Source organism: Petaurus breviceps, unplaced genomic scaffold, assembly GCF_028583685.1.
Source record: "Petaurus breviceps papuanus isolate PSGF00001 unplaced genomic scaffold, PetGlider_PUasm1.0 118, whole genome shotgun sequence".
Lineage (NCBI taxonomy): Eukaryota > Metazoa > Chordata > Mammalia > Diprotodontia > Petauridae > Petaurus > Petaurus breviceps.
Window position 1 is genome coordinate 13,557,344 of NW_027185616.1, and position 72,089 is coordinate 13,629,432.

The 72,089-nt window shown below is 38.8% G+C and overlaps 2 protein-coding genes and 1 pseudogene across 2 annotated transcripts in view; 2 read left to right on the forward strand and 1 right to left on the reverse strand.

The window, feature by feature from the left end:
• Window positions 1-15,068: 15,068 nt before the first annotated feature.
• LOC138161308 (pumilio homolog 3 pseudogene) lies at window positions 15,069-17,482 on the reverse strand (annotated as a pseudogene).
• Window positions 17,483-21,020: 3,538 nt separating this feature from the next.
• MPV17L (MPV17 mitochondrial inner membrane protein like) lies at window positions 21,021-39,918 on the forward strand. Its single transcript, XM_069086473.1, has 4 exons — window positions 21,021-22,010; window positions 23,803-23,873; window positions 34,950-34,979; window positions 35,066-39,918. Exons 1-4 carry the CDS (start codon window positions 21,701-21,703, stop codon window positions 35,243-35,245), a joined length of 591 nt encoding a protein of 196 aa, XP_068942574.1. The 5' UTR covers window positions 21,021-21,700; the 3' UTR covers window positions 35,246-39,918.
• Window positions 39,919-63,645: 23,727 nt separating this feature from the next.
• BMERB1 (bMERB domain containing 1) overlaps window positions 63,646-72,089 on the forward strand; it is a 140,282-nt gene continuing 131,838 nt past the window's right edge. The window contains exon 1 of the mRNA XM_069086460.1: window positions 63,646-63,895. Coding sequence (XP_068942561.1) covers window positions 63,790-63,895 — 106 coding nt within the window. The 5' untranslated portion in view covers window positions 63,646-63,789. The remainder of the gene's footprint in view (window positions 63,896-72,089) is intronic.

The following is a 72,089-nucleotide window of genomic DNA, read 5'->3' on the forward strand; positions in this document are numbered from 1 at the left end:
GGTGTGCTGCTTCTAGCATGGACGTTCTCTGTATTCTTCTTCCACTCCATCTTTTTTCCTGTCTTTTTCACTTTGTCATTTCTACCTCCTCTATATCTGGGGCAGCTAAAGAAGGTGGTGAATAAAGAGCTGGGTCCAGAGTCAAAAAGGCCTTGAGTTCAAGTCCAGCCTCAGACATTTACCAGCTGTGTGACCCTGGGCAAATTACATAACCTCTGTTTGCCTCGGTTTCCTCATGTATAAAATGAGGATAATAATAACACCTGCCACCCAGGCTTGTTGTGAAGACCAAGTAAGAAAACTGTTTAACAGTGCCTGGCACATAGTAAACACTACATAAATATTAGCTAACATGATTATACAATGTTGGAGTCCAAATATGGTAACTGCACTGTTTGGTTTTTTTAAAAGCAATCGGGGTTAAGTAACTTGCTCAAGGTTACACAGCCAGTTATTTCTGGGTGTGGTGCTGAGTATCAGAGCCCGGATTTGATCCCCAGGTCATCCTGACACTAGAACCGGTGCTCTTACTCGCTGAGCCACCTGGCTGCCCCAACTGCACTGTTTTTGATAGTGAAAAAAATCACTATAAAAATCTTTGCAGATTTTTTATTTTTTCTTCTATATGTTGCTTTCCTTTCATTTTCATCTTTAAATAATAAGTTAGCATTTATAAAGCACTTTAAGGTTTGCAAAGCGTTTTACAAATATTACCTTATTTTATCCTCACAACAACCTTAGGAGGTAGCGTTATTATTATCTCCATTTTATTGATGAGGAAACTAAGGCAAACAGAGATTTTATGACTTGCCCTAGTCACACAGCTAATAAGTATCCCAGGTCACATTTGAACTCAGGTCTTCCTGACTCCAGGTTCAGCCTAGGTGCCTCATGATAGCTTTCCTTAGTTATAGTTAGAAGGTCTGATCAAGCTCTTTGTAGAATTCCTTTACTTCTTCATCCTCTGGAACAGAGAATAGTGAGTGGCAATTATTTAACAGTGGTCTTTTCACAACTATTTATCATGAATACTGCAATGCATATTGGCCAAATGTCCCATGAAAAGATGTTAATCTTTACCTTTGACTATATGACAAAAACGCTTCTACCTGCTCCTTTATTTGCTAAGGAGAAACCTTTGAATCATCCCTTTCACTGAGAGGCAACTTCTTTATTTTGCTTTCATTTAGAGCAAAAATATCAAAATTTATACCATTCAGTTCTTCCCATAGTATATCTATTCGTTAGTTAGTGGCCTAGGATCTCATTGTGAGAGTAATAACAGCTTAAGTTAGTGTTGAAAGATGATCTAAATAATGTGTGATTCTCAGGACCTTCTGCTCTCTTTCCTTTCACTCTGCTATTCTCTCTGTAGAAGGACACATAATTGATGGCTGTTTCATGTTCTTTGCTTCATGGGTTATCATGGTTAAAAAACTCATCAGCAAGTCTGAGTTTACTTGTAATAATGGTGAATATGCATGCATTTTTCTAACTCCCTCTTCCTTTTCAGTTTTAAACCCTTTTTATTAGATCTATGACACCAAAAATGTATTATTTTTATATTTTCTCTTTTTATTATGAACTTAAGATCAATAGTTGATGATAGCCAACATTTGCAAAGAGCTTCACATATATTATTTCATCTTGTTTCTCGCAAAAACCCTGTGATTTAGATGCTATTATTATCATTGTCATTTTAAAGAAGTGAAAACTGAGGCTAAAAGGAGGGACATGACTTGCCCAGGGTCACACAGCTACTAAATATCTGAGGTAGGATTCAAACTCAAGTCTTTTTGACTTCAAGCCCAGTGCTCTATGCTCAACAACTGTAATATAATGCCAAGGAAAGGCAACTTCCCAAGGTCCAAAATACCAGCATAGGTGCTCTCCATTTTGTTCAGTGACCAACCAAGAACAGAGAAGATCAAAACATGACATCATTCCAAATACAGCATTTACTAAGGGTGATTAAATAATCTTCAAGGACTACCCCACCCCAGGACCTTCCAATCATTCAATCAATTACAAAGTCCCTGGTCTAAATACTTCTCCACCCCTAGGCTATACTTTATTTGTCAATCACAGAGCACAAAAAGGTCAAAAGTTCCCCACCCCTGGATCTCAATTGAATCTACCCCAGAGTTAGATCAAGTTTAAACACAGCACTTAATACCCAAATGGAGGTCTTTTCTTCATCTTGACAGGAGGCAAGTTCTCAGCAATCTTAGTTCCTGGGGAGACAAGGCTTAGCAAGGGCACAAGATACGTTGCCAGTCCCTTCATTAATTCATCCTCTGTCTGTAGAACAGTCCTAGAACCCCTGAAAACATTAGCAAAGCCCTCTCCCAGGATTTCTGTAAACATACAACAAGAAAATCCTTCTTCAGGGCTTCTGAACCAACAGAAAGGTTCCCAGACCCCTGCAACAACAGCACTGTCCTTCACCAGTGGACAATATTCACTCTGTCTGCAGGACAGTCTCCAGACTCCTGCAACAACAGCACTGTCCTTCACCAGTGGACAGTATTCATTCTGTCTGCAGGACAGTCTCCAGACCCCTGCAACAACAGCACTGTCCTTCACCAGTGGACAGTATTCACTCTCTGTCTGCAGGACAGTCTCAGGGCTTCTTAACCAAAAGCCAGGTTCCAGGACTTCTTCAACAACAGGACTGTCTTTCACCAGTGGACAAATCTGGCAAAACAACATCAAAACAGACATACAAAGTACCAGCAAAACAGCCATGTCTCCTCAGTCCTTGGCAGCTCTGGGGGCAGGTCTCAAAAGTCCAGGGCAATTCAAAGTAGCCCTCAGCAATCCTTCTCAGTCTCTCTCTGCCTCCACGAGGTGCTGCTTCCAAAAAGTTTTTCCGCCTCTCTCTTATCTCTCCAAATCTACGTCACCAGCTCCTCCCAGTTCAGAACTCTTTTCACACAACAAGTCCATCCCACAGGTGGGATTAACAAGCTCTGGGTTTTAACACAATCAATTTGAAAACCAAGCCAATACAGGGGGATCTTTATGTTCCATTACTATCACAACAAATACAAATATTTCTGCATACTCAAATAGAAAAGAAGAAAGGAATGGTATATAAAACCCTGAAACTGTTTTGTTCAGCTTATTTTCAAAATATATATTAAGTTTAAGTGATAATTCCCTCATTGCCCTGCTTGTTATCCCCTTTTCTGAACTTCTTTCTTCTGTGTTATTAACATTTTTTCATTGGCATTCTTTTCTTTTCTCAATCACTTTCCTCCCTAAAACAAAAACAACCACAAAAACAGGGCCTCTCTTGTAACAAATAAATATAGTGAAGCAAAAAAATTATATGTTGATTATGTGTAAAAATGGGTATCTCATTATGCATTTCTAGGCCAGTATCTTTCTGCCAGTGGAAGGAAAACATGGTTCATCATCAGTCTTCTGGAGTCATAATTGCTCATTGCATTGATTATACTTCTTAAGTCTCTCCCATCTTTCTTTATAATGTGGTGATCATTGTTTAAATTGTTCTCCTGGTTCTGTTCACTTCACTTTCCATCAGTTTGTACAATTTTTTCCAGGTTTCTCTGAATTCATCCTTTTCATTATTTCTTATGGTAAAATTATATTCTATCATATTATAGTATTCTGTGCCTGACTCAGGCAGGTTTCCTGGTAGTCACCATAGCAGGGAGAGATGTTTAGAGCAGAGAAGGGATGTTCATCCAAGATAATAATAATAAGCAACATTTATGTACCACTTACCATGTGTCCAGTGCTTTACAATTATTACCTCACTGATCCTCACAACATCCCTAGGAGGCAGGTGCTGTTATTATTCCCATTTTATAGATGAAGAAACTGAGGCAGACAAAAGTTAAATGAGTTGCCCAGGGTCACAAAGCTAGTGTCTGAAGCTAGATTTGAATTTAGGTCTTGCTAACTCCAGGTGCATTACTTTATTCACTCCTCCACCAAAGCATTGATTAAGGTGAATGTAGCTTCCCAGTCTTATTCATACTGCTAGTCTGGGGTATAAAGCCTCAGCTTGGGGTTACAGTCCCTAATATCCTGGTAGTGTTACAAAACCCAGAGGGCCAGGAATTGATGAATGAACTTTAGTCCCTGGAGCCAATCAAATCTCAATGACAAGTTTTAATACCTTTCATCCATTTGCTTATTTATTCATTTGTATGTTGGTTTATCCAGGTTGGACATTCAGTAGCCTCTGGCTCAGTCTGAATACTGATCGGCACAAAAACTTTAATTAGTTCTTGTAACCTGAGATGATTCACCCCTCCTTAGGCAGTCCTCCACTCCCAGAGGCTCACCATATTAGTGCCTGAACTTCAGTATAGACACCAGAGCAGCTTTAGCTCTACTGAAGCTCAGAACTCCCAGGTTCAAACTATCTACTAGCCGTAGCTTCCCCCAGTAGCAGGTGTTCACCACCGGAGTTTCAATACCTTCAACACCACCAGGGGGTGGGAGATAATGGTTATTTCTTCTACTACAACATTCATTTAAGGTTATTTGTTCATTCATGCTGTACCTACTATGTTTTCAGTTCTTTGCTAAACAGAAAGTACCGCTTTAGATATGTTTGTACATGTGAGTCATTTCCCTCTATCTTTGGTCTCTTTGGGGTATAGGCTTGATGGTGGGTCAAAGGCATCTACAGTTGAGTGACTTTTGGAGTATCTATGGTTGTTGGTCATTCATTTTAGTTGTGTCCTACTCTCCATGTCCCATTTAGAGCTCTCTTGGCAAAGATCCTGGCATGGTTTGCCATTTCCTTCTCCAGCTCATTTTACAAATGAGGAAATTGAGGCAAACAGGGTTAAGTGACTTGCCCAGGGTCACACAGCTTAGGAAGTATTTGAGACTAGATTTGAACTTAGGAAGATGAGTCTTCCTGACTCCAGGCCTGGCACTCTATGCACTATGGCACCACCTAGCTGCCCCACATATACATATGCCATATATATGTGCATATGTGTGTATGTGCACCTATGTGTGCATTTATGTGTATGTGATGTGTGTGCATTATATATACATATGTATAACTGAATATATGAATGCATACATATGTGAAATTCAAAATAAGACATTGAAGGGTTTATCTCAGTCTAATTGGCAAAGATGATAAAAGATAGGAGATGTAGAAAGACTAAGACATTAATGGTGGAGTTATGTATTAGTCTAATTATTTTGGGAAAAAGCTGTATTTATGTGAGAAAAAGATATTCAGCTGCTCATACCCTTTGACCCACTGATACAACAATTGGGTATATAGGCCCAAAAGGTCAAAAACAGAGTTTCTGTGATTAATAGGAATAGAAAAAGTAAAGAAATGTTGGCAAAGTATTAAACATATACAGTACATGCATTTAAGTTTATATATATACAGAAAGTTGTATTTTGAAATCTAAAAATTCTGATAGTACAAATGTGTTACTGAAAATATATTTAGAGCAAGTTACCAAATTTTTTCCAAGAAATTTAATTTGTATCAAAGATATTCTTGAGTAGTAGGTTAGAATGTGTAAAGTCATTGTTGTGACTTCAAATATCATCGCTAGTCGAAATTACTAATTTAAACTCTCTTGAAACTAAAATTTGTGTTTTTCCTAAAGCTTGAGTAAAACTGATTATTCTTTTAGGGCACTTCTACAAGTCCTGTAGTACTCCCACTTCAAAATAGTACCTGTGGCCAGGGAGTGCCCCCTCCGGCAAGGTGCTCTGACTTCAGACACATGGGCCCATATTCATCCTGGTATCCTGGTCTCAAAGAATGGAATCACTCTTTTTCATACTCTTTGGTTTATTATGTCCTTACCATACCCCTTTCCTTAGTTAAACTCTTGGGGAAAAAATCTCTACCAAAATGCTGGACCATAACTCATGAACCCAGGAAGTCCTGACCTCATGAGGTATCAGCAAAGGTTTAAAAACTTTTATTCCTTCAGATTATTGAGTGACCTAAGCTGAGGAAAAGAAATCCAAGAAAGATGAGGCAATCACACACTTGAAATACAGTCTCAGACCTACTTCCAGGTGCATTGTAATTGCCATTGCCACTGGGACTGAGAAGGGAGAGAAATCCCTTGCCTTGCTCTGCTTGCTAGAAGTGTAGAGGAGAGCTACCAGAATCCCAAAAGAGGCTGCTGAGAAAGAAAGGATGGAACTTTTCCATACCCCTTAAAGCCCAATTAGAGGAAAGGCTCCTTCACAATAATTTGGCACCCAAGATTCTCAGTGACCTACTTTGACATGAGTCCAGTCACAGAAACCAGTCTATGTCATCCCAAAGTTCATATCCTTCAGCAAGGGTCCAGAGAATTTATCTGTCAGAAGTGGGACAGAGCACATATCCACCTCTATTGGACATGCCCTAGTCTTGAAGGTCAGGAAATACTCCTGATCATTTCCTACATAGTAGATTATATAACAAAAAATACTGGAAGCAAATACTTATCTTTTATTTCTTCAAATGACATTTTCAAAATAGGTAACTACTCAAATAGTTCTTTCCACTGAAGTCAGGACTGTGTAGGTTGACATATTTATTGATCAGGAACCAAAGAGCAGACCTAAGCAAAGGAAATATGAATAGTCATTAATCAATGAAAAACATATTGGATTCTAAACATTAGATTTAAATAATGTTTAAATTTCATTGGTGATGCTGGGACAGAAGTCTATAATACCACTTTGCGGGCTACAGTAATCCTTTGTCTACAATGATCCCATCAACCTGACTCCTTTTATGAACACTAAACTGCTTTTAATTTACAAATTCTGACAACAATGAAAATATTGTTACTTCTACCACCTTGGACACACAATGGCTCCTAAGTTCGCAATTCTTTGTGAAAGCAAAGTACCTGCTAATGCTCCATGATTTTGTATTTTTAAAGAACTTATAAAAGTAATTTGCTAGTTACTTATTACAATGCCTTTGTGAATGTCAGCATTATAAATGAATTTTTCACTCTAAAGAAATATCACAGTGGTACTTAATCCACATTCTCTACTAGCATTAAAAAATCCTAACACAATACGATTGCCTCTGTTTTTAACTCAGCTAGCCAAGATATACCCTGTTTACATAATGATAATGATAATAGATAACATTATATAGTACTTACAACTTGCAACTATCTCATTTGATCCTCACAACATACCTAGGTGCAGGTGCTGTTATTATCCCCATTTTACAGATGAGTGAACTGAGGCAAAGGTCAAGTGATTTGCCTAGGGTCACACAGCTAGTGTCTGAGGCCAGATTTGAACTTAGGACCTGCATTCCATGCCCTATGCCACCTTGCTGCCTATATCCAATGTATATACTTTAGTCATATGCCTCTTCTCTGCACAGAGGCAGTTGGTGGCACCGTATACTTATGAGTTGTGTGACTTGTTAGCAAATCACAGGGTTTCTGTGAAGATCAATGAGATCATATTGTAAAGCACTTAGGATGGTACCTGGCATATAGTAGGTACTATGTAAATCTTTTTCTTCTTTTCCTGGAGGACCTGCGAAGGAGTCAGCTGGTTTCATCTGGTTGAAGTGTTTCAGTGGTTCTGGGGGAGCCTCTTTTTACACTAAGCAGATGGGTGAGTACTTCCTGCCTCCAGGACTGGTAGACTTAGGGTAATAGTTTTTCAGTTATAGAACTTCTTGATGCTTTGCAGACTATTCTCTATGGGTTTCTTCTATCTTTGTCTTAAGGCAGGGAGTATGTGGTGAAGCTCAAGATTTTAAATAGATTTTTTAGACCTACATGTGCAAAGATATTCAAAGAAACACTTTCCATAGTACCAAAGAATGGAAACTTACAGGGAAATACCCATCATTTAGAGAATGGCTAAATAATTTATGGCATATGAATTCATGAAATACTATAGTGCTGTAAGAAATGAAAGAGGTGGTTCCAGGGAAGCATGGGAAGACTTGCATGAACTGATGCATAATGAAGTAAACAGACCAGGAGAAGAATTTTTACACTAATAATAACACTGTAAAAACAAAAAAACTTAAAAAAACCTAAGAACCCTGATTAATGGAATTACCAGCCATGATTCCAGAGGACCAATGAATGATTAAGCATGCTACCTGCATCTTGACAGAGACATCATGCAGAATGAAACATATTTTAAGACACAACCAACGTGCAAATTTGTTTTGCTTGACTATTAATATTTGTCATGTGACCCTAGTCCAAAGCTCGTTAGTAAGGAACTCTTTCTTCATTGATCGGGATGAATGCCCTGCCCTGAAGGGTAGAGTGAAGCTTCCAGCAAGGAGAGCAGGGGAAAAGATTTCTCTCCCCAGGCCCATTGGCAATGGCAATGGCAATTACAAGCACCTGGGAATAGGAACACGTGCTTAATTAGCCAAGCCTCAAACTGGATCTCCAGTCCTCAGCTTCCTCTTCTGCTGTGTGTTTCTTTCTCTAAGCTTAAGTCCCTCAAGGATGATGATCTAAAGGAATGAATGTTTCTGGCCTTTATATACATCTTGAGTTCAAGATGTATATACATCTTTATATATGTCTTTATAATACATTTTGAGTTCAAGGTTTCCTGAGTTCCTGTGTAATAACTAAGCTTTATTGTAGAGATATTTTCCCCCAAGAGTTTAACTGGGGGGAAGAATGTGGCAAAGGAATAATAAACCAGAAAGTAAGACTCCCCTCTTTGGGGGTCAGGACACCAGGATGAATCCTGGCTTTGTGCTGAGCCTTCTCTGAACTTTCTGTGAGTTGCTGAGTCTCCTCAGACTTCAGGTGTGTCTGGCTTCCAGCTTTGAGAGAGAAGATGGATTAGGGCAACTCCACTTCAGGTTGATGAAGGGAAAGACTCTGGAAAGACATGAGAGGAGCTGGCAGGCTTCATCACGCCTCTACCCCCAGCTTGCTGGGCTAGAGACTTTGGGGAACTACTCCTTGGGTGAGATCCAGGATTCTCTCTCAATTGAGCTGTTACCTTACTCTCCATGGGAGAGTTCCTTCATTCTATATTTTCTGGTATGTATATTTCCCTGTGTATAACTTCTCTGATTTTTGCTTTGCTACTGACTTGAATGAATGAGGTTTCTTTGATAAGAAATGTGTGCTCATTGTGGAACTGGTATTTGGTGGGAAAGGGGTCAAGCCTTGGATATAGAGCTTGGAAGTCTGCTTCCTCCTAATAATAAAACAGTTATCAGAAATTAGCTTGAACCTGATTATATTCCCTAGACTAACAATATTTAAGGGAGGCAAGAAACATAATATAGTATGATTCTATATAATAATGTAATTCCAGTAGAGTGGATTCCTCCCCCAACATCCTGCTTCCCCTCCTGGCAGGAACACAAATCTCCGTTGGAGGAGGATGGGAGAAGTGGCTAAAGATATCTATTCTGCCTCCCTTGGAGCCACATAGAAATGCCTTCACCTCCACACAGGCCTCACAACACAGAGGACTTGCTGCTTTTATTTTTATTTTACAGAATGGAGGAAGGCGGGAGGGAGAAAATGGTAAATGTTTGATAACTGAAAAAAAAGAAATTAAAAAAGGATCATTTTCAACTATAGTTGTTACATTCTAAAAGTAGGAATGTCATATTCAAAGTTACAGATAGACCAAGTTTCTGCAGAAAGTATTGGCAGACTAGTAAATAATTTAATGGAACCTATCCATTATGTTAATCTGTTATTAATGAGACAATGCAAAGTTTCTCAAGTATTCCATTAGTCAAATAATAATCTTCCATATACCACATCTATTCCACAGGCTGTAACTTGATGTAGCTTGTTCTTAAACATCTAAAACAATGTCTCTTTGAATTAAACAGAAAACAAAGGTGGATTAGTCAATTAAAAAAAAAACAGTTAACCTATCACTATCTTCCAGGCTAATAATAAAGGTGTCCCTGCTTGTATCTCACTGGTACTGTGAAGAAATATCCATTGATATTCACAGAGGCTGACATCATTCAAACCTCTAAAAATCTGGGTTGAGCAGAGAAAACCTTGGAAAATACCCAAATGATATCTTAAGGCTGAGAGTAGTGATTTTTAAAAAAGACTTTTCACAAAATGTTTTAAACTCAGTTTATTTTTAATCAGAAGAATTTTGTTTTACTTTTAAATATTTGCATTTATTTATGATTTATGCCCTGGCTTCCAAAAAGGCTCTTCTAACTCAAATTTTGGAATTTTAGGATGTAACTATTACATTTTTTAAAAATGCCATTATGGGGCAGCTAGGTGGTGCAGTGAGTAAAGCGCTGGCCTGGAGTCAGGAGGAACGGAGTTCAGTTCCAGCCTCAGGCACTTTAACACCCATACAAAAAAAAAAAAAACTAGATGTGTAACTTTGGGCAGGTTACTTAACCCCAATTGCCCTCCAAAAGGCAAAAAAAAAATGCCATTATTCATTTCAGATTCATTTACATTGTTATAATATGTAGCATCCCTCTGGGTTTCCTCCTCACTCATTGTCAAAGGTTGGGTTCCTCAAAGGACAATTACCTCTCATGCAAGATACTCTATGGGTATAAATTGCTAAAAACTATTGCTCATAAGCCCCCATCAATGTTTGCCTTTCAATAGTCAGAGAACTTAATTACCTTAAAGCAAAGGCATTTGTTAGAATAACAGAAGATTTACAATAGAATATTTTCATCTTTCCCAACTCCCACAAACATATATCAACAATGAGGAGACTAAGCAACTGTGAAGGTCCTAATGAGTGGGTCACACTTGAAGAACAAATATGAATAAACATGTCACTCCTCCAAAGCTATAGGGTCCCTAATGTCCTTTTGTGATGTTCTTTCACTCTTCCTTGCTGTTGGTTGGGTATATTGCTGTAACAGCAAGCACCTTAGCAGACCCAGGATGGCTGCTAGGACTGGTTGTTTGGTCTGCTTTTCTAAAGGAAAGCAACCCGAAAAGGGTTAATAATCTTACTTTAATCAAATATATATGTACATATACAAACACACACACACACACACATATAATTTGCTTAGTTCAGGGGGAAAAGTCAGCACCCTGAACTTCAGAGAAAATACAAACAAATTATAAGCAGACAAAAAGTACAGACAGAGAAAATAACACAATTCAACAGACAAACAGACAGGGCTTCTAACTGTCGACCATTACATACATATAGTGTCAGTTACCAGAGAGAGAAGCACCAACATCTGGGTTTTCAAAGCTTCGAGGTTCAACAGCTACCCAGAGTCTTATCTGTCCAAATCACACAACTCTTCCCATAAGTAAGCCCCAAAGCAAAAACTCACCACAGATTATATATAGCCTTCTCCAGGGTCAGAGGCTATCACCACCTTCATGACCCACTGCCTGATTACAAAGTAACAAAAGACATAGGCATTCCTGAAAAACAAGCCTCCTCTAAGTAAGCTTCTCTTGTTGGGTTCCAAGTGAGACCTATTAAGGGGCAGAGAAGATCTTCAAATACCCTTAACATTATAATTGCTTCCCTGGAATCACTGTAATGCATGCTGGTCCACTGGTTGACTTAGTCTCTAGATCCTCTAGCTCTTGACTAATACCCTGTCTAGGGTATTGGTAGGAACTTTCAGAAAGAACCAGCACCTTTATTCTAGGTTCAAAGGAAAGCCTCCCTGATTCTGTTGCAAGGCTCTCTAGGCTCAGAGGCCTTCTATCTTCTGATTAGCAGGATCCCTTCTAGGCACCAAATTCTCTCCTCTAATTTTTCCATAGCAGAATGGAATTTAGGAAATCATGACCTTGAATTACTTTCTCAGGTTATATGTAAGCTCATGTCCCACAGAGCCATATACTTCTGTTGAGACATCTTTGACAATGTAGGGGCATAGAGAGGAGAGAGAAATCCCCTCTCGATTCTTGTTACAGTCTGAAAGAACCATCCACAAAAGTCTTAAAGATGTGAAAGGGCCCTAAAAGTTAAGTATTTTCTCAACTAACCCCAGTTGGGGCCAGATTTATTTTCTAGGCCACAATGAACAGGACCAATGGCCTTCATCTAATAGCCAATGCCCTATGATCTCAATGAGGTGAGAAATTTCTTCAGGTTGATTGGAGACTCTCAATGGCCTATATAATCTGTTAATATCAGGTTGATTATTTGATCAGAGACCTCTCTAATTTACAAAAACACTTACCTTAGCATTAAATCTTCTCTATGACCCAATGACTTCTCAAATCTTTTTAAGTTCCAAAATTTTAAGCAATATATTCAAACTTTCCCTCTACTAATTATTAACATTCTTCCAGTAATTTTTAGAATCACAGGTGAAGAGAAATTTTTTTCTGAATTATTTGTTAATTATAAATCAGATATGGGGCAGAATTACCTGGGGGCAGTGAGGAAGTAAGTGACTTGTCTGGGGTCACACTGCTAATATGTTATGCAATGCTGCATCTTCTAAGACTATAAATTACATAGTTCTCCATCTGCATTGGCAGGGACAGTTTCTCACTGGGAGGTTTCCCATACTACTGAAATCTAATAAAAAAAATTTCATGTTAAAGACTTGCATTTGGTAGCATCTTTGCATATGTAAAAGGCTATCTCCCCCTCCCCATTAGAATTACCACTTTTAGTATAAGTTTTCTTCCAATTTTATTTTATGGGTTCATCTTTATGAAATTTATGAATATTATATAAGGATATTTTGAACATGAAGTCTAGCAATGGAAATGTAATAAAACAAATCCAACCCATATTGATCCAAGTTAAGGTTGGCTACCATTTAATTTGCTTTACTAGCCTGCCTTCCACTTACCTTAAATATTTATTTTAATACTAAATGGTATGGTTTCAAAATACTGTGATGCAACTAAACAATGCAAATGCCCTTGGCACTAAGTAATCATTTGACTCTATGTTCTATTATGAAAAATTCTGAACCATCAATTATAATAAAAAAGTATTGATAACAAGACAAAGAATCTTTCTTTTCTAAGCTAATAGTGTTAGGTCTGAAAGTAACATACATTGTACCATCCATAACACATTATTTTTCAGTATCAAGAATAAGAATTAGTGGGAGTAGAGCCAAGATGGTGGAGTAAAAGCAGGGACTTGCTAGAGGTCTCCCCCAAATCTCTCCAAATACCTGTAAAAATGGCTATAAACAATTCTAGAGCTACAGAACCCACAAAATGACAGAGTGGAACACATATCCAGTCCAAGAGAGCCTGGAAGGCCGACAGGAAGGTTCTACTGTACTAGGTGGGGAACAGAGCATAGTCTGGCATGGGCCGTGCTGGCACAGATGAGCTGAAGCAGACCTCAGGGTACCGTGTCACCAGGAGCTGTGGCAGTTTCCAGACTCTTCAACCCACAAATGCCAAAGACAGCATAGAAGGTTAGTGGGAAAACTCTGTGAGACCTGGGTGAAAGGAGCAAGGTCTGGCCCCAGCCTGGGAGAGGGGGCAGCAGAGGCAGTGGTAGAAACAGCAGCAGTGGTTGCTTCCAGAGCCCTAGGCCCACAGACAGTGGGGAATCAAGTGGCTGATACCAAACCCCTGAAGCCTGGGTCATTGCACCTATACCCACCCCACGCCTACTCCCACTGCCACTGGAAGCAGAGTCCTACCTTGACAAAGAGTTAGAAAGGCAAGTATTTGGCTGGGAAGATGAGCAAACAGCATTAAAAAAAACAACCCTCAGACTATAGAATCTTACTTTGGTGACAATGAAAATCAAAACATACAACCAGAAGAAGACAACAAAATCAAAGCTCCTACATCAAAAGCCTCTGGGAAAAATATGAATAGGTCTCAGGCAATGGAAGAGCTTAAAAAGGATTTTGAAAATCAAATAAGAGTGGGAGAGGAAAAACTGGGAAGAGAAATAAGAGTGAAGCAAGAAAATCATGAAAAACAGTCAACAGCCTGCTAAAGGAGACCCTCCAAAATACTGAAGAAAATAACACCTTAAAAAATAGATTAATTGGGGGTGGCTAGGTGGCACAATGAGTAGAACAGCAGCCCTGGAGTCAGGAGGACCTGAATTCAAATCCGGCCTCAGACACTTAGCACACAGACACACAAAACCTAGCCATGTAACCTTGGGCAAGTTACTACTTAACCCCAATTGCCCTCCAAAAAGCAAAATAATAATAATAATAATTAGATTAATCCAAATGGCAAAAGAGGTCCAAAAGGTCAATGAAGAGAAGAATGCCTTAAAAAGTAGAACTGACCAAATGGAAAAGGAGCTCACTGAAGAAAATAATTACTTAAAAATTAGAATGGAGCAAATGGAAACTAATGACTTTATGAAGAATCAAAATACTATAAAAACAGAGCCAAAATAATGAAAAAATAGAAGATAATGTGACATATTTCACTGGAAAAACCACTTACCTGGAAAATAGATCTAGGAGAGATAACTAAAAAAATTTTGGACTACCTGAAAGACATGATAAAAAAAAAAGAGCCTAGACATTATCTTTCAAGAAATTATCAAGGAAAACTGCCCTGATATTCTAGAACTAGGGGGTAAAATAGAAATTGAAAGAATTCACTGATCATCTCTTGAAAGAGATCCCAAAAGGAAAACTCCTAGGAATATTGTAGCCAAATTCCAGAGTTCCCAGGTCAAGGAAGGCAGTCAGAAAAAAAGCAATTTGAGTATTGTGGAAATACAATAAGGATAAGACAAGATCTAGCAGCATTTACATTAAGGGATCAAAGGACTTGGAATATGATTGTAGTAACCACCCATTTTGTGAACATCCCCCATCTCACCCCATCATAGGAAAACTACCTAGGAAACCTGCCCAAAACTCAACAAAGCAGCAAACCTGCCAAGTAAGCCTGTCCATACCTGCTACCTGAAGCCTTCTTAGCTCCCCCCTTCTGTTCAGTTCTTGAAATAGATTTAGGAATTTTCCAGTTGGGCAACAAACTGATCACTAGGCAACAATCATTAAGCAACACTATCCTTTGGCTTCTGTATTTTCCCTGCTTATTCCCCTTGGCGACATTTATACTGTGGCTTTTGTCTATATAAACCCCAAGACTGCCTGACTTGGGTACATGGCAGCCCTGGGTTAATTATACTCCACAATAAACTCCATTTAAAATGATTAATGGTCTCCATCTTGCAATTTCACATTATAACATGATATTCAGGAGGTCAGAGGAACTAGAATTAAAACCAAGAATCACCTACCCAGCAAAACCAACTATAATACTTCAGGGGAAAAAAATGGATATATAATAAAATAGAGGAATATCAAGCATTCTTTTTTTAAATATTTCAGAAATAGACATTTCTACAAAAAACATTTATATATATGTATATATATATAAAAGGCTCCCCCCAAAGACCAAACTAGATGGTATCCTTCACCTGAATCACCAGGAAGAGTGATTCATTCTCATTCTTCTCTATTATTTTCCACTTAAGCTTTTAGTTTCTCAAGTAAAGCAGCCATGCCTTTGCTGTTTTCCCCTTTTTCCAATGTGGGGATAAGACTTTTCAGTCCAGATTTAACTTTATTTACCACTTCTGGATCAGAGTTTTGGAGGAGATGAGAAAGAATAATAGCACCTCGATTAACTCCTGCCCAGGTCTTCAATTTCTTGACACCAACATGCTCTACCAATGTTTTTGCAAAAGAACCTTCTCTTCCATTTTCTTTCATTTTTTCATCTTGTTCTATTAATCATTTCAGAACTAGATGTCCAGCTGGATGTTCTGCCATGTGGAGCTCTCCATCCTTGCCACCAGAAAATCATTTCAGGAGCAGCTAATTTAGCAATGGTATTCAAAGCAGGCTGAATATCTCCAATAGCAGATCCCAGGACATTAACAACAAACACACATGTTGATTTGTCTGTCATCAATTTCTGGACATGCTCCTGCACATAACTTAACAGGGCTGGGGAAATAGACTCCAAGAGTTCCTTACGGTGGATTATACTATCTTTCTTACTATGTGCATTTCCATCACCCTTCGTAGAACCTCAATGATTTCAGGTACAAGGTGTGCAGGATCTCTAGGGCTTAGTAAATACAAAAGAACTTTCCTTCCACATTTATTGTTCACTATATTTGGCAGGGAATTGATGATTTCCGACATAACTATTTGTTTCATAAGTTTAGTATCATCAACACAATCAAAGGCTGCCAGCAAAACTAAATGAGAATATTCACCGCTGTCTACTTTTTCAACATGTCTTCATTGTTTTAATAATAACTTTTCTGTCCTTTGGTGTGCCATGCCACAGACAGTACATGGCTACTCTAGCTCCATCATGTGTATGTGCAAGGTGTATTACAGCTTCTCTGATTGCTTCAATCATTTCTGATCTGAGCTTTGGGGGTGCATAGGTGAAAAAGTCCAAGAATACTTTATGTACCAGTGAATGTTTAATTACAGGTTTTTTTTGAGCCATTGGTGTAAGAATCTGTTTCATTTCATCCATAATAGCCTCTTGTTTATCAGGCTGTACCTCTAACACTTTTTCCATAGTTGGGTGAATTGTAGACTTGTAAAGCTGGAATGTATTCCCATAGAGCTCTTCTACCAGCATATTCCACTGTTCCAAAATTGCTTTGTCATCGTAAGCATATTCCACCACGACCAATGCTTCTGCATGGCACAACATCTTCCGCACTTGGCCTTTAAAACGTTTTATTATTTCTACAATTTGTGATTTATTTCCGTACATGAGAAATTTCTTAACGACATTTCTGGAATATTTGGCCTTACTCAATTCAACCCAATTATCTTTTAATTCTTCAGATGCTTCTTTCCTTTGTTCCCCTTTACCATATTGAATGTAACACTGGATAATAATTGAATCATGTGCAAATGAATACTCTTAATCTTGCCCTGAATCAACTTCTGTAATTCACTCATCAACTTTGCTCTTTTTTCTTTGTCACAATTTTCTCTTCTTAGGGATTCCCATATTTGCTTTGCCTTGAAAATGGTGTCATAGTTGCCTTATCATCATTGAGTTGTCTGCTTTACCTTAGTTCTTTCTTTTTCTTTTTCACATCATCCCACTTGGGTTTCTTAGCTGCTGTCTCTTCACCTCTGCCCTCAGGTTGGAACTTTCTTTTTGCCTGCAACTTGTTTCCTTCTTGTTTATTCTTGAACTGTTTCAGGTTAGTTTTCTTGGGTAACAAGTCCCCCTCCTGTTTATTCTTGAACTGTTTTGCACCACTTTTCTTGGGTAATATGTCCCCCACTTTTTTGCTTTTCAACTGTTTTGCGCCAGTTTTCTTCGGCAACATGTCTCCTTGCTGCTTATTCTTGAATTGTTTCAGGCCTGTTTTCCCAGGCTTTGTGTTACTTTTCTCAAACTTCTTGGAGCTGAATTTAGATCCTCTTCCTTCATCACCTTTACTCAGAAACTTCTTTGGAGATTTAGAATCATTGTCCTTTTTAAATCTTTTTTTTTCCTTGTGGTATCTTTCCACCTTTTCCTGTGAAATTTTTTTTTACCTTTGACTTCCATAGCGGCAATTCTGCACGTGCCACCACCACCGAACCATCAGCAAGGCAGTTTCTGCTTCAATTTCAAGCATTCTTGATGAAAAGACCAGAGCTGAATAGAAAATTTGACTTTCAAATACAAGAATCAAGAGAAGCATGAAAAGGTTAACAGGAAAGAGAAATCATAAGGGACTTATTAAAGTTGAACTGTTTACATTTCTACCTGGAAAGATAATATTTGTAACTCATGAGACCTTTCTCAGTATTAGGGTAGTTGGTAGATAGGTAGATAGATATAGAGAAAGAGAGAGAGAGGGGTCACAGGGTGAGTTGAATATGAAGGGATGATATCTAAAAAATAAAATTAAGGGGTGAGAGAGGAATATATTAGGAGGAGAAAGGGAGAGATAGAATGGGGTAAATTATCTCACATAAAAGAGGCAAGAAAAAGGTTTCACAATGAGGGGAAGAGGAGGAGGTGAGATGGAATGGGTGAACCCTACTCTCATCGGATTTGGCTTAAGGAAGGAATAACATACATACTAAATTGGGTATCTTACCTACAGGAAAAGTAAGGGGGAAGGGTATAAGGGGCGAGGGGAGATAGAAGGGGGGGCAGATTGGGGAAGGAGGTAGTCAGAAGCAGACACTTTTGAAAAGGGACAGGATCAAAGAAGAAAATAGAATAAGGGGAGGGGGAGTCAGTTTGACAATTTTTATTTCTCAATTAGAGATTAAGTAATAGTTTTAAAAATTAATGAAAAAATTTTAATGGGATCCTTAGTCATAAACTGAAAAATACTCCCAAGTTGAAAGATTTCTAAATAAAACTCCCCTTTTATATTTTAGTGCAAAAGTGTGTTTTCCAGTAATTTTCCATTGCTCAGTGATTTTAATACAGGATGGCATTGACTGATTATTTCCTGAGGATTCTCCATCAGAGCTTTCCACAAATGATGAAGTTAAAATGTAATGGAATCATGTTTCTTAAAATGTCTGTTGTTGTTTTAGGGTCATGCTAGGTATTATACATTTATAATCTTCTGCTTGCCCTCCTGGCAGGAATCAAAGTCTCCCTTGAAGAAGAGAGGGTGGAGGCAACTCAAGATATCTAGTCATACCTCCTTGTGAGACATATTCAGAGATAGGTTATTGTAATGGGAATGTAAATTTTAAAGATCTTCCCTGCCCCTAGGCTAAAGTGCACCTGGAGCCTGGGGTGGGAGGCTTGTTTTTCACTAGATACTTCTTGATTGGCCAGTGGGTCAATAAGGTTGTTACATTCTCTGAGCCTGGAGAAGGCTACGTAAGCCCTGATGTGTAGCTTTGTTTTGGGCCTCACTTTGAGAAGTTGAGAAGTGTTCTATAATTTTTCTAGATGAAACTTTGGGAAGCTGTCGCCCAGGGCCCCCCCCCCCCAGCTTTGAAACCCAGATGTTGTTTGGTATGGATGTAATGGCTGGACAGTTTGGAAATCTGTCTACTTGATCTGTTTCTGTCTTGATAACTCTGTCTGTATATTCTGAAGTTCAGGGTGCTGACCTCTTTCCCTTGAACTAGGTAAACGATACATATTTGACTGATTAAAGTAAGCTTGTTAACCCATTTTGAGTTGCTTTCCTTTAACAAAGCAGATCTAAGAACCTGTGGTGGCAGCGACCCTGGGGACACTGGGGTGCTTGCCTCTACAGTTATGTGAACACACATAAGCTACATATACACATATAACTATCCAACAACAACTGCTATATACAGCTATTAGTACTAAGTATAATTATTTATGTTTCCATCAATGCCCATTATATTCATGGAGGCAGAAGATTTGAGTTGCTCTGCCAGTCCTGTGCAGTCATTTCACCTTTATATGCCTCCTATTTCCTTATCTAAAAAATGTTTCTAATACCTTGCCTTACCTACCTCACAGTATGGTTGTAGAGACTAAATGCTTTGTACAAAGTCAAAGCCACTGTGGACCTTGGTTATCTGTAGAGACTATACCAAGCCCTAGCATTTCCGCTAACGGTATCAAATTTCAGAAACCCCAGAAGAATAGGACACTCAAGTCAGGCCACTAGGTAGAGTACCAAGGCCTAGGACAATTTCTTGCATATATCAGGTAGCTAATAAAGATTTATTTAATTGAAGTGACTTGACAGCAGACAGCTATAATGCTGTTCTTCCTTTCTATTCTTCTTTTCTGAAAAGTATAAAAAGTATCCTAACACCACACATCTCTGAACAAATACTTAATGGTATTTTACAATCTTGCCCATTTTCCAGCACCTTTATTGTTTCCCCCTTTATCCGATGAATTAATTAGGACCTTTTAAATAATTAATTTATTTTTAGTTTTCAACATTCACTTCCAAAGGATTTTGAGCTTTAAATTTTCTTCCTCTATCTCTCCTTCTGTTGTGCGGGTTTCTCCGTCCCCCCATGCCTCAAGGAAGTCAGCAGACTGCTGGGTCAGCTCTGCCTCCCCCCTGGGTCTCCGCCCTTTCCAGTCAACTCACCTGCATAGAAGTGGTCAGGCGCAGGAGTTTCAAGGGGTGTACTGACCAGTCACTGCTTACGAAAGGTCCCCTTTATAAGCTGAGGTTTTGCCCCAGATCCGGGCCTTTGCTGGCTGCTGCTACTGCTATTGCTGTACCTGGATATGTGGCCTGATCAGCCAACATGGCATTTTAATAAAAGGTCCATTCTAAAATTACTTGGGTCTTGCTCGCATTAATCGAGGTACAGCACTTCCCCCTTCCCAAGATGGAGGGCATCTGATATAGGTTCTACTTACACATTCACGGTAAACATTTTCCCATTAGTCATGATGTGTAAAAGAATCAGAACTAATGGGAGGAATCAAGAGAAAGAAGAAACAAAACACCAAAAGAAAAGGCGAGCTAATAGTGTGCTCCCATCTGCATTCAGACTCCAAAGTTCTTTCTCTGGATGTAGACAGCATTTTCCATCGTGAGGCTTTTGGAGTTGTCATAGATCCTTGCATTGCTGAGAAGAGCTGTCTATCAGTCAGTCATGGCCCAATATGACTGTTACTGTGTACAGTGTTCTCCAGGTTCTGCTCATTTCACTCTAGACCATTTCATCAATTAGGAACTTTTAATAGGATCTGTATAGAGATATCATTGATCATAATTACATTTTTTGAAATAGGGAGGAAAGAAAAAAAATCAGAATTAAAAAGCAAAAACAAATCGTTTCTCAAACAAGAAGACACTCTTGATTTTTCAGGTACCGTTGACAAGTTGACATAGTAAGCTGATTTCTGCTAATGCTTGCAGCTGCTTTTTTGATAGTTCAAGGTGGAGTGAAAAGAAAAGAAGAAAGGGGGAAGAAATAAGCAACATCTCAGTGGGTTAACCGCGTCTTTTAGAGTCAAGTTTCTGACGATGCTGACAAAAAAAGTTTTTGAGGTAGAGTTGTCCGAATAGAGAGGTTAGAAGAGGCAAACCAGTTTATTTAAGATATCACAGCTTGAAAGGGAGTGGCCAAAGGTCAAAGACTTAAAAAGGAAAAGAAGGCGCCAAGAAATGAGGCGATTGGGAAGGAACCAAGTGTGCAGAAGGTGTAGGTTACAACAGCTTGAAATGTAGTTATCAAAGGCAAGTGATTAAGAAAGGGAGGCAAGAAACTGTCGTAATGGAGAGGTGTGTGGTCAGGAACAGAGTAGAGGGAAGACCTGGGCAGAACTGAAGAGGAGGGAGGAAGATGAAGTATAAAAGGGTAGGTCTCCCAAAGACCACAAGGCAGACGGAGGGGAGTGCAAGTCAGGAAAAGAATCAAGGAATGCGCTCATACATAGCAAAGTTACGGAAGTGGCAAAGTCTGAAAGGGCAGCTAGTCCAGGAGTCGGAGAAGCAGCAGAGAAAGGGGGCAAAGGTGTAAGCGAAGCTAGATGTGGCCTGGGCAGCTCTGATAGGAGTGAGCCGACCTAGGAAGGCAGGTCTAACTGGGGGCAGGTCTGACCTGGGGCATGCATCAATGGGAGCCTGCCGAGGGAGGCGGATCTTACGGCAGGTAGCTCCAGGAGGTGCAGCCAAGGAGCCGACAGACAACAGGGACTGTTGCTAGTGGTGGTGCCCTGGGGTGCGTGGAAGGACAAGGCTGTAGGTCCACCTTCCCGCCCACACCGGCGTCTCCACCCGAGGCGCTGTCACACAGCTCGGGGGCGGGAGGACGGGACGCGCACCAACGCTAGTGGGGTTGGGCTGGGGGCGAACGAGGCCGGCGATGTGGGGCTGGTGGCAGGTAGTGCCGCGGGTAGCCCAGCGCTACCCATGGCCCACCAATGTGCTGCTCTATGGGGCTCTGTATACGTCTGGGGACGCGCTGCAGCAGCTGCTGCAGGGCTGCGAGCCTGATTGGCAGCAGACGCGGTGCGTGGCCACCGTGGCCATCGGCTTCCACGCGAACTTCAACTACGTGTGGATGCAACTCCTGGAACGCGCGCTGCCGGGACGCACGCCGCGCGCGGTGCTGAGCAAGGTGGTGTGTGACCAGCTGCTGGGCGGGCCCATCGCGCTGAGCGCCTTCTACACCGGTGAGGGTCCGCCGGGGCGGGACAGGCTGGGCCGGGAGCGAGGCGGGACGTGGGGCGGCGCTGCGGGGACTGGAAGAGCGGCCTGGCAGGCAGCGGCCCTAGTGGGCTTCGGGGCGCGGGCCGGCGTGACCCCTTGGTCCCTGCCTCCTGGAGGTGCCAGCGCCACGCAGCGGAGCCGGCTGCTTTCCTTTGGAAACTGGACACAAAGTATCACACATACGCATAAGCCGTATGGTGCTTACCCGAAAACAGCTGCAGAAAACGGGAAAGCAAAGGTCTCACGTCCACACAAACACGACACGCACACGAACACCTGGGCCTTGAATGCACTGCTGACACTCACAGCACGCATACATGGTGTGTTTCCAACAGAAATAGTAGCGACCTCCATCCTGTTTTTGGAAAGGGGTGGCATAAAATGAAACATAAGATTTCACTCCTACAAATGCAACCCGTGGACATACATATATCCACATATGAACATACACATAAGCACGCAACCTATTTATCTTTGTGGATCGCATCTGAAAATGTAGTGAGCAGTGTGGCAGCAGAAAATAGGGAAACAAAAGAATTTTCACAACGCTCACGTGGACATGGACAGACACAACCGGTTGGTTGTGGTTCTCTCACCGGAAAATGTAGCCACTCATCTGACTCTTGACTTTGACTCTGAGGGAGTGATTGTGGGGTAGGGGGAATTGTCACACAAAACCCACAGCTGTACATCTTGGTGATGAATGTCTGCGTATTTAGCAACCTCCCTCCCTCTTGATTCCATGGGTTCACCCAGAGTGGTTGCATAAAAACGGAAAACAGAAGGTTTAACATACTGGTGTGGATACCCAAACAGTATGCACACACAAGGCTGCTGGATTTTACTGTTCCCAGCAGCACCCTTTGTGATCTCCCTCCTTCCTTACACTATTTCACACTGAGATTTACAGAATCAGGGTCGGAAGTTCGCCCCAAATGCAAGGCTTTGTGAGCGGCGGGGGGAAGGGAGCGGAGGGAGCGATCCTTACAATCCTCTCTGGTTACTGACTGGCAATTGAATCACAGACAAAAGAAACCAGACAAAAATGAGAAACCTAGGCCTCGGAACTGGAAAGCCTAGGACTCAGAGACTAAAAAAAGGGCTGTTTGATGATGTAGCACAAAGTATATAAAAATTCAAGAAATGGAACGTTTGAGATGGTCTCTAGGAGTCTTGATTTTTACCTTAACATGTCTAGAATAAGAGTTTGCCCCCAGTTTACCTGAAGGCATACTATTGGAATTTCATTTTTATTCTTCACAAAATGGAGAAGATTATGGAAGAATAGGGCTTATAAAGAACATATCAAAAGACAAGGTAGCCTTCTGGCTTCTAAATTCTGTTTGGAATCCTTATGATAATGCAGCTTGCAGTTTCTAGGTCGCTCCAACTCCTTTTTTAAGTCAAAGTATTTACTTTTCTTTTTGTCAAGAGGTCACTTAGTAAGTCCAGTGCTGAAAGAAAGCAGTAGCTTTTGTTTCTCAGAGTGCTGTTGTTCAGTCTTTTCAGCCATGTCCAACTCTGGCTTCAGACACTAGCAAGGTGGCCCTGGGAAAATCACTTAGCCTCCTTACCTCAGTTTCCTCATCTGTAAAATGAGCTGGAGAAGGAAATGGCAAACTGTTCCAGTATCTTTGCCAAGAAAACCCCAAAGAGGTCACAGAGAGTCCAACATGACTGAATAAAAAAAGCATACAGTATGATAAAATCTATATTAGGTCTTTTAAAATAACTGTTGTATGTTTTTACAAATAGGCATGAGTATACTTCAGGGGAAAGAGGATAAGTTTTTGGACCTTAAGCAGAAATTTTGGAATACTTACAAGGTAAGTACCAAGCAGATCCTATTTTACTCAACATTAGACCATTGAGTCTGGGATGAGTCTGGTCATGGCACTCAACTGCTAAACAGTTTCAGTATATAAAGTTTAAATTCCTTAGCCTATCTTTCAAGGCCATCCAACAGTCTGGTCCTATCCTTTGTTTCTAGGCTTATTTTCATATTCATTTTGCTCACTCCAAGTTATAATCCAAATTCTGACTCCTCAACACTCCTGCACTTCTCCCACCCTCAAATTTTTGCCTATATACAGTTTGCTATACTTGTAATGTCCTCCCTCCCCCCTTTTTTCAGGGTGAAGTAATACTTATTATGGTAATTCAGTTTATAATAATATAACTACTCAGCTTATAAAACCCAACTCAAATGCCATCTCTTCCATCAGTAAAAATCTTCCCCCACTAAACCTTACATTGTACTTTGTTTTGCAAGACCTTTTTATGATATTATTGTATCATGCATATTTTGTTATATAATTTATACATATTTATGTGGATATATGTGTATCCTATGCTAGACTCTAAGTAAACTCCATGAAGGCAAGGACTGTATCTTTTTTTTTTTTTTAAAGCAATTGGGGTTAAGTAACTTGCTCAAGGTTACACAGCCAGTTATTATTTCTGGGTGTGGTGCTGAGTATCTGAGCCCGGATTTGATCCAGGTCATCCCGATACTGGAGCCGGTGCTCTTACTCGCTGAGCCACCTGGCCGCCCCTAAGCAATTGGGGTTAAGTAACTTGCTCAAGGTTACACGGCCAGGTGTTTCTGGGTGGGTGCTAAGTGTCTGAGCCCGGGATTCGATCTCCAGGTGTTCTCAACACTGGAGCCGGTGCTCTTACTTGCTGTGCAACCTGGCCGCCCCCAAGGACTGTATCTTATCTAAATTTTGGCATTTATAGCCAGGGTCTGGATATTTCCAAAGAGTAATGGTTTAAGAAATGTTTGTTGAGTTGATGAATTGACTTGTTAAACTGGCTATTGTTCTTAAGTAAGCAAGATTTAATTTGTTCATTTCTTAATATCATGCTTCATTGAAAATTAGTTAAATCAAGTCAATGACTCCCTAAAGTGTGGTTCAGGGACTTTTGTAGAGTCCTCAAAACCCACCAAGTCAAAACTATTCTCCTAAACAAATTAGCAAATAAATAAAGGCTCAAATATGGTAATATTTTTAAATTGCTTAACACAGTGCCTGACAGTAGGTGGTTATTAAATGCTTATTCCCTCCTACCCCCTCATAATAATACTGAGACATTTTAATTTTTAATATGGTAAGTATTAATAGATATAATCCACATAAAAGTTCTTTGGAATCCTCAATTTTTAAACATGTAAAGGAGTCCTGAGAGCAAATAGTTTGAGAAATTGTACTAGGGTATCACTTTGTCAGAGCCAATTACTCCCTCCCGCTCTTTTAAATCAATATAAATGTAAGGTTTGATAAGAAGACTGGAATTCAGATCCAGTTCTACCACTTAATATCCATGTGACTTTGAGCAAATCTGGCCTTAGTTTCCTCATCTCTAAAATGGGGGGTTGGAATAAGTGGCCTCCAGGGTTTCTTCCAGTACTAAGGCTGTAAAGCCTCTCATCCTATGCATATGAAATAAGGAGGAAAAGGGAATGAGAAATAAGATTTTCTCAGGCATGGGCCAGAGGGAGAAGGATATTATACTCTAGCACTTTAATCACAGTCCTTGTAATGGTTTCTGACTTGATTATGTTATCTTTTTACCACTGACCATAGTTTATTTAGAATTGAGGTCCAAGAAAGTTCCTGCAAAACTATAATAATTCCAAACTGTGCATGATTTAGTTAGTACAACATTTCCCATAATCACAGCCAATGATTCCAGGTGTACAATTGTAAAGGCAACCTTTTTGTTAAGTCTCCATGAATGAAACCATTCTCTGTGTTAACAAAGATAATTGCAGCTGGGGATTATATTACCCAGGGCTGTACTTAAGGGATGGCAAACAATCCAGACTGTGTATATTGCCTGTCCAGTAATTTTGTCATATAGATAGTATCTGGTTCCCCCAGATTTAAATCTTACACCAATTCCTCACTGTGGCATGGAAGGAACTCTTGAGTACCCAAACATCAAAGCTTCCTCTGATTTGGCAGGTCTTACCTAGCAAGATGGCAAGACTTCACGTGGTGACAGATTATAATTTGTTTAGGAAACCATTATTCCTCTCATCTAAGACAGCCTAGCTAAATTTGAGAAGGATCATTACCATAGAGTTGGTCATAAAGTGATGATTATTTTCATTTGTTTATTTGGTCACATCAGTTCAATAAAATTGTTTCTAAGGCACAAAAGATTACAGTCATCAGTGGTAATTAGCATTGATGAAATCATGGATCCTTGGAATATTAAAGAAGAAACCTGATCCAAAGAAATACTCTAGAGTAGCCTCCTTCAGTGAAAATCAGGGTGTAAAGATTAGGAAGAAGTATTATTAGGTAAAAGAAGGGGGTTGTGGAGAGATGTATCAGCATGCAATATGTACTCATTTAGGTTTATATGACTTAAGTCATACAACAGTGTTTCAAGTGTTCAGTATTTTTATTTTTTGCTTTTTGGGGGGGAGAAGGCTGGGCAGTTGGGGTTAAGTGACTTGCCCAAGGTCACACAGCTAGTAAGTGTTAAGTGTCTGAAGCTGGATTTGAACTCAGGTCCTCCTGACTCCAGGGCCAGTACTCTATTCACTGTGCCACCTAGCCACCCCTCAGTACTTTCTTATATAAAAATTAGAAAGCCTTTTTTTGGGGAGGGTGATTAAATTATTACTTCTGCTAATCACCATCAGTTTGGGGGGTTTTTTTGGAGGGGGAAGGCAAGGCAATTGGGGTTAAGTGACCATCTTAAAAGTCACCATCCATTTTCTTTTTAAAAATTGAATTTAGTGAGAAAAATCTTTGTATCAAACATCTCTGATAAAAGTCTATTATCTAAGACTTTATAATGAATTGAAATAAATATATAAAATCAAGAACTCCAAAAGATAAGTGGTTAGAAGATAGAAAGTTTTAAATAAAGTCCAAATAATCAATAACCATATTAAAAATCATCCGAATTACCAATAGCAAAAGAAACACAAATTTAAGCCTCTCTGAGGTTTTACCTACCATCAAAATGTTGAAGATGACAAAAGATGGAAATAACTAATGTTGGAGAAGATTTGGAAAGACTGACACACTAATACATTTTTGGTGGAGTTGTGAATTAGTCAACCATTCTGGATATCAGCTTTGATTAAGGCAAAAAAAAGTTAGAAAATTTCACATCCTTTGATCTAGTGATCTCATTACTGGATATATAAATCGGGAAGTCAAAAGCACAAAGAAAAGCCATATATGTATTTTTACTTGCAGATATATGTGTATGTGTATACATAAACATTCATAACAAAACTTTTTGTGATTACAAAAAGCTGGTAACGAAGTATGTGCCTATTGATTGGCAAATCACTGAACAAATTGTGGTAAATGAATGTAACAAAATACTATTGTGTCTTCAGAAATTACTAATGTGAGAAAGTCAAAGAAACATAGGAAGAGTTAAATGAACATGATGCAGAATGAAATAAGCAGAACTCAGTGTTGACCCCACAAATACCACTACTAGATATATTTCCACAAAATTTAAGAAGAGGTAAAGAATGCATATGTGCAAAAATGTATAGGGTAGCAATTTTTGTTGTAGTAAAGAAACTAAAGGGATGATACTCATCAGATGGGGTATGGTTGAACAGATTTTGAATTTGAATCTAATAGAATACGAATGAATGAATATGAATCTAATAGAATATGATTACAGTGACCAGTGAAGATTCCAGAGGACCAATGACAAAGCATGCTGCTTAACTCCTGACAGTGGGTAATACACCAGATCCAGGATTCTTAACCTTTTGTGTCATGGTCCCCTTGGTCTAGCTGAGCTTATGGACCTCTTATTAGAATAATGTTTCTAAATATATAAAATAGCATAGAATTACAAAGGAAGTAAATTATATAGAAATATAGCTACCACATTTTTTTTTTAGAAGTCCGCAGATCTCAGCTTAAGGGACAGAATGTTACATGCATTTTTAAAAGTTAAATAGCATTTTTCTCTCCTTTTCAAACCACTCCCCAAAAAGAAAAAAATACCTCTTAATAAATAAGCTTAGTCAAGCAAAACAAAATGCCATTATTGACCATGTCCAAAAGTGTGGTGTGTCTCACTGTATATTAGTCTTGAACATATTTGTCAGGAGGTGGGTAGCATTCTTCACCACTGATCCCTTGAAATCAGTTATGTGCATTTTCAGTAAGGCCAGGGTATGGTTTGCTTAACCGTGCTTGTTTGTTGCAAAGGAGGGTTTAATAATTTGAGGAAAGGAGAGTGATAATGATGAAAAAAAGGTGCAGTTGAAACTTTTTTTAAATGACAGCGTATAACAGAAGGAAATTCAAAGGGAGACATAGGACAACTTTGAAACTAAGGTGCTGAATTTATTATATACTTAAAAAAACAAGCGGTGTATTATAGAGATTCACTGTGTATACATAATATATTCCTCCTTTTTTGTTCTTTATATATGGAAGTGTTAGTATTTATTGGTGTTAGTCAAGTTTGTAATTACAAAAAAGTTATTAAAAGCAAACAGAACCAAAACAATATACATAATTAAAATTAAAACCATACTAAAAGGCAGCCAGATTCAGATTAATTATATGACTACCATTGAGTCCAGTGAACTGTTGAAACACAAGTCCCTCTTTTTTTTTTTACAGCAATTGGGGTTAAGTAACTTGCTGAAGGTTACATGGCCAGTTATTTCTGGGTGTGGTGCTAAGTATCTGAGCCCAGATTCGATCCCCAGGTCATCCCAACACTGGGGCCGGTGCTCTTACTCACTGCGCCACCTGGCCGCCCCTACACAAGTCCCTCTTTTCAGCAGAGAGAAGAGGAGCTACCAGTTCAAAATGTTTCATTCATGGTTGCTTAGACAGTCAGGTTTTGCCAAACTGTTTTTCTTTGTTAGAAGGTGGATTAACAGGGGAGTATATCAGGAAATAACTAGAATGTAAAAACACGAGACATAAATGAAAGTTTTTTTTTAATGAATTTAATGTACATTTTGTTTTGAGAGCACAGACAATTCCCAATAAACATACTAACAACATCCCTTTAAAAAATCCTCCATTGGGTAAAAAAGTCTATTGATTGCTGAGGACTCTGCCTTTTATGTCTGACAGTATATTAACAGTGACTGTTTACATGCCTAGGGTTTTGTTGCTTCTCTGTGTTGATTTTATTTACATTGTTTCTGTTGCTGTGAATATTGTCTGGGCAATACATTGTTTCTCTGGATACTTCATATTTGCACAAATATATTCCATAATTTATTCAGCTGTTCCTTAGTAGTTTTGCACATGTTTTTTTCAACCTTTTCCAACTCTACTGAAAAAGAGGGATTTCTAAGATCTGTTCTCTGGAATGAAGATTAGTTATATAATTAATCTGAATGTGGCTTTTCTTTTAGTGTTGTTTTAATTTTCGTTATTGTTGTTGTTTTGAACATTGTCCTGATTCTGTTTTGTTTTTAATAATTTAATGCTGCTTTAATGTTTATATGTAACAAGGTTGAGGGAACTGACCACATGACCTATAGGTGAGTAATCATCACTTGCCATGTGATGTGTTTCCATATTTCATTTTATCATCCCTGGTGCTAGAATGAAACTGGGGTATGTTTTTATATTTCTTATTAATTAATAAACTTTCAGCCTCTTATTCATCAGTTGGTTCAATCTTCTACCAGTTCAATAAATGTTATTTACTGAATAAACCAGAAAAACTGCTTTCCCCCATAGCAATTACTCATATATCTCTGTATATTAAATCCCTTAATCTGCTATGATTAAATAAATATTAAGGTTACCAAGTATATAATTCATCAATAAATGAAATCAACACTAAAAGTAATATGTAATTATTTACAATATTTTGTCCCTATCAAAGATCACAGCCAGAGTCACTTCAAACCCTCACTAGAATAACAGATGATGGTTTTTCACTTCTGGAAACATATTTCCATCATTTGAAATATTTATTGAAGTGTCTTAAGAATCCTCTCAATATTTCTCCTAATGATGAATTAATTTTAGCTTCTCCAGAAATAAATCATGTTAGCTCTTTTTCTTTCCCTCCTATTCTCAAGTTATGACTCTAGGGCACCCTACAAACTATCAGTTCCTTATAGATTCATTGTGATACTTCATAAAATAATAGAATAATTTTCACAAGAAAGAAGTTTCTTGGGGCGGCTAGGTGGTGCAATGAATAGAGCATCAGCCCTGGAGTCAGGAGGACCTGAGTTCAAATCCGACCTCAGACCTTAACACTTACTAGCTATGTGACCTTGGGCAAGTCACTAAACCCCAATTGCCCTCCCCCCCAATAAAAAAGCAAAAGAAGTTTCTCTTCACCTTTCTGTTTGTCCTCTCCATAGTTTTTTTCATAGTTCAAAGATAAAACACAAACACTCTTCATGACTCACAGAATGATGGTTATAGTTCCCATTCCAAACTGGAAATCTAAACTGTCTTTTGTTCAACCTTCCATTTGGCTTTTAAAAATACAATAATAATATCTGTAGTCTCTGTGGAAGAGCCTAGTGAAATTGTAATTACATATATTTATGAACCTTTTCTTTTTTTGTAAATTTTTTTTATTTTAAACTTAGATATAAAATGAGAAAAGAAAGAAAAACATTGCCATCTACACAGGAAACCATAAGAGAGGATTCAATATAAAACAATACATTTCTGTTCCAAGAAAGCCTATATAAGAAATATTACCTTGTTTTCAAAGCTACTGTGATAGTAATGGCAATTAAAGATTCCCCTGTATTGGCTTGGTTTTCAAACTGATTGTGTTAAAACCCAGAGCTTGTTAATCCCACCTGTGGGATGGACTTTTTGATGTGAAAAGAAAGTCCTGAACTGGGAGGAGCTGGTGATGTAGATTTGGAGAGACAAGAGAGAGGCAGAAGAACTTTTTGGAAGCAGCACCTCGTGGAGGCAGAGAGAGAGACTGAGAGAATTGCTGGTGGCCACTTTGAATTGCCCTGGACTTTTGAGACCTGCCCCCCTGAGCTGCCAAGGACTGAGGAGACATGGCTGTTTTGCTGGTACTTTGTCTGTTTTGATGTTGTTTTGCCAGATTTGTCCATTTGTGAAAGACAGTCCTGTTGTTGAAGAAGTCCTGGAACCTGGCTTTTGGTTAAGAAGCCCTGAGACTGTCCTGCAGACAGAGTGAATACTGTCCACTGGCGAAGGACAGTGCTGTTGTTGCAGGGGTCTGGAGACTGTCCTGCAGACAGAGTAAATACTGTCCACTGGTGAAGGGCAGTGCTGTTGTTGCAGGGGTCTGGGAACCTTTCTGTTGGTTCAGAAGCCCTGAAGAAGGATTTTCTTGTTGTGTGTTTGCAGAAATCCTGGGAGAGGGTTTTGCTAATGTTTTCAGGGGTTCTAGGACTGTTCTACAGACAGAGGATGAATTCATGAAGGGACTGGCAATGTATCTTGTGGCCTTGCTAAGCCTTGTCTCCCCAGGAACTAAGATTGCTGAGAACTTGCCTCTTGTCAAGATGAAGAAAAGACCTCCATTTGGGTATTAAGTGCTGTGCTTAAACTTGATCTAACTCTGGGGTAGATTCAATGGTGATCCAGGGGTGGGCAACTTTTGACCTTTTTGTGTTCTATGATTGAACAAATGAATGTACTTTACTTATGTTTGGAAACTAATCTCCATTTGAGAAGAGGGGCTTTGTGGTGGACTAAATGAAGGTACAGCCTAGGGGTGGAGAAGTATTTAGAACAGGGACTTTGTAATTGATTGAATGAATGGAAGGTCCTGGTGTGGGGTAGTACTTGGAGATTATTTAATCACACTTAGTAAATGCTGTATTTTGAATGATGTCATGTTTTGATCTTCTCTGTTCTGGGTTTGTTACTGAATAAAATGGAGAGCACCTATGCTGGTATTCTGAACCTTGGGAAGTCGCCTTTCCTTGGCATTACATTACAGCTACCCAGCTTTTCTTTGCTTTCTTTCTTTTTTTTTTTTTTAGCAATTGGGGTTAAGTAACTTGCTCAAGGTCACACGGCCAGTTATTTCTGGGTGTGGTGCTAAGTATCTGAGCCTGGATTCGATCCCCAGGTCATCCCGACACTGGGGCCAGTGCTCTTACTTGCTGAGCCACCTGGCTGCCCCTTTTTCTTTGCTTTCTTGTTGGTTTTCTTTTGTTCTCTGCTGTTCTCTTTTTACTTTATTGTTTTCCCCTCCCTTCCTTCCCCCACCACCCTAAAGAAGACTACAATTAAGCGTTGATACACATGCACAGACACACACACACACATACACACACAGAGGTATCTATGAACATATGCATATACACTCATGCACATATATGTAAGTGTATACTATGCTTTTTTCCTCCTTATTATCTCTTTCTCTGAAGGTGGATAGCATCTTCTTTCATAAGTGTAAGTCTCTCCATGTTTTTCTGAATCAACCAGCTCCTTTCCTACACCACAGCAATATTCCAGCCCAATCACATCTTATCTGAGAGATTGGCTTATGAAACTTTTCTTGCAGATAACTTCCTTAAAAGATCAAACTACTAAATGATTCACACCTTTTAATTAAAGAGCTCCAGTAGTGTGTCTTTCTGTGTCAAAGCATGTGAAAAATCGAGTAATTTTTCTTGCATAATTTAAGATTTATCCAGAATAGGTGAGCCAATTCACAATTAAACCTGGAGTAAATTAATGTATCTATTTTTCAGAGCCCTCCCAGTGATGTTTTCCCATCTTTTAGCATTTTTTTGGGCTAGTTTTGGGGTGAGATTATAAAGCAGGTTTATTCGATTTACCTTTCTCTGTTGATTAGTGATTTTTAACACTTTTTGGGTGGTTATTGATCATTTCTGTTTCATTTGCAAACCATTTATTCATGTCCTTTGACTGGAGCTTTGGGGAATAACTTGGACATGAGAGGAGGAGGGTCCAAACCCCTTATCAGATGCTTAACCACCTGTGTGACTGACTTATTGCATCTTCGATTCTGTGTCTGCTTACACATTTTTCTATAATTGTGAAAGATATCACTTTCCATTCTCCTCTTTAAAAAAAGTCTTTGTGTTATAAGAATACAATAAATGGTCAAAGGACATGAACAGGCAGTTTTCAGAGAAAGAAATTAAAGATATCTATAAGCACATGAAGAAATGCTCTAATTCACTACTGATTAGAGAAATGCAAATCAAAACAACTCTGAGGTACCACATCTCACCAGTCAGATTGGCTAAGATGACAAAACAGGAAAACGATAAATGCTGGAGAGGATGTGGGCAAATTGGAATGCTAATGCATTGCTGGTGGAGTTGTGAACTGATCCAGCCTTTCTGGAGAGCAATCTGGAATTATGCCCAAAAGGCTATAAATACTTTCATAACCTTTGATCCAGCAATACCACTCCTAGGGTTATATCCCAAAGAGATCATAGAGGTGGGAGAAAGACCCAGATGTACAAAAATGTTTATAGCAGCTCTTTTTGTGGTGGCAAAGAATTGGAAATTAAGGGGGTGCCCATCAATTGGGGAATGGCTGAACAAGTTGTAGTATATGCATGTTATGGAATACTATTGTGCTATAAGAAACAAGCAGCAGATGGACTTCATATTTACCTGGAGAGGCTTATAAGAACTGATGCTGAGTGAGAAGAGTAGAACCAGGAGAAATTTGTACACAATTACAGACACAACGTATGTGTGATGACCAACTTTGATAGACTGGACCCCTCTCAGCAATGCAGTGATATAAGTCAATCCCAAAAGACTCATGATGGAGAGAAATATGTGCATCCAGAGAAAGAACTAGAAAGAACTGAGTTTATATCCAGGTGGAAGCAAAATACCCGATCTTTTTCCTTCTCTTATTTGGTTTTATGTCCTCTTTATCATTTTTCATTCCAGCCGATACAATCCATCTTTATAACCTGACTAATGTATAATGTGAAAGTATTTACAGATCCTATGCTTGACTATATGCCGCCATGGAGGGGAGGGCAAGGAGGGGAAAAAAATGTGAAACTCAAGGAATTGTGGAATTGAATCCTGTAAACTAAAAAGAAACAAACAAATTAATTAAACAAGGGAAAAAAAAAGAAAAAAGTCTTTGTGGTATGATGGAAAGAACACTAGCTTTGAAACTACCTGCTGCTACTTGGTGTTCAAATGTTATCTCTGTCATGACTTATGTGACCTTGGGAAAATCACTTAATTTTACCAGACCTTGGTTTCCTTATCTGGTAAAATGAGGATACGAGAATGGATGTGGTCCTTCTGAAGTCCATTCTATGACTAGATCTAAGATTCTGTCCTCTTAAATGCTTAAGACACCTTTTTTAAAAAAGCAAATAAATTCTTCTTGATTGTTAAGCTTTCAAGAAAGGTACAACTGAAGTTTATTAAAAGATATATGTGAAGTACTTTGGAACCACTAAGGAGGCAGGTAAACAATGTATTTCAATTTAATGTAGCTTTTTTCTTCTTAAAGCATTATATTTATATCAAAGAATCATTTGATAGTCTTTACACAGAATGGCAGCTCCTTTTGTTTCCAAAATATTTTCCTATGAGTTGACGTCATATTTCATAAGTACTTTCTTGAGTCAGTTGAACTGTGTGATAATATATTACAGTGTAAGGTCACAATATCTATTTTACTTCATATTTAAGAAATGTTTGTCTTTTACATATTCATCATTGATGCTGGCTAGCATTCTATTCTCAGAGTATAAGTATGACTAATAAAATTTACCATGTTTATTTCATTCTCTAGTTAACTAGTGAGATCTAATTTGAACAGCTTAAGCCTAAACCCAATACCACATGATTAGCCTCTGCCATGTACTTCCCAGCCTTTTGTAAACTGAGCGATAGGGATGAAATTAATCCATGTAATTGAAAAGCATAATAACAAAATTCTCCTTTGTTGCAGACTGGTCTCCTATACTGGCCTTTTGTACAGGTGAGTTTCAAACCTACTTTCCATGCCCACTTTTTAGTGTGTTTATACAGAACACCAATAACAAACTCTTTTTCTTTCTGCCACAGCTTACCAACTTTGGTTTTGTTCCCATTTACCTTCGGACAGCGTATACAGGACTCTGTGGTTTTCTCTGGGCTTCCTTCCTTTGCTACTCACAACAAAGGGGTGATGGTACAGTGTCATCAGTTTTTTCATGGCTTAAGAAAAAGGAGGCCAGTGAAGTCAAAAGGTCCCCAGAAAAATGATTGCTTTTAAACAAATTGTTCTCATCAAGTGACCAAAATTAATTTCCTAAAATGCAGTGAGTTGAACCAAGTAAATGTTATTTAATAATTCTTATTTCTAAATATAGCATGTTTCATTATGAAGTATTGTTGTACCATGGAGAAGAAATTTTAATATTAATAGTTTTGCATATATTTTATTATCAAAATGTCTTTTCATTTTTGTTTGAAAGAACAAAAGGGATAGGCTATTGTCAATTTTATTTATTTAATATTTTAGTTAATATTAATTTTAAAAGTATCATTGCTTAATAAAGCAATTACTGTATCACTTTTTGCCATTCTTATAATTTGATTAAAAAGTACTATGAAAATACAAATACTAGATTAAAAAAACTATTGTTATAAGAAAAACAATAGTGGGGACCTACATATATATTATATATATGTATGTATATGTATGTGTATATATAAAGTATATATAAGTAATATATGTGGATGTATGTGTGTGCATACACATACATACATATATACTTTTTTTTCAAACTCAAGATACTGAATTCTCATCCTTTTAGGCGCATAGTCCTCTGTGCCAAGAGTGGCCTTAAACAAAGTCCTGTGTACACAGAAACCAAATAACCAGAAAGATCAAATAACTGATTTTTTTCCCCACAGTACCATAGATAATCAATAATTATGATGAACTAAGGCACTGCGATATCTTAATCATCAGAGAAAGATTGTGAAGTAGCTTTAGTGTCAAGTGTATTTTACTGCATTTTACTTCTTCGAATCTGGTAATTCTTGCTTCAAATTTTAACTTTCACTTAAAATTTGAATATTGAATTGTAACTAGAGCTTCTGTTTTCCATTTCAAGTAAATGGAACTTTTACTTTCCACATCTATTTTACTGAGATAAAGCAATTGAAATTTTCAAGAATGTGCTGAATAAATTTTCCCTTTTTTTGGTCAAGAAGAACTTATTTAGGGGTTTCAGTAAAAACATCCAAAATACTGGTATTAAATTTGTGTTCAAGAATGTCAACAGTTTCAAATAAACTTTAATAGTTTTGATTCAAATATTTTAAAATTATTAAAAAGGTTCATCTACATCCAAAACTTTTAGTTTACAAATTGTGTGTTTATAAAATGAACCACAAAAAGATTAATCAAAATTCATGTAAGAAAGAAACCATAAACTTTTTTTTTTTGTTTTGTTTTTTGGAGGCAATTGGGTTTAAGTAACTTGCCCAAGGTCACATGGCTAGGTTTTTTGTTTGTGTGTGTTAAGTGTCTGAGGCCAGATCCGGACTCAGATCCTCCTGACTCCAGGGCCAGCATTGTATTCACTGCGCCACCTAGCCGTCCCAACCACAAACTTCTTGCTTTCATTGGGGGTATTTCTGGAATTGGAAAATGTGAGGCATTGAGTTTTTGACAAAAATGTATTTGCCTATCCTTGGGAGTATAACTTCTATCATCTAACCTATCTAAATACAGTGTCTCTTTTTTAAAAGCTGTTGAAAAATTTAGAATTGTTAATATAATTTGTGTTCTTGGGAAAACAAAAAGGTAATTCATAGATTAATTCTGAAATTATTTTTTTGCTTTCCAAATTTTATCTTGTCGGTAGTGTTTTTCAGTAGCAGTTATTTCAGGTGTAAAGATATTTTTTAATATGAAATGCAAAAAATTAAAATAAGTATTTTCAAAGTGATGACTTCTAGAGAGAATATACTATTAATAGTTTAGGCCTAGATTTTTAATTATTTTTTATGTTGGAAGAATAGCACTTGCATTACCTTGATTAAAAGCGTGGGAACAATTTCAGAATAAAAACTTTTTCTACACTGACAATTGAAGCATAATATTCACAAAAGTTCTAAAAGGGTATAGACCTTTCTTTACTAAAAGAGTGGATTAGTCATTAAAAGTTTATATTTGTATGGATTTTTGCAAACAATATACTTCACTTTCCAGTGTAAAAATATGTTTATGTTACAAGGGAAAGCTGAAATTAGTTCATTTAAGATAGTATATCAACCAATTTAATCTTATTTTATTGAGAGCCTACTGTGGGTGATAAGAAGAAATATAAGACATAGTTCCTATCTTAAAAGAGCTTACAACTTAATTGTAAAACATGCCTTCACGAAAAATTAAATAATAGTGCAAGAAACATCACAAAACAATACAAATTAATTGCCAAATGAACATAGAGACAGTAAGTGCTATGAATTTACAGGAGATAGTGCACATTGTAGACTGGAGTGATCTGGGAAAGCTTCATGAAGAAAGAGAGATTTGCAGGTAACAGGATTTGAAAAGTCAGAGAAGAAGAGAAAGGTCATCTTGGACAATTTTTCTGACTTTAGCTTCTCATTGATGATAATAATTTAATATTTTTCTTAGCTTTGTGTAGAAATTGACTTTTGGTCCCTTTATCTCTCACACTGAAATTTTTAGCTGAAATGGATCAACTTGCATATTTAAAACTGTTATTTGATTGCAACTATTTTGACTGAATTGACCAAATTGATGTGTTATTGACATAGCCTTAAGAATTTTTAACAGTTTTTACTAGAGCTGATTATTAATCAGGTCACACTGAAAGTTGGAACTTCTGACTTATTCAGATTTTCTAAATGATGTTATTCTATTTAAATGAGTACTTTTTTAAAAATATAGCTTTAAGTTCACTTATATGCATAGCAGACCATTGTATGCATTAAAAAAATATTGTGATCTCTTAGCACTCTATTTGAAAGGATACCAAAATCTTTTCTGTTTCCTATGAACCGTTTAGTGAAGTTGTACACTAAGTGTATTAAAGGTAGAACATTTGGAAAAATATAACATACCTTTCTTTACACTAACAACTTGTATTGAGAAATCAATGGTTTAGATATATAGGTGTTGTATAAGTGGTTTTCTTGTACTACTAATTGGGTTCATCTGATAATATTACCAAGTAAGCCGTCTCGGTGCCAGCAGATGTGGACCTTGTGATGGCTGCATTTACTTTGTGTTCATAAATAACAAGTGTTTGGAATCAGAAAGGGACTAAATACAAATTAATAAAAGTCTGTCTCTAAAAAAGCATTCCTGTAAAGCTTCTAAAGGAAGAATGATCCAGAGATGGGGAGACACTACCTCTTTGATTTAATCTGGCTGATGAAGTTGTATTGTGCTGGTCATTGCTGCTGAAGCCAATAGAATAATTTCTTCCTTGGTGGGCAATTGTGATTAATCCATTGAGGTCAAAATTTCTGAAGGAGTAAAGATGAAAAATAGTTGAAGATTTTTAAATAGTAGAATATGGCATGAGTATTTTTATTAGACTAACATTTCAAAATTTACATAGGTTCTTAACCTGGGGTCCATGAGCTTGGTATTTTTATAATATTTTGATGACCATATGTCAACATAATTGGTTTTCTTTGTAATCCTATATATTATATTTTATGCATTAAACAATATTATTCTGAGAAAGGGTATACAGGTTTCACCAGACTGCTAACGGGGTCCATGATATGAAAAAGTTTAAGAACCCCTCACTTTGATACTTTCTTTTTATCTTTTTTCCCTATTTGTCTTTCTCTTTTTCACTTTCTTCTCTCCCCACCCCAAGTTAATTAGCCATAATATGAATTTGTAATATATTTTAATTATTTATCATATTTACCAAATAAAGTTTTACTTCCCTATTCTTAATTTTAAAATTATGACTTTAATTTCTGTTATGTGTATATCTTTTTAAAAAGCCTAACTGTATCGTTACTTTTTACTAATATAAGCCCTTCTAATAATTTTTTCCACATTTTAAAATTACTGTCCTGTTCCTGTTACCTTCTCTCACCAGTTCCTCAGATGCCCAGTGTCTTCTGACTGCCCATCAGCTGCTTCTTTGCTTCCATTCATGTTTACCTTAATTCAGAAGTTCCCCTTTTGCCTAAATTACCTCATTCTTTCTCATTTTTCCATTGCCTTCAAAATACCCAGCTTCTTACTGAGGCTAAACTCAAATTAATCTAATTACTGCAAATTGTGGTTGAATTTCTCATCTGTAAAGTGAATGGAGTTGGAAATCTATATAATCTCTAAAATCCTTCATACCTCTAAATGTGTAATCCTATGAGTCCCAGAGGTGTGCTGGAGCCAGCTTGAACCAGACTAAGAGAGTGGATTGTTAAATTTTTAGTGTATTGACACCTCAAAAATTGGCAAAAAAAAGTCAGGGCTTGATTTATGATTGTCTAAATTTGAGAAAATGATAGAGAAACTGTTAATAATGCATATTAAGTTTAAAAGTGTGTCAGACATCTGTATATTAATATATATATATTTCCCCCCCTGGAGAGCCAATTATTAAACATTTACCAGTCCACCCTTGCCTGTGACTGATAGATAACCATCTCCCAGCCCTTCCCTCAACATTCTCGTGTATGTTCTTGTCAACTGAAACAACTGTCTTGTTGAAGGACTGTTCTTTGATATGGGGAAGATGTTTTGGGGAGGTGTTTCTTTATGCCATCCCTTGGAACATACCACTTGCTTCTTCAGGCCTGTGTATGAGACCTGGGGTGGATGGAAGGAAGAAGCAACCATTGTTCCTTCCTATCTGGATTTGAGACTGGGGTGACCTTGATCTTGACTACTCTCAATAAACGTGGGCAAGTCTAGTTTTAGAATAGATAGGTTACTCTACGCCAACCCAAGCACAGCTTTGTAATCTATCATGTCCTGGGTATATATAGGAGAGCCAGCTTTCAGAAGAACCAGACTGTGACCACCTCCTGCTTTTTAAAAAAGGAAAGCCTCAAGTCCTTTGATTTATGGGACCTGGAATGTTCACGTGGGATTCAGTAGGTCCTTGCTCCTTTTATCTCCTCTGAATTGATGCTCCCCCCACCCTGCAATCTCAGCTTCTACTCTCTCAAAGCCCAATCACCTCTTTATCTCATTTTCCCGAGGGTTAGGCTGGAAACTCACTAAGTTATCTTAGTTTCTCTAAACTACTATTCGACCAGGACTCAGCCCCCAGGAAAACCACTTCTAATCTCAGGATTATCTTAGGTCCAGAAACCCAAACATTTTCTTTCTTAGGAGATGGAGATCAGAGGAACTGGCCAAAAGCTTAGCTAGCTCTCTCTCAAACTGCTAACTAATATCCACCAACTTCACATATGCCCACTCAGCATGATTTGTTTATTTTGTCATATTGTCCAGGGTTTGTGGAACTTTCACAACTTGAAGTAATAGAAGTAGTAATATTCATAAATAAAGGAATCAAATCATACATAGGGGATAATTTCTTTCGTTTCTATATGAGGCCAGCCATGGCTCTGTCTCTGGCAGCTAAACTCCATATAAAAATTGAAATTCAGGTAGTTATCCAGACATTTCCAAATAATATGATAGCTGAGTTTTAGTTTTAGTTTTTAGGTGGATTAAATACTTTAATGTCCTTTTTGTGGATACAAATTCAAAATTGGTTCCCAGTTAGATGCTAAGCTTCTCTGGGGCAGAGATAATATCTAATTCTTTTGAGCCACTACTCAGCACCTAGTACTGTGCCTGGCAAATATTAAACAACTAGTTCTCTACCTCTTGATTGATTTCAATTGTCTCCTGTAGGGCTAAGTACCTGATACGAGGCTTAAGTACTGACTTCTCAGTGTTAGAAATAAAATGCCTTATTTGATCATGGTGTATAGTATTTACCGGAACAGTGAAAGAGACGAATACAATTTTCAAAACATCTTGAATAGAAAATGTTGTTGTGTATTGGAAATGCTAAGTTGATTACATTTTAAAGATTAAATTGTACATGTATAAAATCTGTAATTTAAAATCACATTTTATTATGTCTCCATGAAAAATAAATTTTAATCATAAATACAGCAACTGATTTGTGAAGTTATTATTTTTATTGCCATTCTAAATGTTTTAGGAAATAGAGCAAAAGAATTGGTTCGACTTCTATGACGAATGGAAATTTTTATTAATCCCCTTTATTTCAGCATAACATAGTTTATTCTTTTAGATTGGATTACATCTGTGATCTGATGTAGTCATCAATAAGAAGTTTTCCTTGTCTGATCACTTATCTTTATCACGTAATAACTCTTCGAAATGTTGGCAAATTAAATCCTAGGCGATGATTCTAGATAACTCCTCAAAAATATTATTCTTTGTGTAATAGAAAAATGGAAGAATGCATTGTAAACACAAATGCATTGCATGGATTATAGTACTAAGCAGTGCTTTTTCAGCCTTGCCTACAGCACTCTCTAATGGCTCAGTCAGTTGGTCAACAAGTATTTATTAAACATTTGCTATGTGCTGGACACTGTGCTAAGTGTTAGGGATACATACACAAATAAAGTGAAAGACAGTCCCCATCCCGGAGAAGTTTACATTCTAATGGGGAAGACAGTACAGAGAAGGAAGTTGAAAATGGGAGGGGGGAAGGAGGAAGGTCCCCAGCAAGGGGACGTGATGGAGGATTGAGGTTGGGGAAAAAAAGGGGGGGGGGTGGCTATGTGGCACAGTGAATAGAGCACTGGCCCAGGAGTCATGAGGACTTGAGTTCAAATTCTGCCTCGGCCACTTAACACACACACACACACACACAAAAACTAGCCATGAGACCTTGGGCAAGTCACTTAACCTCAATTGCCCTATCTTCCCCCCTCCAAAAAAAAAGAAAAGTGAAAAAAAAAGATGTTTGGCCTGGGAGCCCTCTGTAAGTGGAGGCTGTGGGAGGAACCCTGCCCTCAGAGGGAGAGGCCCCAGGGGGCAAAGGGCACAGAAAGTTGTCACATCCAGGGCTGAAGTGATTTCCCTGGATAAAGAAGTTTCTAGAGAATTATGGAGTACAGTCTATAAAAAATGAAGAGATAAACACATTTCCTTGTATTTTAAGATGGATAGGCTTTTGTTTTTTCCTTCAATTGTTTTAACTTTCTGTATGTGGACAATAGAAAGAATACTTGCTTTGGGGTCAAAGGACCTGGGTTCAAATCCAACCTCTGATGCTTATTACTGTGTGACCTTGAAACAAGTTAGTTTACTTTGCTGGGCTTTGCTGTTCTCAAGCATAAAATGAATAGTTTGGACTAAATTGTCTCTGAGCTCCCTTCTAACTCTGAATCTATGATCCTGTGTCTTGCCTGAAACAGATTTTCTGAGGTGCATTCAATGAAGGAATTTATTGTATATGTACATGTATAACATACATACATACATATATATAACTTTATAGATATACTTTTATGCATATATAGAGATATTTTATGTATATATGTATACCTTTGTGTACATATGTATAATTTTGTATATATAAAGAGATGTATAGACATGTGTATGTAGATTATATCTATTTTGTGTATATATAGGTTTGTATTCTTTTATGTAGATACAGATTTTGTATGTGTATATATGCTTATATGTATATATAGATACATATACTTTTATGTGTGTATAGAAATATATATACTTTTGTATATATAGATATGTGTAGTCTTGTATATGTAAACTTTTGTGTATAGATTTTGTACATATGTATACTTTTATATAGGAAGATATGTATACTTTTAAGTTGTATAGATACGTGTGCTTTTATGTGTGTATATATAGATTTTTATACTATATGCATTCTTTTATGTATATGTTTAGATATATACTTTTATGTATAGATAGATACGTATACATTTATGTGTACATAAAAACACACATGTATATTTTTTGTTGTTGCTATACAGTTATTTCAGTCATGTTTGACTCTTTTTGACCCCATTTGGGTTTTTTTTGGCAAAGACACTGGAGTGGTTTGCCATTTCCTTCTCCAGCTCATTTTACAGATGAGAAACTGAGGCAAACAGGGTTAAGGGACTTGCCCAGGTCACACAATTAGCAAGTGTCTGAGACCAGATTTGAACTCAGGAAGATGACTCTTTCCTAGCTTCAGACCCAGCACTATATCCACTGTACCACCTAACTGTGTGCACACATGCATACACACACACACACACACACACACTTTCATGTGTCTATACACAGTAACATTAATTTTAATTTTTCTAAAACCTGTTTGTCATTGGAATTATTGTTTGCTACATTTACCCCTGAATTACAGACTTTTCCCATAATCTATAATTTAAGAGGGTATGAACCAAGGGGAAGAAAATAACAGAGATGTTTGGATTTCAGGTTTGTTAAACATTTTTATTATCCTGTATGTGCAAATGTATCTTGCTCAAGGGTTGCATTTTAGGAACTAAAAGGGAAGTAGAAGATAGAGTAGAAAGATAGTCCTTGCTTATTTTATTTCCTCAATAACCAGGCTAAATTTCAGGATAACACCTCATTGTTGTGAGGGAGAGGGTAGAGGTGGTAAGGAAAATGTGTACTAATAAAAAATTTTGCTGATTTTAGCTGATTTCTCTTTTCTGCTAAAAATGGGAGAATTCGTTTGTATAAGGATTTTGTGAAAGTTGTATATAGTTGTATATGGGTTTTGTGATGGTTAATAATATTCATAGAATTTGTTAAAAAGACATAAAGTCTTAATTTAGTGCAGCTGAACAGTAGGTTTTAAACCTACTATGCAGAAATTATGATCTGTCAATTTTTATGCATACTGATGATACTCCATAATGATATATAATAGTAGTAAGATGAGCTGAAATTCTGAGGCTTTTGGTCAACTAAATGATGATATTGGCATTAGAATGCACCTAGCTTGATGATTTATGAATTTTTATATAGGGTTTAGTAGTAGAAAACTGGGCACATAAACTTTTTCAACCCTTGGGAGAAGTTACAAAAAGCAATACAGCATATACTTTTTGGGTCATTTCTCTCAACAACTTAATGTCGATTATATTACACAAGAGAAGAATGGTTTTCAACATATATTTATCTGTATACATATGTACATAAACAACAAAATCATATTGTAAATGAATCAAAGTTTGAATGAAAAGTCAAGGATTATTTTTTCCACAGATATACAGAAAGAAGAGCAAGGAAACTGAAATAAAATTACCCAGTTCTCCAACCTTATTTTTTTTTTATTTTATGCCACCTATATTTCCCACTGTATAGAGCTATCCCTTACAATAAAGAATGAAAAAAGAAGTAAAATAAATTCGTCAAACCTAACATTGAAAAAAAAAATCTGACATATGTACTGTTCTGTTCTCTTCTTTTCTGACCATGTTCATTAGTTCTATGAACACATGTAGTTAGGTGAAATAACATGGAGTATTTAATCCCATAGAAGTGACACTATAAATAGATGGTTAACTGAATGATGTTAACAGCATAGTTTTGTACCTTTAGAGTGAGGTTTTTGTTGTTCAGTCGTTTCAGTCTTGTCTGACTCTTTGTGTTCCCATTTGGGATTTTCTGGCAAAAATGCTGGAGTGGTTTGCCATTTCCTTTTCCAGGTCATTTTTATAGACGACGAAACTTTAGTTTCAGGAAACGATACATTAATAAGTACTAAAAAGTGTACTATAGACTCAAGTGTTGTGGGATTTCAGAGGAAAGAGGAAAATGAGGGTTGGATCACTTAGGTAAGACTTTACAGAGATGTTGGGACTTGAACTGGGCCTTGAAGAATGAATTTAGTCTGAGTTGGTAGGGAAAGGTGGAGACATTTCAGAGTGAACGGCTAGTTATCACCATTTTCAAATACAACTAATAGGGAAGGCTAGGTGGCACAGTGAATAGAGAACAAACAGGGTTTAGTGATTTGCCCACAGTCACACAGCTAATAAGTGTCTGAGATAAAATTTGAACTCAGATCTTCCTGACTTCAGGCTTGGCGTTCTATCCACTGTGTCACCTAGTTGCCCTTGAAGTGAGGTTTAGTTATACTTAGTAAAAGTTAGTGTATATTACCTGAACCTATTTTACAGATGAGGGAACTGAGGCAAACCAGTCACCCAGGATTGTACCACCTCAATGCTTCTTATTAGTTGTATTTTTTTTGGAGGGGGGAAGGCAGGGCAATTGGGGTAAGTGACTTGCCCAAGATCACACAGCTAGTGTGTCAAGTGTCTGAGGCAAATTTGAACTCAGGTCCTTCTGATTCCAGGACCTGTTCTCTATTCACTGTGCCACCTAGCCTCCCCTATTAGTTGTATTTCAAAATGGTGATAACTAGCTGTTCTGAAATGTCTCCACCTCTCCCTACCAACTCAGACTAAATTCATTCTTCAAGGCCCAGTTCAAGTCCCAACATCTCTGTAAAGTCTTACCTAAGTGATCCAACCCTCATTTTCCTCTTTCCTCTGAAATCCCACAACACTTGAGTCTATAGTACACTTTTTAGTACTTATTAATGTATCGTTGTCTCCTGAAACTAAGACTTGGCTTACAGTCCCTACCCAGGTAACTAGGGGAAAGGAATGCATGGTACCCTCCACTCCCAGTATATTTAGACCAACTTTCTATGCACATAATAAGTTCAGAGTATTAAAAGGAGGAAGAACAAAATTGTTAAGTGATCAACCAATTGTCTTCAGATAGAAATAAACTCCAGAATCACTTGCAGTCACAAACATGAGTTCTTGCCAGTCAAAAGGTGGCTGTTGAGCATGTGGAGTTGCACAGGACAATGTCTTTAGTTTTCTCTCTTTCCTACTTCTGGATTGTTCCTCACGACATTCCCAGCCTGGTAGCATTGTCAAGATGACCCACTGATTTCTCAGGCAAGGTGATGATGATTCTCATATTTCTGTGCCTTCTTCTCAGAACAAAATGAGGGCAATACTCACCATGACTTACTATATTCCTCTGGTGATCATTCCTCTGTTCTCTGGTCTTTCCTAGCTACCAGTCTTTGCATACCTTGGGGTGGAAACTCTTTGTTTTTCCATAGTTATTAAACTTAATGAGGAAGGAGGAGAATATTCTGGCAATTGTTACATTTTTCTCTGGCCAAAATTCTGCAAATCATACCATATGACATATGTAACAACCATATAAAATGTATGTATTCCCATGCATTATATGATACAGATTATATAATGTTCACTTGGTAAATTCCACTCAGAGGAGCTTGAAGTTCATGTACACTATTCCTGAAATAATTTTGGGAGCTGAGCTGTTATATACAAGCCTGCCTTTGTCATGTGCTTCTGAGAGAAAGAGGGGGTACAGAAGGGAAAGAGTAGCTCCTAACTTGCTTTATGTAGATCATGAAGAGGGACAGCCCCTCTGAGAAGAGTCTAGTTCCTCTTTTTTCAGTTATCAATCATCTTGGAGGCACCCCTAGCCACTGGAAATCAAAAGAGGAATTTCCTGTGTTCTCTAAAGACATGCCAATGTACATGTTTATCTCTTTGAGATGTGCACCGCGCCCCCCCCCCCATACCCTATAATACATCCATACCCTACAATCACACGAAATTGATTAGGGAATTCATTAAATTGATCAGCATTTTGGCCCACAACTCCCCTTCATCCCCTAACACCAATAAGAAGGAAGTAATATTCCTCCACTTGTCTCATCTCTCAAATTCCTAGCCCAGAGAGGATATCAAAGCCAATTTAAATAAAATATTTAAGATTATTCCAGGTAAATGTGGTCACAAAAAATAAGTATTAGTTCTTGGCATCTACATTTGTTTTCCATTTAATTGAAAAAGGTTGTCACTCTGCCCTGCTCCCCCTCCCCCCACACACACTTTATGAGTCTCTAAAGGTCAAGAAGACCCCCTGTGGCAATTCAGAGTCCTGGTCTGCAGCCCTGGAAGAGGATGTCCAGAGGAACAATCAATGATCTTAGAACCCACCTTCAAGATTCCAGTCCAGTGGTAGCTTGAGTCATTCAGCATGCGTGCCATTTTTGGATATAGAAATTGGTGGAATTAATGTTATGGAGGAATAGGGATAAATTGATCCTACTCCCCTCAGAGACTGAGGTGGTATAAGAGAGAGTATACCCCTGAGGCAATGTGGGAAATATTTATATGTTTTTTCTTGCTTTCTCTATGAAGTAAATATCCCTTTGTAAAAAGTTTAATGTTTTTCCCCCCAAGGCAACTATCAAAGACTATAAGTTGTGAAACGATTGTCAATCTGCATTAATGGACAGAGATTTTCACTGAGACTTTCCGACATGAGTGAACTCTAACAATAACAACAAAAAAATCATCCGTTATCCATCAGAAGGCTCTAAACTCCTTGCAAATCTCTTTCTGTCTCTGTCTCTGCCTAGGTCCTTTTTTTCTTTTAATCAGTACTTTTAAAATCCTATTTAAATACTAGACAACTATGATTCAAAACAAAAATACAGGAGGTTTCCCAAAAGTCTTAGTGTATTTTAAGCTTTAATAGCATAAATAGGTTATTAGCTTGAATAGCTAATATATAATAAGTATGATAACTGTAAAGACTTATGTATTCACTAAGACTTTGAGGATACCCTATATATTGGGTTACTCTATAATAGACAAGGACATCCTTAGAATCCTTTGCTATTTTCCCTGATCCCCTTTCTTGTAATTTGCTTGTTAAAACAGACTCTATTCTTGCCATTTCAGTCCATGGTTGAATAACAGTCATCTTGCTGAATCATGAGTCATGATTTGGGATCCTGATGTGTGTGTGTGTGTATGTGTGTGTGTGTGTGTGTGTGTGTGTGTGTGTGTGTGTGTAATTCAGGTTCAGGTAGAACCACATATTTGTAGCCTTGACTCTTTTGGACCCCCTGTTTCTTTATCAAGCTTACTTTGACCAAATCTTTGAGGCTGAGTTGAATTAAAAAAAAACCATTGTGGGTTAGAACAAATGCCCACATCTGACCATTGTACCCAGTGGCGATGATAAGGTCAGGGTCTTAATCCACACCCAGGCAAGAGGATTCAAGAAAAAAAGTCAGTCAAAAGCTGGGCAGACCCTGATACCACTGAGTAAATTAATTGGATAGATGACAAAAACTATTCCTGATTTTGTATTATGTCAGCACAGCCTGACAGACTCACTTTAAAAAGTTCATTCTTCTATTTCTACTAGGGTAAAAGGGTATGGCCAATGTGTGCCCACACCACCCCAGCCAATTGTTGTATGCTAGCAAGACAGTATCTCATTTTCTAAAGCAAGGACCACATCTAGTTATCTGTCTATAAGCCATGGCTGGCTGCTTCCATTCCTTGCCCCACATACTTTTATTTTCATGGCTAAACAATGAAATTGTTAGTTATATTGTTCAGAGATGGCTCAGTAGGTTGATGACATTGATTGAAGCATTTCACATTAATCTTGTGTTCTCAAGACCATAATCACAATGTACCATGATAACATGGTATTGTAATGCCATTTCTTGCATCCTTCTACAGGTATAATTTGGAGCACGGGTCTATTGGTCAGACATATCTATTCTATATCTTGTACACTGTTTAGCATGTAATGCATTAATAATAGTAACATTTTATTTCATACAGTATGATTCACAACTTGATCTATTTTGTATCTCATTGCAACTAACAAATGTTCTCCTTCTGAATCAGCATTATCCAGATGGTATTACTGACCAAAATTAGACCACATATCCCTCTTCTTAGCCCCATAAGCATTGAACAATATTAATATTTCTTTAAAATGTATTGCTTATACAGGTCATGCAATAAAGTAAAAATTGGCATTTGTGTGGTATGTGCATAGTACAAAATCAGAGGGGAAAATCAACAATATTTAAGTTCTTACGTAAGTACTTTGTTATAGCAAATTGGTAACATTAATTTCAGTTGAAGAATCATATTACAATTTTTTTTAACATTTGTTTTTAAAACTTTGATTTCCTGATTCTTTCTCTTCCTAATTCCTCACCCACCCCCACTGGGAAGACAAGCAATTCAATATAGGTTGTTCATGTGTAGTTACGCAAAACATTTCCATAGTAGTTACACTGTGAGAGACTAACTGTATTTCCCTCCATCCTATCCCAGCCCTCAGTTCTATTTTCTACTCTGACCCTGTTTCTTTTCAGAAGTGTTTTCTTCTAACTACCCTCTCCCCCAATCTGCCCTCCCTTCTATCATCCCCACTCTTATCCCCTTCCTCCCTACTTTCCTGTAGGGTAAGATACCCACTTGAGTGTGTATGTATTCCCTCCTTAAGCCAAATTCATTGAGAGTAAGGTTGACCCATTCCCTTTCACCTTCCTGCTCTTCTCCTCCATTGAAACAATTTTCTCTTGCCTCTTTTATGTAAGATAATTTACCCTATTCTATCTCTCCCTTTCTTCTTCTCCCATTATATTCCTCTCTCACCTCTTAATTTTATTTTTTAGATATCCCTTTCTATTCAACTAATCCTGTGCCCTCTGTCTATGTACACATGTACACACATACACACACAAACTCACATATATATTTATACACACATACACCCTCCTATACATACATATATATGCATATATATATTCCCTTCAACTATCCTAAAACTGAGGAAAAGTCTCATGAGTTACAATGATCATTTTTCCATGTAGGAATGTAAATAGTTGAACTTTAATAAGTTCCTTATGATTTCTTTTTCCTGTTTACCTTCTCATGTTTCTCTTGATTCTTGTATTTGAAAGTCAAAATTTCTGTTCAGTACTGTTTTTTTCATCAAGAATACTTGAAAGTCCTCTATTTCATTAAATTACTGTATTTTCCCCTGAAGCATTATACTCAGTTTTGCTGGGTAGGTGATTCTTGGTTTTAATCCTAGTTCCTTTGACCTCTGGAATATCATATTCTAAACCCTCCGATCCCTTAACATAGAAGCTGCTAGATCTTGTGTTTTCCTGATCGTGTTTCCACAATACTCAAATTATTTCTTGCTGGATGCTTGTAATATTTTCTCCTGGGCCTGGGAGGAGCGCACCCTCTCTACAGCCACCACAAGCTCTGACACACTGTCTATACACACCAGGACCACCACCCAAGACTGTGTCCCAGATCCATGCAGGTCAAAGCAATTACCCTCTGAATGGCTGCTTGGTCGCCCTATAATCTGCAGGCCAAGAGCTCTGGAGGCAGCCACATGGCAACAGCTGCAGCCGCCTCACCTCCACCACCTTTTGCCCTGTTGGGGGGAGGGGGTAGGGGCCTGCACCTTGCTCTTCTCCACCCAGTTTCAACAGAGTTCCCCACTGACCTTTTAACTTTCTTATTGAAGTTTATGGGTTAAGAAGTCTGGAAACAACCACAGTTGCCAGTGATTCATTCTCCTGAAGTCTGCTCTGGCCAAACTGGTCCAGAGCCATGAGCTGGACTGTGCTTGGCTCCCAGTCTGGTGCGATAGACCCTTCCTGTTGGCCTGCCAGGCTGCCTTCAGCAGGAGATTTGTTTTTCTCTGTCACTTCATGTGTTCTATAGCTCTAAGATTTGTTTAGAGTCATATTTTACAAGTATTAGAGGTGGTTGGAGCAGGAGCTCAGCAAAATTCCTGCTTTTACTCTGTCTTCTTGGCTCCGCCCCCATATTACAATTATAAGCTGTTTCTTGTAAAGTCCCTGAAACTTATAAAAGAAAGTACTTTTTAACTGGAGAACATAGTTCTGAACTGGCTCTCAATATTTTGGCAGGTTTGCAAGTATATCTTCATTCCAATCAGTACTTATTGTTTAGATGAACAAAACTATACAATACCATATATCATCCTCTCACTTCTCTGGTTAACACATTTTCTCTGCAGAATGGGGAATTTTCAGGGGGATGCTAATATTTAAGACATCTAATATAGTCTGTGGAAAGACTTTAGTGATTTAAAAAAAGAAAAAAACTCATTTTTTTTGGCTTCTATTGCAGGTAAAGAAGACTAATGCATTTTACAACACAAGAAAATACAAAGTATAAACACATACTATGTACCAAGCATTGTGGTAAGCACTGGGGGTATAAGTAAGAAATAGTTCCTCTCCTCCAGGAGTTTACAATCTAAGGGGGGGGGGAACAGTATACAAAGGGAAGCTGAAAAGAGCACAGCCTAAGGGTACCTGACTGGGGGTGGGGCGGAGCATGCAAACAGAGCATCTCTGGAGGCAAAGCAAAGAATGGCTAGGATTCTGAAGGGAGGTTTTGGGAAGAGGTCTTTTAAAATTTGTTTTTGTTTTTGTTTCACCCTCCAGCCTTCCAGTCAGAGGGGCAGAAGCAACTGAGTGTACTGATGAGGTGTGAGTACCAAAGTGGAAACCACTTCCATGATGATGAGTTTTCTGGAATGAGCTTACCTGGGCTGGGAGTGGGGGGCTGGGGACAATGAGGATTCTTTCAGTTGTATCCAATTCTTTATGATTCCATTGGGGATTTTCTTGGCAAAGACCCTGGAGCGCTTTGCCATTTCCTTTTCTGGTTCATTTTTGGTGGTTGTTGGCCTTCGTTCTCAAAGATGACTATCATAGTAATGGAATTTAAAGATCCCCCTGTACTGGCTTGGTTTTGGGGTTGAGTGTTAAAACCCAGAGCCTGTGAATCCCACTTGTGAGATGGACTTGTTGGCATGAAAAGAGACGGCTGAACTGGGAGGAGCTGGTGCCATGGATTTGGAGAGGCACAAGCAGAGGAAGAGAGGCAGAAGCAGCACCATGGAGGCAGAGAGAGACAGAGAGGATTGCTGAGGGCCAGTTCGTGCTGCCCAGGACTTTTGAGAGCTGCCACCCAGAGCTGCCAAGGACTGAGGAGACATGGCTGTGAACTCAGGGGTAGATGGCCTTTGTGCTCTCTACTGCCCCTTTGGAGAAGGTGCTTGGCTTTAAGTGATGATGATTATAATTCAGTTGTGATCCAGGGTTGGGAAACTTTTGACTTTTTTGTGCTCTGTGACTGACCAGATGAATGTACTTTGTTTATGATTGGGAACTAATCTCCATTTGAGGAGAGGGACTTTGTGATTGACTAAATGACTGTACTTTCCAGGGGTGGAGTAATACTGGGAAATTATTGAATTACACTTGGTGAATGCTGTATTTTGAATTATGCTGTATTTTGATTTTCTCTGTTCTTAATTTTTCACTGAATAAAAAGGAGAGCAGCTATGTTTGTATTTTGAATCTTGGAAGTTGCCTTTGCTTGGCATTACAATGACCAAGATGACATCACTATGCTAGAGTCAAATTTTAATGTGTCTGACTGTGGCTGATCAGACCAATACTAGCTCAGAATGCTCTACCACGGGTTGGCACAAATAATCCATGTGAACATTTGGGGTGGATACTATAAATTTCAATTCTGCTTTGCTCATAGAGCACAGAACCTTCTCTGATGTGGGCATGCCATGCCGGGCAGTCCTGTGCCACTGTCTCCCATGTCACATAATCAATTCCAAAGTTCTTGAGAGAGACTTTGAGAGTGTTCCTGTATCGCTTCTTCTGACCTCCATGTGAATGCTTGCCCTGTGTGAGTTCTCCATAAAATAAGTCTTTTTGGCAAGCATATGTTTTGCACTTGAACAACATGGCCAGCCCATCAGAGTTGCCCTCTCTGAAGCAGAGTTTGAATGCTTGGCAGTTTAGTTCAAGTAAGGACCTCAGTGTTTGCTACCTTATCCTGCCAGGTGATCTTCAGAATCTTCCTAAGACAATTCAAATGGAAGCAACTTAGTTTCCTGGCATGGCACTGGTAGACTGTCCAGGTTGCACAATGAGGTCAGCACAACAGCTCTGTAGACTTTCAGTTTGATAGTCAGTCTAATATCTTGTCTCTCCCATACTTTCCTTCAGAGCCTCCCAAACACAGAGCTAGCTCTGGCAATGTGAGTATCAACCTCATTATCAATGTGTACATCCCTGGAAAGTGTATTAACTAAGGTGAGTGAACTTATCCACAACATTCAAAACTTTTCCATTTGCTATAACCAATGGTTCCACATATGTTTGGTGTGGTGGTGGCTGATGGAGCTCCTGTGTTTTCTTGGTGTTAAATGTTAGGCCAAAATTAGCACAAGCAGCAGAGAACTGGATCCATACCTTGTTGCATCTTGGTTTCAGAGGCTGCATTGAGTGTGCAATCATCTGCAAAGGGAAAATTACGCATCAACACTCCTTCCACTTTGGTCTTGGCTTGTAGCCTTTTCAAATTGAAGAATTCACCATCAGTGCGGTAGCCGAACTTGATGCCCTATTCATCCTCATTGAAAGCACTTGTCAATATGACTGAAAACATCATGCTAAAAAGCACGGGAGCAAGCATGCAAAAAAGGGGTGGGCAGCTCTCAGAGATTTGGTGTATAGCACTGCATTTGCTCATCTGGGTCAGAACATTTGCAAACACCAAGACTGGTTTGATGAAAATGATGGGGAAATTCAGAAGCTGCTGAATAAAAAATGAGGATGCCACGGGATTTACCAGCAGGATAGTTCATCCATCTCTAAGAAGGCAGCATTTAATTCCATCAAAAGTAAAGTAGAAGCAAAACTTAGAGAGATACAGGATTCCTGGCTCAGTAAAAAGGCCAATGAAATTCAGCTTTATGCTGATAGTAACAATCCAAAGCACTTTTAAGATGCCCTAAAGGCTATTTATGGACCAAAGACCTATGATGCATTGCAATTACTCAGTGCTGACGGAGCCACATTGATTAGTAATAAGGACATGATCCTTGAGAGATGGGTTGAACACTCCCATAGTGTTCTCAGCAGACCATCATCAATCAATGCTGAACTCATTGGCCATTTATCTCAGGCTGAAGTCAATCCCTCCCTTTCTGAAGTTCCAACAGAAGAAGAGGTTTTGAATGTCTTTAGCTCCTTTCATGTGACAAAGCACCTGGTGCTGATTCTATTCCAGCTGAGATTTACAAGGCAGGGGGTCCATTGCTCATACAAAAGCTGACTGGAATTTTCCAGGTTATATGGCAAGAGAAGGTTTTCCCCCAGGAGTTCAAGGATGCCTCCATTGTCCATCTCTATAAAGGTAAAGGTAAATAGGTTTTCCTGTGACAATCACAGGGGTGTCTCTGTCTCTTAGTCATCGCTGGCAAGATTCTTGCCAGAATCCTCCTTAATAGACTGATGCTTTACCTGGAAGATGGTGATCTACCTGAGAGTGAGTATGGCTTCAGAAAGGGCTGAGGAAGAGTCATATGGTGTTTGGTGCCTGACAACTCCAGGAGAAATGCCAGGAACAGAATAGAGGTGTGTACACAATGTTTGTAGATCTGACCAAGGCCTCTGATACTGTTAGTAGTGAGGGGTTATGGAAAATTATGTCAAAATTTGGTTACCTAGAGAAGTTCATCAGCATTGTATGTCAGTTTCATGACAGAATGCTTGTCCGGGCTCTAGAAAATCGACAATGCTCTAGAAAATGGACATTGGTGCCTTCCCAGTCACCAGTGGAACTCATTTTTACAGGTGAGGAAACTGAGGCAAATGGGATTAAGTGACTTGCCCAGAGTCACACAGCCTGTAAATATCTGAAACCAGATTTTAATTTAGATCTTCCTCACTCCAGGCCTGTGTAGCTCCAATGCAATATTTACAGCACCCATAATCATGATGAAGACTGTGACTATAAGTATCACATGATGTTCAATAGCAAAATATACCAAATTCTCCAGGTAGAGGATAGAACTAATGCATTTATTTAGACACCAGAAAACCCAATCCCAAAACCAATAAGCTGATTCCATCGTAGTACCAAAGATATTCAGAAGCCATAACACTGAGAGCCACAGCATCCTTTAGCCTTCCCACAAACCAATGCAAGATCAATATTTACTCACAAACCTCTCTCTCTCCTTGCCTCAACCTCCTTTCTCTCCCACCATCTCTCTGGCTCTGACCAGCTTCCTGTGGGCTCTGCTCCACTCTTCAGCAAACTCCTCCCACCACAGGCTCCATGTGACTACATTCAGCCTATCAGGGGGCAGAGTTTATCTGCACAGCAGGGAAGCTTCCTGTGGGGTTTGCTGTACCCTTCAGCAAATTCCCTCCATCACAGGCTCTATGTGACTACATTCAGGCTATTGGGGGCAGAGTTTACTTTCAAATTAAAGGACTGTCTTCAAACTTCCCCCAGGTCTGTTCAGGGGCAGGGAAGATCTTCAAATTCCCATTCCCATTACAGCCTGGCACTCTATCCACTGTAACACCTGGCCGCCCATAATGATGATAACAGAATTGAAACCAAGTAGAGCAGTTAGTGGCAAAGGAGGGGATTGAGCTATTCTTCCTCCTTTCAGATTATACCCCCTACTTCTATTGTATCAAGATTCCTTTTTTTTAATCATAACTTTCAGTTAGTCCAATTATTTTAATGTTTTCTCTTCTTGATTTATTCTCCAAAAACTGTTGTTTTTCTTATATTTCACTTTCTCTTCTATTTTTTCATTATTCATATTTTGTTTATGATCTCTTATAATTTCACTGGCTTCACTTTACCCATTTCTAATTTTCAAGATGCCATTTTCTTCCTTAAGATTCTGGATCTTCTTTTTCAGTTGGTTGATTTTTTTTTTTTTGGCTTTTTGGAGGGGAGAAGGCAGGGCAATTGGGGTCAAGTGACTTGCCCAAGGTCACACAGCTAGTTTTTGTGTTAAGTGTCTGAGGCCGGATTTGAACTCAGGTCCTCCTGACTCCAGGGCCGGTGCTCTATTCACTGCACCACCTAGCCGCCCCCTGTCATTTGATTTTTAAAGTTTTTTTTTTTTTTTAAGATCGTCTATAAATTCTTTTTGGGTAGGTGACCATTTGACGTTACTCTTTGGGGGTTTCTTTACTTCAATATCCTCCTCTGAAGATGAACCCCAGTCACCTCAATTCCCATAATAGGTTTCTATGGTTGGATTCTTTCTCCTTTGCCTGTGCATTTTTTGTGATGATAGCTGAATTATTTATAATCACCTCTAACCCTGAGGTATGGGAAATGGTGTCTCTTGCCTCAGATCTTCAGTTCTTCCCTTTATCCTGAAACCAAAGACAAACCTCCAACCTCCAGTAAGTGCCCACAGCCAGGGGCTTCACTGCTTCAGCACTCACCGGGCTCAGGTTTGCCTCTGCTGCTCTTAGCAGCACAGTTGGTTCTGACATTCCTGGTCAGCCAAGGTTCCCTTGATCTTCCTGGGCTTAGACACCCAACTCCCCTCACTATCCCAGGGGTAAACATGTGGTGGCTGGGGCTGAGGCAATCTCTCAAACCAACCAACCCCAGGGTTTGCCATTTGTTTAAGAGGCTAGTTGCTTCCCTGGTCAAACAGAACCTAGCCTGGAGGTGTTTACTCTTCACTGGGACCAAACCTTTTCTGGGATTTTTCTTCTGATCTTTTCAAATTGTCCCAGGAGGTCCCGGGTTACGCCCCCATTCTTATTTATCTCCACCCACTCTTTTGTGGGGGAAAATCTTGAGAGCTTGGAATTTTCTGAGGTGGGATTTGCAGCCTCCACTTGCTAGGGTCTGAGGGCGATACTGCTTTTTCCTTCCAGAATTTAGGAATTTTCCTCCTTCATTCAAGTGATTGAGAATAATTATGAGATCTGTGATTTTCTTGGCATAGAGAACTGCCAGGTAAGAAAACTCCCTCTACCCATACAGGTCAGCATCTTTTCTGTAATTTCTAGTTTCAAAGAATTGCCTAGAGCACTTAGAGGTTGAGTAACTTGCCCAGATCACACAGATAAAATGTGTCAGAATTGGGACTTCAACCCCTAGTCCTCGTCTTTAAGACCAGCTCCCTCACCATTATACTCCCTGCCTCCATTCAAGTAATAATTCAAAAGTCTTCTTTCCTGGAAGTAGCACTTCTTATCACTTCTGGCCATTAAAAGATTTTTGTTTTCTCCATCAGATTGTTCATTAGAACACAGATAGATGTTTTTCCCCTTTTTTCTGTGCCTGCTGTGATAATAATCACAACGTATAGGAAAATGCCTCCTTGGGGAAATGACTAGATTGCCAGCTAGAAGCTGGAGAGGGTCTAGAGTGTTCTCAGCGAGAGCTGTGGGGCTAGCAGCAGATTGGTCATTGTGTCTGTTCATTTCTAATAGATAATAATGTCTTCACTTGGATTTGTTCTGATTTTCCTAGCCCCTGCAAAGATGGAAAGAGATCAGTCAAACAGATAGTGTGTTTTCCAAGAAAAGAAATAGCTTTAGGTTCCAGGAGATGTTGGGGGCAAATTTGTGACAATACTAAGGGCTGAACAATTGGCACGCATATCAATCCCCACAATTCTGTGACTTAGAACAGAAAAATGATACATCTTGAAAAGAAGTAGATTTCTTTGTAGAATGCTTCATGAGTATATCATAAGCAACTGGAACATTTCGATTCAATGCAACAAACAGTAATTAAAGGCTCACTGTATACTATGCTACATGTTGAAGAACATACAATTTAAATAAGACATATAGAGCTTATCCCTTGAATAGAGCTTACTCTACGGGGACTATAATACATTGTTAATTGTTGTTGTTTAGTTGTCCAGTCTAATTCTTGTTAGACTAACTTTTTTTTTTCAAATGCTTTGTTAACTTCTGATTTACATCATTCATTTTCCCCTACCCACCGCCCAAAAATAGCAGTCCCGCAGGATATCCCCTCCTCCAATCTGCTCTCTCCCATATCTTCTCCCATACCCCCTTCGACTTTTCCAGTAGGGCTTGGTGGATCTCTATGCCCCAGTGCCTGTATATCTTATTTCCCAATTACATGTAAAATAGTATTAATAATAGAATATATATACACACACATATATATGTAATTTGAAACATTTCATTTTAAAACTTTGAATTCTAGATTTATTCCCTTCCTCCCTTGTCACCCACCCTTACTGGGAAGATAAGCAGTTCAGTATAGGTTGTACATGTGTAGCTAATGTAAAGCATTACCATAGTAGATATATTGTAAAAGACTGACTATATTTCCCTCTCTCCTATTCCACCACCCACTTGTTCTATTCTCTACTTTGATCCCATCCCTTTTCAAAAGTGGGTGCTTCCAACTTCCCTCCCCCCAGCATGCCCTCCCTTCCATCATCCCCCCTCTTATCCCCTTCCTCCCTACTCTCTTGTAGGGTGAGATACCCTATTTAGTGTGTATTTCATTCCCTCCCTGAGCCAAATTCAGTGAGAATAAGTTTGGCCCATTCCCTTTTGCCTTCCTATTCTTCCCCTCCACTGTAACCATTTTCCCTTGCCTCTTCTATATGAGATAGTTTACCCCATTCTGTCTCTCTTCATCTCCTCTCATTATATTCCTCTCTCACCTCTTAATTTCACCTTTTAAGTATCATCCCTTCCTATTAAAGTGGTCCTGTGCCCTCTATCTATGTATACCTGTAAGCATATATATACACATTCACATATGTATTCATATACCCATATACCCTCCGATATACATAGATATTTCTATTCCCTTTAGCTATTTTCATACAGAGAAAAGTTTCATCAGTTACAATTATTGTTTTTCCATATAGGAATGTTAATAGTTCAACTTTGATAAGTGGCTTATGATTTCTTTTACCTGTTTACCTTCTCAAGTTTCTCTTGCTTCTTGAATCTGAATGTCAAATTTTCTATTCGACTCTGGTTTTTTCATCAAGAATGCTTGAAAGTCCTCTATTCCACTGAATAACCATATTTCCCCCTGAAACATGATACTCAGTTTTGCTGGGTAGGTGATTCTTGGTTTTAATCCCAGCTCCTTTGCCCTCTGGAATATCATATTCCAGGCCCTTTGATCCCTCAGTGTAGAAGCTGCCAGATCCTGGGTTATCCTGATTGTGTTTCCACAATATTCAAATTGTTTCTTCCTGGCTGCTTGTAATATTCTCTCCTTGATCTGGGAATTCCGGAACCTGACTATAATATTCCTAAGAGTTCTCTTTTGGGGATCTTTTTCAGGAGGTGATAGGTGTATTCTTTCAACCTCTATTTTGCCTTCTGGTTCTAAAATATCAGGGCAATTTTCCTTGAGAATTTCTTGGAGGATGATTTCTAGGTTCTTTCTTTGATCATGGCTTTCATGTAGTCCAATAATTTTTAAATTATCTCTCCTGGATCTATTTTCCAGGTCAGTGGTTTTTTCCATGAGATATTTTACATTGCCTTCTATTCTTTCATTTGTTTGGATCTGTTTAATAGCATCTTGATTTCCCATAAAGTCATTAGCTTCCATTTGCTCCAATCTAATTCTGAAGGAATGATTCTCCTCAGTGAGCTTTTGAGATCTGGCAAATTTGGCTTTTTAAGGCATTCTCCTCCTCATTGCCTTTTTGAGACTCTTTTGTCATTTGAGTTAGTCTATTTTTTAAGGTGTTATTTTCCTCAGTCAGGCTGTTGATTCTCAATTTGTAATTTTCTTGCATTGTTCTCATTTCTCTTCCCAATTTTTCCTCCACTTCTCTTATCTGCTTCTTAAGGTCCTCTGTGGCCTGTAACCAGCTCGTATTTTTCTTGGAAGCTTTTGGTGCAGGAGTTCTGACTTCACTGTCTTCTTCCTGTTCCATATTTTGATCCTTTTTGTCCCCAAAATAGGAGTCTAATGTTGGATTCTTCTGTTTGCTTTGTTTTCTTTGCCTGGTCATGTTGTCACTCAGTCACTTGACCCCTGGGCTTTTTGCCACAGTAGGACTCTGCCACCAGACAGGGGAGCTTCCATCCCAAATGCTGGGGTTCTCTCAGCTGCCAGAGGTATTAGTTGGGTGCCCTTGCTGAAGCCTCCACGTGCTCTGGCAAGCTGGTCACACACCCCAGGACCTCTACCGTAGACCACAATCCAGATCCAAGCAGGTTAAAGCAAGAGCGATTACCCCTCAGACTGGTCATGTGGTCCCCCTACACTCTGCAGGCCAGGAGCTGAAGCTGCCAGGTGGGGGCAACTGAGTACATGACTCCTCAGGGGCTTCTCGCCCAGGGGGCAAAAGCCGAGGCACTGTGAACTACTGGGTCCCAAAGTCCATACTGCACTGACCTCTCACTTTGTCCTTCGCATCTATGTGTTGATAATTCTGGCCACAACTGCTGGTGATCTGGAGTCCCTTTAAATGGAGGCTGGTCAAGCCCACCCTGGGGCTAAAGCCTTGGTGTGAGGCTGGGCTTGGCTTCCAGAGTGCTGTGCTGGCTGATTCCTGCCAGCTTGCTGGGCTGTCCTCAGCAGGAGGTTAGCTTCTCTGTGTCATTTTGTGGCTTCTGTAGTTCCAAAGTTTGTTCAGAGTCCTCTTTTGCATGGATTGGGGAAGGTGGAAGCCTGAGACACGCAGAGGTGCTGTTTCTACCCCACCATCTTGACTCTGCCTACACTAATGCTTGAGTCTAGCTCTTGTTAGACTAGCTCTTGTCTAACTCTTCATGACCCTGTAGACCATACTGCCCACAGAGTTTTCTTGGCAAAGATACTGGAGTGGTTTCCCATTTCCTTCTCTAGTGGATTAAGGCAAGCAGAGGTTAAGTGACTTGCCCAAAGGGGCTGGGGTGGGGTGTCACACAGTATAATCATAAATGTCTGAGGCCAATTGTACTCAGGTCTTCCTGCCTCCAGGCCCAGCCCCCTGTCTGTTGAGCCACCTAGCTGCCTTCTTATAATATACTCATGAAATAATCATAGTACAAAATAATACATGCTAAGAGAGATATAGACAGATTGACATGAGTTCCAAATGGCTGTTCGGGTGGGGGAAGGTCATTATAGGGAAGGCTCCATGGAGGCCATAGTATTCAAGTTGTGCTTTGGGTAGGAATTTAAGCAGGTAGAGAAAGGTGGTGAAGGAGGTAGAGGCATAGTTATGGTGGTAGGAATAGGAAAGTGTGGGAATTCCAAAGCCCAGGAGGAAAAAGACTAACCAAAAGCGAAGCACCATCAGCACTGTCAACTGCCGCTTAGCAGTCAAGGAGGACAAGTTTTAAAAGAAGTTTAGCAGTGATTCAGAAACAGTGTGAACCTAGGCACAAAAGATGGGAAACTGCAGGACATGAATGAGGAATGGAGAATAACATGGTTTGGCTGAAGGCTAGAGTAAATGAAGGTAGTAGCAAGAGAAAAGACTGGAAAGTTAGGGTATCACATTGTGTAGGGCTTTGAATGCCCAGGCAAAGGAGTTTGAACTTTGAGAAGAACTATCTGTTTTTCCTTTCTGTTCCCCACCCTACCATGAATGGAGCCACCCAAGTCTTCCTTTCAGGGGATCCCTAATAGTTCCCCCAAACCCCTGCCTCAGAGGAAACCATCCTCAAGCTTCTATTTACTATACCTTCTCCCATCAAACTATGGTCTTTTTTTTGTGCCCAGGGCAATACAGGACACTTTGAATTCCTTTTGATCCTTGCTTTTGGGGAGTTTAACAATATTTTATCAATCTTAAAAAAACAACCAACTTTGTTTCATGGGGAGGGGTGAGCAGAAATATTATGAAGGTAGGATAAAAATAATGATAATTGAAAATGAGATATGAGAGAGGGGTGGAGAGTCAAAGAGAAGACTAAAATTTCTAATGTGAGAGATGGGGCAAATGGTGGTGCCACAGAAAGAAATAATGAAGCAGCAGGAGGAAGAGGTTTAAGGGGAGTCATATTGAATTTGAGGTACCAATGGAACTTCTAGGTAGAGCTGGAAGTACTGGTTTGGAGCTTGGGTCAGAGCCAGAGATAGAAATTTATAAGTGACTTGCACAGAGGTGATACTCAAAGTCATAAAAGTAATTTAGATTTCTAAGGGAGATAGTATAGAGGAAGAAAAGTAGAGGTCCCAGGGCAGAGCCTTAGAAGAATACCTACCTAAAAAAGTCAGGGTCCATAGGGGAATACTTACCTTAAAAGATAAAAACATGGAGCCAGTGACAGAGACAGAAAAAGGAATGACTAGAGAGGTGGGAGAATCAGGCAAGTGTGGTGTTCCAAAAACCAGGGAAGAGAAGAGTGATATCACATAGGACATGTAACAGTATTGCCAATATTGTGTAGCAGTCAAGGAGGATAATAATGAAAAAAGAGACCATCAGGTTTGGTCATTTGGTGATTATTATCTTGAAAAAGTAGTTTGAGTAGAGTAAGGGAGATGGAAACTAGATAACAAAGGGGTAAGGAAGTACAGACACTAACGTCAGCTTCTTTTTAAAGGAAATTTAGCAGTGTATGGGTAGGAGAGCGATAGAATGTTGGGAGTTGGATTGGGGACAAGTATTAAGCAAAGGTGTTTTTTTTAAGATTAGGAGATCTCAACCTATTTGTAGGAAGATATGAAGAAACTATTAAAGATACACGGAGGAAAGGGATGATTTATTTTCTTCATCATCATGTATAGAAATATAAATACAATCCTAACAAGCCATTATATTTTATACACATTATATCATAGATGTATATTCTTATGTATATTTTCAGTTTATCAGGTTTCCTCTCTTAGCTAAGAAAACAAGTCAGTAAATTTTCGGAAGATAAGAATGAAAACATTATATGGTTAAGAATCATCTATTGTTGGGAATATATACTTCTGTTGACCTGGTCTTTTATCTTGTATCTCTTCTGAGTCATTGGCATTCTCAAGAGAAGCAAGGCACTAAGCCAGGATGTGAGTCCAAGGGTAGAAAGTCACTCCGGAACTTTTTCAGAGTAATTTAAATTGCCTTATTGACACCCTGAAACAGTGCAAATGGACAGATGTTTCCCGTTTTGCTGCAGGGTTGAAATCTTGTCTTTTACAAAGATTCCAAAATTAGATTATTTCCCTAGCACATTGCAAAATAATTACTCACTAAAGAATAGGCCCACTGGATACAAAACACCAGATACAATCCAGATGTTAATTTTGCTAAATGTATGTGCTTTAGCTTCTTAAAGTTATTGTATTTTGTGACTGACAATGTTATTAAAGATTTCTGGAAAGTAATTCATTACTTAACATTTTTGTAAGTTCTTAGGATCATAGATTTTGGGACAAAAGGGAGCTAGTGGCCTTTCCAATTATTTTTATTGTTTCTGGAGATATGATATCCTTATCTTTCCCTTTAGTTTATATACATACAGATATCACTGCTTCACTGTTATGCATAAAGATTCAAACAATGCAGAAGTATACAAATGCAAGGTCGCAGAAGAGGAACCCTCCCCCAAACCCTTGTCCATACATCAACACTGACACATTTGCATTATTCACTCTAAGATGGATACATCGTCCACAGACATGCTCACGAATCCCACACAAAGCTGGTCAGCCTGCTTACCGATGATGTATATATCACTCACAGACCATATATAAAATACATCCAAACCCCTGACACTTTTAACCTTTCTTCAAGACATCCGAAGCAGATACAGCATGGGATAAGTGTCTTGCTCACTTTCCCTTGACTGTTCTGTTTTTGTTACTGTTGTTCTCAGAGTTATTTCCCAGCCCTCTTCTTACATCCCAGCCCCCAGACCTTTTCCGAGTCACTACTGCGCATGTGCTCTGCATCCCTCCCCTTCCTGGGTACCAGTCGGGCGCTCCCCGACTCTGTCGGCGGAAGAGATGCAGTAGCGTCACGGGCGCCCAGCCCCTTAAAACGCTGCTGGCTGGAGCCACCTCCCTCCTTGCAGCCCGCTGGGGGGATGGAGTAAAGGAGACCCATCGACCCGCCAGTGGAACCGGCAATGGAGTTAAAGCAATCCTTGTCCGCCCACCTGGAGGCTGAAAAGCCGCTGAGGCGCTATGGGGCCGTGGAGGAGACCGAGTGGAAAGCAGAAGGACTGGGGAGAAGTGAGTACCCGGGCGGGCATAGTGGAGCAGCCCTGCAACCACGCTGGTGGTTGCTTAAGCGCGGTAAAAGCTAGAGACCGTTCCCTGCCCGGCTGAAGAAGGCGCCCCCGCAGCGGTGCTTTTAGCTGAGGGGGGCGATGCGCAGCGCCGCGCGGGCTCAGGCTTCTAACAAAGGGGGACCGGCACGTCATTCCCTCTGGGTTCTCAACCTATGTGTCCTCTGTCCAGGGGACTTTGCGAAAAGAGCCCAACGGGAAATGGAGAGGGAACACCAATTCCTGGGCTCTGGTTTGGGCTTTCGAAATCCTGGTCCTGTCGCTTTCTGATGGTCCTTGAAATGGGCTCCCTTCCTCAATTGCAGGCAGACAGGAGGAGAGACTAGGGGTGAAGGATGATTCTTCCACCCCGATGCTATGAGAACAAGTGGACCCTACATTCCTAAAAGAGGCAGTTGTCCATGATCAGTTTTCTTGGTTGAGGGTGCATGTGAAATTCTCGGCATTCCTTCTTTCTTTCCAGGCACCCATGCCTACTTCATCTATCTGGGGGTGGGAAGAGGTGACACTTGGCTCAACTAAAGGTTTTGGTTTGTATATGCTGTCATTGTATAACAGATGGACTCTGTTTGCTAAATCTCTAAGATCTTCAGTGCAAAGAACATCTTTCCAAAGATGAAGGATTTTTTTTAAAGGATGCAACAGTTGACTTCTGCCCCCAGAGTCCAAAGACAGGAGGGTGCCTCCTGAGGGCAACAGGGACCCTAATCCTCCTTGCAAAAACCTAGGGAGACTCCAAGTGCCTTTCACCTTGCTTGCCTTAATGCAGCTGTTCACCAGATGTTGTAAAAGGCCATCTCCCTTTCTCATTCAGCCTGTAAATTCCTGTCTTTGCTCTAACCGTTCTCAGAATCAGCCATAAAGCAGGAATATATATATATATATATATATATATATATATATATATATACATATATATATATTTCCAAGCTACTGGGGATAGAAATGGGGGTTCCATAGACACATGACATACTTGGTTTAATTTTTATTATGGTTGACTTGGGCAACTTTCATTCCCAATGTATGTGCTCTTTGCATCCTCTCTGTCCAGTAGCGAATTGTTTGTTTTCACGTTCTTCCCTTCTCCAATCATTGAAATTTAGAAAGTCTTAGAATGGCACAGATGTGTTCCGATTCAGGTATATTCAGCTTGAATAGGGACTACAGATTAATCCATGTTTGGACTGCTGAAGTGTTTTACAGTATAGCACAAGGTTCTCTACTATCTTAACTCTTTCTCTTCCCCCCCTTCCATCTTTCCAATATTCAAATGTCAAACTCTCCTTCCCACTTAATATTTCTGCTGTGACAGTTTTGTTGCAGTGGATGTTATGGGATCAGGACTGAATGTATCACTTATTTCTTCAAACTAGACTGAAAAGACTCCCAGGATATGTTCATTAATTTCACAAGCATGGGGAAGCTGTGGCTGCTTCTGGAGCTTACCATGTTATGGCCCAATCAATAGACATTGTTTTGGACCTGGTAAGCTGATGTTAATTTAGATCAAACTTTTAATAGCATCTGTAGAAATGACCTGCTTTTTTTCTTTTGCACAGTAACACTCTAGAGTAATATTGAACTGTTGGTCTTCACTCCTCTCACCTTATGTAGCCTTTTCTTGTCCTGTGAACTTCTTAATCTTTTAGGTCACAGACTATAAGCTGTTTAGAGCTTTTTAGATAGATTCCTTTATATGTGTTTCTTGCAGTAACCAAAACCTATTCTCATGCTTTTTAGAACTCTGCCCATGGACTCTGGTCTGTTTTTTACAGTTATCTTAAAATCCAAGGTTGGGATTATTTTTAACTCAAATTTGGAATCTTCTTAAGAAATTGATTTAAGACAAGCTTTGGAATGTTAGTTTGCTAGTTGTAAGTTTTATCTTTTGAGGTTTCACACTGTTGTGCTATATAGTCTGTTATAAGAGCTATTTGAGAGAAAAGTAACAATAAGAAGCTCTTTGGGGACTCCATCCCACATGCCTATATCTCTAACATCATATATAACATCTATGAAATGATTTATATAGATGAATACAGTATGATGAGTGTTACTATTGTTACTATCGGTTTCCAAAAATAAAAACACCAAGTTGATGGAAGGATCTGACATTTGATGTTGAGGTACTTTTAAAAATTTGCATAATGTGATGGAAATATAGACCCAAGGTAGTGATTCATTTGCCTTTTAACAGGAGAGAGAGCTCTCTGCTGATGGAATTCTCTACATATTTAAATTTATTTTGTTAAACACTAAGCATGTGCTTAATTAAAAGATAACATAAAAGAGAAAAAGAACAGAGAACTGATTTTTTTTTGAGGGGTGAGGTAGGATTGTATAAAAATCTCTTATTAAATGTCTTTAGCTAAGAAAAAATAATAGTAATAATGAGAAGCTGAATATCTAATTATTCAGAGCAGAACAGTATTTGAAGATTTTAAACCAGATTTTCAAGTCACAGCTTCTACATATTTCAGTCTCTTCTTCTATATAACTGGAATAATAACCCTACTTTCCTAATAGAAAATTGCTTTGAATCTGTGGAAAGTGTTTCACGGGAAAAATGCTTTGGTTTTTAAAAAATCCTGACCTTCTAATCACTTTCCCCTGTTAATGAGACTCATCTCATTTTGGATTTGAACTGGGCTTTTAAGGGTGGATAGAATTTAGATAGAAGGAGAGGAGGGGGAAGGGCATTCCAGGTGGGTGGAAAAGCATCAGAGAAAGCATGGAGGTGGGAAAGAGCATGCTGTGTGCAAAGGACAAGAATAATGCAGAAGGCTCATGCAAAAAATTTTCCTGCAAGCAAAGGAGAACATGATTCTTGTTTAAAGGTCCAAGTTTGTGGAATGACTGGTAAATTGCTGACACCAATCAAGGAAATACATCTAGACTCAAACTGAACAATATTTCAGGTTTATCAAAATAGTAAAGATGGAAAGATCCAAATATACACCTAGGGTTTTTAAAAATAGATTTTCTACAGAGGTTTAGCTTGGTTTAGTTACTCTTGGGTGTGTGAGGCAAATGTCACACAAGTTTATTAAGAAGGTTAGTTGAATCTTTGAACCATTCATTAAAGACTTTCTCAGCTTCATGGTTACGGTGGAAATAGCTCCAGATTTCGTGTCATAGGACCTGGGTTCTTACCAGCTGTGGTGTAATAAATATTTAACAAGGGGGAGGGAAGGATTGTACATATGACATACTTTTAAGCTTAATGTGCATTATAAACACTTCCACTATCATTTTCTTAAGTGCAGACAATCAGCAAAATAATAAAACAAGCCCTAATTGGCAGTGTTTGCTGATTTCTGAGGTGTAAATTCCCACACTGAAAATTAGGTAATCTACTCTCCAGGGGTGGTTTGAGCTGACTCTAGGACATGCTTGGTTCTTATCAATAGCATGACCTTAGATATATCATTTCATCTCCATAGTCCTCAGTTTTTCACCTGTAAAATAAGGGGGTTGGATTTGGTGGTATCTTAGTCCCCTTTCATGTATTAAATTCTTTGATCCCAGGATGTAAAGAATGAGGCAAGGCTATAGAGACAGATGGGTAAAGGGAGGAACTTAGATATAAGAAACTTGATTCTATACACCATTACCAGAATGGCGACCTACATTATGCAAATTATTGTGGGGACATAATTGTAGAGATACGAAAAAGATGAATGTGAATCGAATGTTTTATTTTTTTTCGTATCTATAGAATCTAGCCCAGTACCTTGCATGTAGTAAAATATTTGCTGAATTAAGAAACAGAATAAACACACCATTATTTACTTCTTTGTGTGACTGTAACTTTAAACAGCAAGTCTAATAAATAGGGAGACATTTTAATCTGTAACCAAATTATTTAATGATCTTAGGGTTTTATTCTCATTCATTAACTGGTGGAGAAAAACAATCACTTGCTCTCATTCCTGATCTCCAAACATAATTTGCAAAGGATCATAATAGTGGGCATTTATAGAACCTTCAAGGTGGTACAGTAGATAGAGCACTGGGGTTAGACACAGGAAGACTCATCTTCATGAGTTCAAATCTGGCCTCAGACACTTACTAGCTGGGTGATCCTGGGCAAGTCACTTAACCCTGTTTGCCTTAGTTCCTTGCCAGTAAAATGAGCTGGAAAAGGAAGTGGCAAACTAATCCAATATCTTTACCAAGAAAACCCAAATGGGGGCTGTGAAGAGTCAGGCATGACTGAAATGACTGAATTATAAAATAGAGCTCTTTAGTTAGGCAGTCAATAAAGAATGAATAAGCATCTACTATGTTCCAGATACTGTGCTAATAAACATTGGGGTTACCAAAAGAGGCAAAAGACAGTTTTTTGAGCTCCCTCAAGGAGCTCACAGTCTAATAGTGGAGATAACCTGCAAACAATGTACAAACAAGATATTGACAGAATAATTTGGGGGTCATCTCAGAGGAGGCTCTAAGTCTAAGAGGACTAGGGAAGACTTCTAGCTGAAAGTGAGACTCAAAGGTTTATATATTTCCAAAATGCTATATATAGATTATCACATTTAATCTTCACAATAACCCTATAAGGTAAGGGCTATTATTATCCCTGTTTTATAGGTGAGGAAACTGAGACTGAGGAAGAGTAAGTGACTTGCCCAGGGTCATATGATCTAGTAAGTACCTCAGGCTGGATTTGAACTCTAGTCTTCCTGACTCCAAGTCCTTTGTTCTACCTACTACATTGTTCTACCTTGGTTCCAGGAAAAGGGAGAGTTTTTATTGCCCTAGAGTCTGCAGATTATCTGCTCTGACTTTTTCCTCTTGGATGAAATCCATATCTATTGGTTCTCATGTCACAGAAAACAACATCTGTCTTTTTTACTCAGTTATACTGTCTGCTGGTAGAATAGGTCTGACAGCTTGAAGCTTGGCATAGACAGAGAATCTCTTTTATTTTATCCTCGTCCAAAACACTGCCCCAAAAGACCCCAAAAGGCTTTTGGCTATTTATTAACAGTCAAACAAAAAAGTAGATAATAGTAGTCTCAATGTGATGGAGGTTCATAGGAAGCCAAAGAGGAAGGTCAATTAAATTCAACAGACATATTCAGTACCAACTATGTGCAAGAATATCCAACTTCTATTCTCCCTTCTCAGTCATCTCCACTCTGAATATACTTTCTTGCAGAGTTCACCTGAGACATCAAGGGGCCAAAATCCAAGAATATGTGTTTGTATTTTAGTGACTTCCAGGTAGCTTGTTTATTCCAGATAATAAATTATTTTTAGACATGTTTCCCCTATATTCAGGGGTCATGGGATGGGCAAGCCAAAAAAAAAGGCCACTGTAATATAATATGAAAACCCCCCTCAATTATTCTAAGTACAGTATAAACATATAAATAAGGGAAGCAAGCAGGTGGGCCAAGCTAGCTGAAACAGCAAGGAATCATAAGGAGACACAGACATGTGCCCTTTCAACTACCTCCCTTAAGACTCAGAGATATCGTGGGGGTGCAGGGGGCGGGAGAGGATGGAGGAAAATATAGTTAGTCTATCACAATATATCCACTATGGAAATATCTTGCATAACTACACATGTACAACCTATATTGAATTGCTTATCTTCCCAGTAAAGGTGGGTAAAGAGGGAAGAAGGAAAAGAATTTGCAATTCAAAGTTTTAAAATCAAAAGTTTAAAAAATTATTATTATTATTTTTACATGCACTGGGAAATAAGATATACAGGCACTGGGGTATGGAGATCCATCCTGCCCTACTGGAAAGTTGGAGGGGGAATGGGGGAGGATATAGAAGAGAGCAGATTGGGGGAGGGGTATTCAGTGGAGTTGCTGTTCTGGGGTGGCAAGTAGGGGAAAGGTGGGAGAAAATTTGTAACTCAAAATCTTGTGGAAACGAACGTTGTAAACTAAAAATAAACATAAAATTAATAGAAAAAAGAAAAAAAAAAGACTTGGAGATATCCCAGGACCCTGCACCCAAGAGCCCTGTGAATAGCAGTATCACTAACCCACTAACCCTGATTTGAGTCCAGCCCCTGTAACCATAGTAGAAGGGTTGTTATGGAGAAGGGACTGACATCTTTTTAACCACAAACTGCAGACCAACTGCCAGCAATGGGCAGGTAAACCAAAGAGCCCAGGAAAAGCACAGCTGCCCGGACCACTGACCCTGCCCAACCCTCCTTGGTGTAGGGGAGCAATCCCTGTGTAAATGCACCTAGCAAGCCCTGACCTCTTCAGAAGCCATAGCTACTGAAGATCCAGAAAAGAAAGTTCTTAACACCAGTCTTTGGCACTGTCAGATAGTTACATATACCACAGGATGTAAATGTCACTAAAGATAAATGCATTGCCATCTGTTTTGCTGCTATACTCTGACTACTGGACTTTTCCATCTGACTTGCAACTGATCCTATATATGTTATGCCATTGTAATGTGATCTCTTTGCAAGCAGGAATAATCTTTGCAAATCTTTTTTTTTTCTTTTTGGAGGGCAATTGGGGCTGACTTGCCCTAAGTCACATGGGTAGTAAGTGTGTCAAGTGTTTGAGGCTGAATTTGAACTCAGGTCCTCCTGACTCCAGGGCCGGTGCTCTATTCACTGCGCCACCTAGCCACCCCTTTCTTTGCAAATCTTAAAGCATTCTATATGTTAGCTATTATTATTTTTATTTTCATTCTCAGGGCTTAGCACAGTGTTTTGAAAATGCTTTTTCATTCATTTTTTTATTTTTTGGAGGGGGGAAGGTAGGGCAATTGGGGTTAAGTGACTTGTGTAAGGTCACACAGCTAGCTTTATGTTGAGTGTCTGAGGTCAGATTTGAACTCAGGTCCTCCTGACTCCAGGGTCGGTGCTCTATTCACTGTGCCACCTAGCCACCTCTTCATTCATTCTTAAAATATGGATATGGATTTGCAAAGTTGGTTTCTCCCTCTTGATTCTTATGGATGAATATCATTGTCTGATTTATTAATCTTGCCTGTCTTAGGTGGTCTGTCGTAAACCTGAGATCTTCACTTGTCTAACTCAAAGTTAAATTGCCATAAGTTAGAGTGAGAGAAGAAAAGCATCAGAATAAATCTAGCTGCAGAAGTAAGGAAAGAAACAGGCATTTATTAAATGCCTTCGATGTTCTAGTCACTATGCTAAGCACTTTCCAAGTGTTCTCATTTGATCCTCATAGAAACCCTGGTGGGTAAATGCCATTATCATTCCCATTTTATAGATGAAGAAATTGAGCCAAGCTCTGGTTAAATGATTCCTCCAGGGTCACACAACTAGTTGTCAGACAACTAGTAAGGGTCTGAGGCTAGATTTGAACTTAAGTCTTCTTCATTCCTTCTATCCATTGAACCACCCCACTGCCTCTCAGCAGAAGACAGACACATTTCTCTTAAAGGGAAAAATTTGAACCTCCCGTAGAAAAGAGGAAAAAGTTGTAAAGAGGGGTGGCTAGGTGATGCAGTGAATAGAGCATCGGCCCTGGAGTCAGAAGGACCTGAGTTCAAATTTGACCTCAGACATGTGACACACTTACTAGCTGTGTGACCTTGGGAAAGTCACTTAACCCCAATTGCTCTGCCTTTCCCCCTCCAAAAAGAAAAAAAAGTTATAAAGAGAGAACATTGTCAATGAGGTTCACTGACCAAGTATTTTATGGTCTTATGGGTCATTTCAATCTTATTTCCCAAATGAAAATTCATTTATTCAACAAAATATTTAAAGTGCCTAATATGTACAAAACCCTAGGGAAAAAAAAAGAAATAAGAGATATATCCTGCCCTAAAAGAGTTTTCAGTCAAGGAATAGTTAATTTCTATAAGTAGTTACAATATGATGTATCATAGGGTTATAAATCTAGAGTTGGAAGGGACCCCAAAGACCAGTCAGGCCAATAACCTCATTTTACAGATAAGGAAACTAAAACCTTCTTATACTAAGGTTAAGTAACTTGCTTACGATTTTACAAATAGTAACAAAAATAGTAAACAGTAGAATTTGAACCCAGGTCCTCTAACTCCAGAGCCTGTGCTTTCCCACTGTACAACATCACAAAGTCTTGCTCGACTGTCTTATTGTAGTTTGGAGGTGATCTTAGGTTCCTGAAGACTCTGCCAGGAGAGTATAAGCTTTG

Bases quoted from the DNA above. Each gene is read 5' to 3' on its own strand.
- MPV17L (XM_069086473.1), top strand. From the start codon at position 21,701: ATGTGGGGCTGGTGGCAGGTAGTGCCGCGGGTAGCCCAGCGCTACCCA. The intron at 22,011-23,802 runs GTGAGGGTCCGC...TTTTACAAATAG, and splicing joins GCTGAGCGCCTTCTACACCG to GCATGAGTATACTTCAGGGG. The intron at 34,980-35,065 runs GTGAGTTTCAAA...TTTCTGCCACAG, and splicing joins TATACTGGCCTTTTGTACAG to CTTACCAACTTTGGTTTTGT.